We start from the raw sequence: 70,866 nt of genomic DNA, 5'->3' as shown, positions 1-70,866 counted from the left end.
TCTACCGAGAAGGATTACAACAATTCTCGAGATGGCAGTGGCAAAGAGGATTTGATTCTTAGCTGGACCGAGTTCGGACCGGATAGGTACATTGATGAGAAGGAAATTCACAGTGTGCTGAAGAATCTAGGGGGCGTGCAGCATCCTTACATTGCTCCGATCGAATATATTACCTCGAATGATAACGGAGCATTGGTAATCCGGAAGTTTCACAAGCAAGGCAGTTTAAAGGATGTTCTGTGTGCAGTTTCTCCATGTAATCCGTTTCTTTCCAAGTATGGCAGTCCTAAGGGACGAGCTCCGTTACCATTAAAGGAATTAGCGATGTACGCACGGCAAATTCTGGAAGCCATTCGCTTTCTCCACTCCAAAGGCATGGCATACGGCCATGTGCACTGCGGTAATGTCGTAATCGTGGATGGAGTGGCTCGCTTGATGGATGTTGAGAATTTTATTTTCGGTGTACCTTCGTTCTATAGGCCATTTTTTGTTCAGCATAGCAAAATAAATACTTGCGAGGCGATTGACGTATACGGCTTTGGTCATCTGTTGTACGAAATGTGCATGGGCTACCCGTTGCAGGATTCCTATGCCAGACAAATAACGGATTGTCCGGATAGTTTGAGTAAATTATTGATTTTAAGCAGTTGATTTCAGCAAATCATTGATGAGTTTATTTTGCAGGAGCACTTTTAGAATCAGTTCTATCGAAAGATGCTTGCAAATCGGCGATGCCAACCTTAGATCAGCTGGCGGCTCATCCATTTTTCAGTGAGTACGCTGCGTCTTTCAACGAACAGTATGCAGCGGCCATCGGTGTTCAGAAACCCCATTTAAAGTTTTCATCCAATGCCAAAGAACAGTTGAAGATAGCTGTACAGAAGACTGAGAATCGTGTCCGAGACGAGCAGAAGTCGGTGAAAAATCAGAAACGTCTAGTCAGGGTGCAAGAGATGATGACTTCCGAAGAGGAGAAAAAGAAAATTAAACACAAAGCGGTGAGTTTAGGTTTTCTTCGACTATTACCAAAAAGAAAATTTGATTATGCTACTATTTTTGAAACATTACAGAAACAAGAACAGCGGCAAGCTAAATTGCGAGCCCAAAATTCACTACAGTTAAATAATGGTCCTCCACAAACGGTCACGATTAGCGCCAGCTCCGGATCAGCCGGTGCAGTTATGGTCAAGTCGGATAGTGCAAATAGTATTACCTCACCGCAGGATGTAGGCTTGATGTCGCCTCCTCCTACACACGCAGCAGCAACGGACAGTGGCAGCGGCAGTGTTTCGTCCCCACTGCCACCACCGCCTCCGTCCGCTCCACCGTTAGCTCCACCGTCGAGTTTAGCTCTATTTGATCAGCAACCTGGTTCCTCTGCTAGTGAAGGTAGGCGACTACACAAGTCAATTTCCGGTGACGACGAGTACGGCACCACCACCAATCGCAGCGCTCTGCTGGAATCGATTTGCAATTTCAACAAGAACGGTCTAAAGAAAATCAACATCAATGAGAAGTGAAGCGTAGTGAACGAATAAGTAGTGAATCATTGAAATGTGTGTAGCGCAAAACGGACATTCGGTCTGTGAACATCAATCAATCAAGAGAGTACCATACGGGAAGGAACACACCTTGAACAAGGGTGCATCAAACTAACATACAAACAAATAATCAAAGTAACATACAAGTATCAAACAAAGGAAGTGTTTTGGACCAATTTATTCGTACTGTAGTAACAATTTTAGAAACATTACCACCACCTCCAGAAATCATCTATATTAATAACAAACATAAAACCAACACCGCGTAAAGTACACAAATAGAAAACAACGTATACATCTAGTGCTAGACCAGAAACACTACAGAAATTTAAGGCAGATTGTGCAGTCTATGTTATTGAATCAGTACTTTGATCAGTAGTTGATTTTTTGTTAAATCCTTCTTTCCTGCTTCTAGTATATTAGCAAATATATCTTCAAATATATTTTATATGTTGGAAATATGATTTTTTTCTTTAATTTATAGTTTCCATTATATGGTAATTCCAGGTAAAACAATAGCTAATTACCAAAGTTATATTTTGTTTCGTTTTTCTCAAAGTTAGATCGTTTCACGCCAATACAAATACTTGTGTGCTTTTTTTTACAACACGACAGCTTAGTCAGAAAAATTGCTTTTTTAAAATTGATTCATATAGTTATATTTTGTTTCTTGTAGTTTTCTGTTCAAAAGTCTTTATCACTATTAAAGTATATTAGAAGAATTTTCGACCCATTTTTTTGTAATTTTTGTAAGTATATTTTTGAAGACTTTAAAGATTATGGTGTTGAATTACCCGCGCACGCTTAGATAATGCGTCCCATCGACGACAGACATAATGCATCCGTTCAGGCAAGCTAGTTGTAGAGCATACAGACTGTTAGCAAACAATCAGTAAACAAAAAGTAAACAGTTAAACTTAAACAAATAATGTTGAAGAAAAAAAACTTAAAAAAAAGGAATGGTGGAAAATGTTGGACAGCCAACACGATAACGATCTGGTATATCTGAGATAGCGAACGGACATACTTCTATATATCTATGGCTTTAAACTAAACCATGGGAAAACAATTAGCACTTTGAATGGTAACTAGTATCAAAATAATTATTCCATAAGGTATTGTTGTTGTTATGTAGATGTATTGTGAATACAATCTTAATCCATCGTTTACGCTAGATAATATCCTTTCAAGTTTTGTAAAGATTTTATGATTTCCCGTCATCTCATGTGAAGCTATTATATTCCAACCCTAAAGGATATTTTCTTGTTGTGCTTGTGATTTTACATTGTTTCAAATCCACTTGGAAGTGCTTTGAATTGAATCAGTGACATTGATCAGATTAAAATCGAAGATGACAAGCGGAAATGATCTTATGAACGATATCATGCTAAATGCAAACTATTTGATGTTTATATTGTAAAAAAATATATGTTTTCTAAAGGAAAATACTCGAAAAAGTAAAAATAGCTAATCTATAGTTGACTTGCACATTCCAGCAGAGCGAACAAAGCTTTATTCCTGTAAAACCACTCATCTATCTTGACTTGATAATTTAGAATGTTCATGATTAGTGCCATAGTAGGCGTTTAACAGATTTCCCACAAGATACAAACATTCAAGGCCAGCTGTGAGAATTAGAAAGGATTTTATTGGTGTCAAGAAAAATTGTTATCGACTAAAAACGGAAAATTAATCGACTAATGTCTTATACTGCAACACATATTTACCTATTACAAATAGCAAATTTATCTCTATCTCATATAATATTAACAACAATTAATTGTGATTTACGTGAATAAAATTTGTATCCTGATATTCTCCCCTTTTATAACAATATTATACAAAACCAAAACGATTCCAACCAGTGTAAAAAAATTATTCAAATGCCAATTGCGGCGAAGTAACTATTCATATTTCTGTGGCAGCGGATACATTTTAGCAATGGCTAATCAAATACTACAAAAACTACTTTTTTGATAATGCAAACAAATTTATAGAGAATACATACTACTTACCACATGAGCACTAAAAACATAAACCCTTAACGTAACGTGTATTGCATACATCTAGGAAAACCGACACATTAATTATTGTAAAACTAACTACATTTCTACTTGCATATAGTTTTCAAATGTATCTAAACAATTTTCTAATGCGCAAAATATCATTTGTTATCAAACTGCATGCTTGTGCTAGTCTCAATGAAACCACAGTTTATAATTTATTTCCCAGGGATCAATCGCATGCTCTGAAAGTTCGCGCAACATTCAAGCTTCTGGCGAAGATGAATCCCCGAGAATGTAAACCTACCTGCTACTAATACAAATCGATTGTAACTAAATGAAACCACCAGAAGAGGAGTATATTTGTCAAATTTAATAATAGAAACAACATTGTTTGTTTTACAGTTACGAAACAACTCCCTGATGCCCTTTGGCTTCGTACATAAATTACGTAACGCTTAGTGGGGAGGGAGGGGGGTCGAGTTTACGTTACTTGTTGTTACATAGGGGGGAAGGGGAGTCATGAGAATAGTTACGTAACAAATTTATGAATACCAAAAAGGCAGTTGCCAAACGAGGAAAGGACGTGTTGGAGGTGGAAAACAATGAATCGGTTTATATTGATGAAAATTCTGATACAAAATTATAGTTTGCAGCTGATAAAGATATTCCTATACTAAATTTCCAGTTATTACGGTTCAAGACCAAGGTTTCGTTAGCGTTGCGTAACTTAATGGAGTGGTTATGCCAACCGTTACTTAATGTTACATATACACACTTAAACGATTCGGTAAAATTTACCGAAATCTAAACAGCTGAACGTTCGGTAAAATTTTTTATTGCACCATACATTACTAATGATCTGTAAACGTCGATTGGCACCCATCGAAATTTTTACCGAACGTTCAGCTGTTTAAAATTCGGTAAAATTTTACCGAATTCGGTGCTTTTTGTTAAGTGTGTAGGAGAGGGATGAGGAGAATAAAATTGGATAAGTTTTTTTTTATTTTATTTTATTTCCAGGTTCGAGTGATTTGTTTGTTAGCTTTGCGTGGTGGTGTATGCTTTTTGCTTGAAATGTGTTGTGGAGAGAAAAGTAGACACGACTTCCAGCTTAAAAGCGTCGTGGAATCTCGCAGTTATTCGTATTATTGTCGGCAGTGACCAGAAATCCCAAATATACGAACACATCAACCACTTCCAGTTCATCGCCGTCAATAGTTACTGGTCATGGGAGAAGAACGTTGTTTTCTCTGGAGCTTCTTCCTACTATATATTTGGTTTTTGATGCATTGATTTGTAACCAATCCTAGCCTTCGCTTTTTGTCTGGCGTAGATTGCCTTCACCGTCCCAAAGTTTCCAGTAATGATGCGAAGGTCGTCTGCGAAGGCCAGGAGTTGGCTACTTTTGCCGAAGATTATTCCTCTCTTTCGATGCCCGCTGGACGCATCACTTCTATACTTACTTATGTGTCCATGTCCACCGGTCCAGTAGAACAAAGAGATGAAATCAGCAGGTGGACCAGAACGGGGTTTCGTCTATAGCCCGGATGTCGTTGGCTAAGCTACGTCGGCATGAGTCCCTGCCTCTTCCACGCTGTCCTTGCGGTTCCAGTTGAGTGCTTCTCTGCAGATCTCGTTCACCCCATTCGTCAACGTGTGTTCGATTTACTACACTTCGTGTGTTGGATATTCACTTACCACTTGTCAGGCTACCAGGCAATGATTAATAAATATCTGTGATTGTTCCGTTGTCTCCGCTGAGACGTACCACGTTTCGCAGGCATACAGTAAACACGCATTTAACGTTTGCGTTAAAAATTCGGGTTTTGGTATGTCGAGTGACCTGGTTTGAGCAACAAATGTTTCGCAGATCTGCAAAGGCCTTCCTTATCCGTGTGGTTATATCTGTCTTGGTATGACCATCGGGTGTTGCCTGGCTGCCAAGATATCGAAAGATTTCTACCTGCTCAACCTGTTGTTCCGCTATTCTGAAATTGGTAGGATTGCCACAGTGTTCACTACCATAGATTTACTATTAGCTGGTGTTGTCGTCGAGGTCGAGATCATTTAGCTGATCCATTGTTATAGGATTCCAAGGCAATCCTCGATTTGGTCTAATATCCATCGCTCCAACTGATATCTCATCCATAATGATGCGAAACAGCATCGATGATAAAATGCTCACACCAGCAATAGCCTTTATAGGGTCGGACAAGACGCCATTGTGCAACACCTTGCACGTGAACACTTGAACGTAGTTTTCGTACCGAGCCTCGATGATATGTGTAGTAGATAAGCGAGGTATTAATAAAAGTTGGCATCCGCAAAATATGTATGCCCGCTATATACTTCGAGTCACAGGTCTCAAGCGTACATACGCACACAGGCAGACGGTAGCCTTTCCAGATAGGAAAGAGTGGAAACCGATCAAATATGATATGCGAGAATAAAAAGTCGTAGCTTTTGCGTTGGCGCTATTGAGCGAACTCTTGTCCACTTATAGAGCTGCGCGTGTGTGAGTGTGACTGAGGACTTGCGCAAGTTGGTTTTGCCTCGAGCGCTCTTTGGCGGGAGCCGATGCCGACTTCACACATACTATATCGATGGAAGCCAGTAACGTATTGCCATCAATAAAGATGGCTTGTCCGATTACTGAATATTCTCTAACGATGTTATTGGCGGGAGAGAAATTGTATGAGCGGAAGAGAATCGGTCGGTATCGTTGGTTCTTCGGAGCGTTCGGGGAACGGGTGATTAAGAGAAGCAATTCGGCTTTGAGTTAGAAGAGCAGCTAAAGGTTGCTAACAATTAAATAGGGAGACGATTCTCATTCTGTTGGCTAAGTTTGCATTGAATGCACGTATTTCTCGTGGGTGAAATTATATTTCGAAAATGGCTACGAAACGGGTTGATAAGCACGACATTGGCGCAGGACAAGCTCCCGACCGGTAAGTTGGTCTACGGTCACAGGTGTTTTAATTGAAGTGAATGATAGCGGTTAGTGAATTATTAGTTGCGGGGGGAAATATATAAAATTATGCTTGTAGAAGAAAATGGTGCGGAAAAAAACTGATTGAAAAACCAAAATGGCGAATGATAGCGGATAGTGAATTATTAGTTGCGGGGGGAAAATATGTAAAATTATGCCTGTACGAGAAAATAGTGCGCAAAAAAAAACCGATTGAAAACCCAAAATGGCGAATGATAGCGGATAGTGCATTAGTTGTGGGGGAAAATATGTAAAATTATGCCTGTACGAGAAAATGGTGCGCAAAAAAAACCGATTGAAAAACCAAAATGGCGAATGATAGCGGATAGTGAATTATTAGTTGTGGGGGAAAATATGTAAAATTATGCCGGTACGAGAAAATGGTGCGCAAAAAAAAAGCCGATTGAACGAGCGAATTGCCTGGATTTATTTGTTACCGAACGAGCGGAATTGTCAAATACAAGCGGGGGGTAGAGTGCAAAACAAAAAAAAAAAGAAAATGGCTACGGAAGCGAAGCGAAGAGCAAGCGATGATTTATAGCGGAACGTATGGTTGAGCGGCCATTAGATGTTTTAAATAAAGTAGTTGATAGTGATGTGTTAGTGTCGGGGAGAGAAATTCATATAAAATTATACTTATAAAAGAAAATGGTGCACAAAAAAAAAAAAAAAAACGGATTGAAACACAAAAATGGCGAATGGTAGCGGAAAGTGAATTATTAGTTGCGGGGGAAATTATATATCATTATGCCTGTACAAGAAAATGATGTGCAAAAAAAAAGCCGATTGAACGAGCGAATTGCCTGGATTTATTTGTTACCGAACGAGCGGAATTGTCAAATACAAGCGGGGGGTAGAGTGCAAAACAAAAAAAAAAGAAAATGGCTACGGAAGCGAAGCGAAGAGCAAGCGATGATTTATAGCGGAACGTATGGTTGAGCGGCCATTAGATGTTTTAAATAAAGTAGTTGATAGTGATGTGTTAGTGTCGGGGAGAGAAATTCATATAAAATTATACTTATAAAAGAAAATGGTGCACAAAAAAAAAAAAAAAAACGGATTGAAACACAAAAATGGCGAATGGTAGCGGAAAGTGAATTATTAGTTGCGGGGGAAATTATATATCATTATGCCTGTACAAGAAAATGATGTGCAAAAAAAAACCGATTGAATGAGCGAATCGCTTGAATTTATTTGTTGCCGAATGAGCGGAATCGTCATGTACATGCAGGGGGGTAGACTGCAAAAAAAAATGGCTTCAGAAGCGAAGAGCAAGCGATGACTTATGGTGGAACGTATGGTTGAGCGGTCATTAGATGTTTTAAATAAAGTGGATGATAGTGATGTGTTAGTATCGGGGGGAAATTTATATAAAATTATGTTTATAGGTGAAAGGCAGTTTCAGATTTAAGCGGTAAACGAAGTCAACGACGATTTAGTGAAACACACGTTTTATTTATGAATGTATTGGTTTGGAACAGGACGTTTGCTTGCAGGTAAAATTGATGCGGTTTATATATTGCGCAAGGAGGAACTATAAAAAAAAAATGGTTTCGCATATTTCATTGACCCTTTTCGCGTTGATAGAATTTTTATTTCCAAGTAAATTAATAAAGGAAATAAAAGGGATACATTTAATACACTTACAAGTGAGGTGTATTTACCGTTAGCAAAAAAAGTTAAATAAAGCGTAAAGGCTCGAAATAAGGAGCAGTTGGACTCCTAAAACATAATTACGGATAATTGAATTAGGAAGCGGTAATTGAATACTGAAATATTTATATTATTTCATGACTTGTAAATCAGATAAGAGAATCAAAGGCAGTCTGTTCTATGAGTAAGAGATTCACGCATACGGTCCAATATATTTGGTTAAACATCAAAGAGGCGTAATTCTAAAGTAAATAAAGGAGCAATTGGACTCCCACTGGATAAATGAAGCAAAAAAAGTACAAGGGTCCATGCCTAGTAGCACGGGCGCAGGCTTGAAGTAGGACTACGAATGTAGTGCAATTCGTCTCCCAATGCTAAAGCCGGCGATATTTGTATGAATTTCATATTAGATAGTCAATAGATACTCAAGTTGCGCATTAAAGAATTGTGTTCTTACATGTGATACATGTTGGTGCAGATTTGGGGAATTATTTCGAACAGTTTCGGGTAGATGCAGATTATTTTTTGCAAAAATCTGGCATCCCTGGTTCCGCTAGGCAGCTTTATACACATGTGTATGTGATATGATTTGTTTCGACTACATCATGGACACGCTGCTGTTTTGTTAAGGAAGGTTGGGAACACGATTACGATTCTGCCTGGACTGGCACTGGACCGCTGGCATCTGTATTTTGTTTCGTAATGCCGTAATTTACAGCAATTCGCCATTACGCTATGAAGGTCGTCTGTGGTGTGCTGGAAATGGCAAGGTCGCAGAAGTTTTACTATTTTCGCAGCTAAATAATAAACAAGCAAAGTAAAGAATGAAAGTTTCAATTTAATCATTCGTAAGCAAAATACTGCACCAGTCTGGCAGCTTTGTTTTAAATAGATCGATGTGTCGAATCCAACACGGTCGGCGTAATTTCCACTCCGCACCAAACAATAATCGGTTGCTGCCGAGTTTTAACACCTTTGCCGCGTCCGGACAGGGAGATAAAATCGTAGCTCTCATTATTATTTGTAACCCAAACAACGCGAAAACGATGCCGTTCGCAAAATCAATTCATATTCTATAAAATATATTTAATTAATTCATGACTCGATTGCACTAAATAACCAATAACTCTCTTTAACTTCTTATAAAATAAAAAAAACCAGTAATTTAGACTCCTTACGGTTACGGTAAGGAGTAATTGGACTCTTTATGGTTGAAAGGAGCAATTAGACTCCCTATCGTGAAAAAGAACAATTGGACTCCTTATAGCTGAAGAGAGCGTTATACTCCGTAGAATAATAGCGAGCAAATGGACGCCTTATCGAAAAGGTGCAGTGGGACTCCTTATGAAGGAAGAGAGCAATTGGACTCTATGGTCGAGAGGAGCAATTGGACTCCTTATAGTTAGAAGGAGCAATTGGACTCTTTATGGTTGAAAGGAGTAATTGGACTCATCATGAAGGAAGGGAGCAATTGGATTCCCTATTGCCGAGAGGAGCAATTGGACTCCTTATGGTTGAAGGAGCAATTGGACTCTTATGGTTGAAAGGAGCAATTGGACTCTTTATGGATGAAAGGAGCAATTGGACTCTTTATGGTCGAAAGGAGCAATTGGACTCTTTATGGTCGAAAGGAGCAATTGGACTCTTTATAGAAAGGAGCAGTAGGACTCCTTACGATGGAGGGGAGCAATTGGACTCCCTATGAGTGAAAGGAGCAATTGGACTTCTTATGGTGGATTAGGGCAATTGGACTCCTAATGCAAAAAAAAAAAAAAAAAAAAAAAAAAAACAAAGAAAGAACAGAAAAGAACACATAACAAGAACAAGGAATTCTAAAGGTATTTGTTGGACATTTTGGTGAGTATACGGTAATATATTTAAAATATTTCTTAATAAATTTTTTGCTTTTATAATGAATTTAAAAATACCGAACGAATATTTAAAGTTTACAGCGCAGAGTAGAGGTAAAGGGTATTGTAGTAGATAAGCGAGGTATTAATAAAAGTTGGCATCCGCAAAATATGTATGCCCGCTATATACTTCGAGTCACAGGTCTCAAGCGTACATACGCACACAGGCAGACGGTAGCCTTTCCAGATAGGAAAGAGTGGAAACCGATCAAATATGATATGCGAGAATAAAAAGTCGTAGCTTTTGCGTTGGCGCTATTGAGCGAACTCTTGTCCACTTATAGAGCTGCGCGTGTGTGAGTGTGACTGAGGACTTGCGCAAGTTGGTTTTGCCTCGAGCGCTCTTTGGCGGGAGCCGATGCCGACTTCACACATACTATATCGATGGAAGCCAGTAACGTATTGCCATCAATAAAGATGGCTTGTCCGATTACTGAATATTCTCTAACGATGTTATTGGCGGGAGAGAAATTGTATGAGCGGAAGAGAATCGGTCGGTATCGTTGGTTCTTCGGAGCGTTCGGGGAACGGGTGATTAAGAGAAGCAATTCGGCTTTGAGTTAGAAGAGCAGCTAAAGGTTGCTAACAATTAAATAGGGAGACGATTCTCATTCTGTTGGCTAAGTTTGCATTGAATGCACGTATTTCTCGTGGGTGAAATTATATTTCGAAAATGGCTACGAAACGGGTTGATAAGCACGACAATATGGAGTAGCTTATCTGGAACTCCTCTAGGCATAAGTACGCCCCAGATGTTTTCGTGATTGCGTCGGTCGAACGTGTTTTCGTAGTCAACGAACACCAGCAGAAGAGAGTTTTGGAAGTCGTTGATCTGCTCCCATATAATGCGGAGCATCGTGATATGGTCTACACATTATTGGCCAGTACGGAATTCAGCTTGCTGCCGCCGGAAAGTAGCGTCGATCTTCTCCTGGGTTTAGGATTATGTTACAAAGTACTTGAAGAGTAATACAGAACAACGTGATGCTAGGCCAACTATCACATTCGCGTATGCCTCCTTTTAAAGGGACATTGACCAATATGCCCAGTAGCTAGTCCACCGAAAAAGTTACGGTTTCCCATATATTGCTGAGAAGCTTTGAGTATTTCGGCTGAAATACAGTCTATTCCAGGCGCTCTTTGGATTTTATACTTTTGATGGCAGCTTCAATTTCATCCAGTGATGGCACCTTAGAGTTGACTATTGGCGTCATCCACTGCTGGTTTTGTTGGTCTCTGATATTTAAAACACGGAAGAGTTGTTCAAAATATTCAGTCCGTCGTTTTAGCTGTTCTGTACGGTCAGTCAGTAGCTGACCAGCTCTGTCCTTTAGCGGCATCTTGGTATTCACCCTGGCACCACTAAGGCGGCGAGAAATATCGTACAACAAACGGATATCACCATTGGCGGTAGCGGTTTCTCCTTGTTCGGCTAGGGAGTTAGTCCAAGCTCTCTTGTCCTGCCTGCAAGCACGTTTAACAGCTCTCTCCAGTTCGGCATTTCGTTGACAGGCAACTGTCTTAGCCGATCTGGTTCATGCTCGTTCAATGCTTCCTCCAAGTTTCATCCGAAATTCACTCCTACCGGCCGCTGCGTTTCGTCACTGATGGTAGTGATGCAGGCATTCTTGATGCCGGTCTATTGGTCTTCAACGGTTCCACCAGGTAGCAACTCCGATGCGTGGGATTCAAGTTGTTCAATAAAGGCCCTTTTCACCTCAGGATTTTCCAATCGGCAAACGTCGTTACGGCACCCAACTTTCTCTTCCCGTCGTTGGACTTGTGCAGCGTGCAAATGTATCTTAGCGATAACAAGGTTTAAGTCGCTCAAGGAGATTTGGCTGTCTCCCTTCGGGATTTTCACACCCACACTGTTCAGCTGGTTGTAGAAGCTCTCTTACTCCGGCAGCATCTGTTCGCGCATAGCATTGGATTGCTGTACCCGTGTTCTGAATCTGGTAACGAATATTTATTCGTTTTTCGTTTTCCACTTCATCACGGCCGCATGTCCTTCTGGGCTCTGTAGGAATGCAACCCCTCTTTCTCGAGTAGCATTTTCACCTCGAATGCCAGAGTAGAGCAAGACTTGCCCAGATGATGTCTTGTTTACCAGTACCCGGCCAGCGGTTGTCGCTTAGCCTAGCCTAGCGCACGCAGATCTATGATGCTATCGCATTTGCCAAAATAGTACAATTATTTGATAGTAGCGCTGGAAAGTCAGCCAGACCTCTTAGACGACTACGGGAATTTAGTGGATGAAGACGGACGGCGAGAGCAAGACTGCGGAAGATTTGGGTAAAGCATTGAAATTTTTTGAAAAGGACAGAAGCAACATATTATAAGAAAAAACTGTAAGGAAAATCTGTGCCCGACTCCTCGCTCGGCGAGTAAAATTACTGGTTTGGGATTAACAATTGTATTCGGCAAGCATGAATGCATTCTTGAAAAACGAGTGTTACGTTGTGTAATTGAACTCCTGCTCAAACACAGACAATAATCGTCTTTGTTTATATTGAAAACTTCCGTTTTTCAACAGTTTATATGCAGCTTCTGCAAAACGATACAGAACGCAAAAGAAAACCATCATTTTAACTCATGTAACTGCCAACTAGTAAGTTGAAACAACTTTATTAGTTAAATATATCATAAAACTAATGTCGCGGTACTTGACTGGGATGACTGATTGTGCCACGCTTGTAGTATTTCGCAGTGGCATTTACTATGCTTGATAAGTTTACTGAAGGGGGTGCAGAGTTTTCTTGTACCGATTGTGTATTTTCCGCCTTAAGCACTGCTGCACAACGCCAGTTTTTTAGGTAGTTCACTGCAGATAACAAAAAATTAGGAAAACAGGAATTAAAATTGCTAGTGATTTTACTATACATACTTTTCCACATACGAACGCAGCCATCATCTCCGGTTGATGCCAGCATGGTTCCAGTGATGTTCCACGTTACACGCCAGACGGTACAGTAATGGTCGCCAAATTGTGCCACCGGTTGAACATCTAGGCGTGTGTTCGATGTAGGTTCTCTGTACAACAACATATAATATAATACAAAATTTCTAAACATTTCAAAATATCTTACAAAATTGGCTTTAGGTTGAAGATTTGAACATCCTTGCTAGCAACAGCCAGGATGTGATAACTTCTTCCTACATTCGGGGCAAAAGCGATGTCGTGGACTGAATCCGTAATTGAATTGATTGTTTCAGTCTTAGTCCAACGGCGAGAATTTTCACTGTATTCAAAAATAAACACCTTTCCGCCAGAGCTTTGCGAGGAATCGTCGCTGCCGGCCGCAATCATTGGCGCATGCAGCCTAAACATTGATTGATTCCAGGACAAACAGCTCAATGGTATTTTAACCGCTATTTCATGTGACAGAGTCCACTGAGATAGATTCATTATGTCCGGTGCTTCATAAATGCGAATTATACCGTCGGCGGATGAGGTAGCTAAGACTAGGCCTTGTGATTTCGGAGCGAACTTAACATCTGTTACGCTGGTTCTAGAGTCGACTAGGTTCGTACGCCGTACCCAACGTTTAACGGGCGACATGGCGGGAGAAGTTTTTTCACCGACTGTTTCTTCCCACACGGATACAGTTCTGTCGAAGGAACAGGTTGCAAGAACTTGTCCGAACTCTGGATGTGCCCAAGAGAGGCGCCACACCGAACCGGAATGTGCTTTCCAGCTGGACGTCACACTCCAGACGCCGTTCTCGTTCTGATCCCAAACCTAGCAATGTTACGTTGTATTAAGTGCCCAAATTGAAATATGCATACTATATTGGATTGATTGGTAAAAAATTATCACTAACCTTTACAAACTGATCACTTGAGCAGGTTGCCATCCGCTGCCCGTAATAATCATACGCTACATCGTGTATTACATCTTTGTGCTCCGTGTGAATAGATTGATTTTCAAACATGTTTTATTTTAAAGTCTGTAAGACCCAATTTGAAGAATTAAAAGTCGCAAAATAACGCAAAAACCGCCAAGCAGAAGTAACCACCGCGTTTTGTTTATACGTTTCTCTCAGCATTCAGCAACATCAAAAACATAACCAATCGATTTTCCAGTGCCGTGCCGATAAAAACCGCTGGGCATAGAGCATTTGTCATTACCGCTTCCTTTTGAACCTCTTTCGCATTCCTCCCATTAGAAAAGAACCACTGACGTTTCTGAGTTTTCTCGAAAGGAGAAAAGAAAAAGAAAATCGGAATGCGACCGATGCCGTGCGGATACTGTATTTATTAATGTGCTGTGCGGTTTGTGTTTTTCGATTGCTGGCTAACGGCATTGTGCGAAATGTGTCCATAATTTTGCAGATGAAGCCAGTTGGAGCATTTAACTGTGAACGGAAGAAGCTCTAACGCGTATAAATATTTGGCCTGTCATTCATTACGGCAGAAACAAAAGCGTGCGTGTAAAAAAGAAATCGATCAGTGAAAAGTGGAACTATTTGCCAGAGGAAAATATGGATAAGTGTATGTTGGAAGCTTTCTGCTATATTGTGCTTATTTTGCTAAATCGAGCCCCTTACTATGTTTAGTTCACTATCACCATACGATAGGATAATCAATTTATTGATAAAGCAACGCCACTCGATTGATAAACGTGCAGTGGTTGACAATATTTCACATTCTCCAGTTAGTGACGGCATTGTTTTCCAATTAATATGGGCTCAGCTTTTTCCACCAATCAGAAGCGATGGTGTGATTCCCGTCATCGTCATCATCAGCAGATCAGCTACGTTTGTGTTCGTGTATTGTGTATGATTTTGATGTTTTTATCCCGTTGTTTCTGCCTTGCTCTCGCTCGCGCTATCATCGACCCGTTATTTTGCGACTACTCGGCAAGCGCAAGTACATAAACAAAACCAGTATGAAGCCGGCGGCGGTTTTTTGACAGTCGCCGTACGGCATTCCATATGAATGGATTAAAATGCTACGCTTTTATGCTTTTTATGTATGTTGCTATCGCAACAGAGAGACAGACGATTTTCCGATTTATTAACGTGTATTTAACGGCAGCGTTAAAAAATTCCTATAGAATGATATAAATTTTTGTACATTATAAATGATTTTGTTTTTTTGTTGTTCATATCGTCCTTATGTAAATATTGCATATTTGCAAAGTAGATGTAAGAAAACTCACGTTTAGTGTCCCATTATTGTTTAGTCACGCGATCGAGGTTAATACTGTTTTTCTGTAACTTCCTATTTTGTGTAAGATTTCAGCGACACTCTCCTAATCAGTCTAGTTCACTAACAGCAGGTATAAGCTATACTTTTCAACCTTACTTTTACTTTAACTTTTACAACCGTACTATATTTTAAAACTCTTCAGCACCGTACTACTAATAATCGTAAGTTTTAGCACTGTACTGTTAGTTTTATAAGTTTTAACGTACTGTCAACTACTAAGTTTAGCTTCTAAGAGTATTTTAAAGTGGAAATAGCAAAATAACTAATCTTGTATTCACAAATTTACTTCCGAACACTTCAATCTCAGTTCACGTTTTTGTTTATCTTTTTCTCTATTGACGTTTCAACACGACTCGACGCACGTCGGCGGCACGTCATGCGAACAAGAGTGGTATAAGCAAGGTGTGTACTATCGCTGTAGTTGGATGTATTGGTGCGACGCAACGAGAGGTTGCGACACTCCCCCGCAGTGCTTCGAAGTCATTGATCCGAAGTACTCACGCTTGCACCGATGTCCAATATTGCGATCTTCTCGGCTGGCCGCTTCAGAACTCCAGATGCCGTTTGCACTACGGAGCGATGAACCTGTCCATTGGTGAACCAGATTCCGTGAATCACATGACCTTTCAACCTGCAGTTTCCTGGCAGCATCATGTCTACGATGTCTTTTTCGGTAATCCGTTTGGCTCGCACTGCTGTCGTACGCGATCGGGGGCTTAGAACCGTCTGACGACCCGATCCAGGCGTGATTCGGGGTAAGAGCTTGCGAAAGCTCTGCGTCTAGCGGTAATTCTGTCAGAGGTCGATAGTTGGCGAGAAGCTCGATTTCAGTGAGCATGTCTATCGGTATCTCGTCGTGAAATGTGCGAGTGAGATGTGAGTGCTTTTGGGCTTTCTTTATGGAGCTCGTCCCTGCTTGAGATGTTTTAGGGCATGGCCCGAACACTGTCCATCCTAGGCGTGTTCTAGCGGCGATCGGTTCGTCTTTTCTACCTTCCCTGCTGTCCAACGCATGACTCAGGCGGCAGTTGTCCATCCCGATGAGTATCTGTGGCTGGACGTTGCGATAGGAGTCCGCTGGCACACCTTCCAAGTGCTGATATTCTGATGCTAGCTCCGCAATCATCAACGTTTGCTGTGGTAGAGCAAGACTTTCCACCGTGTGCACTTTCGGCATACGATATGTCTTAGCATCATGCACTCCAGAAATCTCCAGCGATAGTATCGCGGAATTCATCTCCTGTCGTTGATAATCTCCTGTCCAACCTAGACACAAAGGATACGATTTGCCTTCAAGATCCAGCTCATTCATTAAACTGTGCTCCATCAACGTTACTGACGAGCCTTCGTCCAGGAGGGCGAATGTACGAACGGACTTGCCTCGTCCGTGAAGGATGACTGGAACATAGCGGAAAAGAATCTTACTATCGTAGCTGACGTGAGTATTGCACTGTTCGATAGGTGTTTCTGGTGTGACATGGGAGTCCGGTATTTGGGAATTTTCCGCTTTCTGATATCGAGAATCATCATGAAGCAGCTCGTGATGCATATACGAACAGCCGTTTCTTCCGCAAGCTCGCTTCACTGCGCATGCTCCGTAATGCTTAGCCAGACACTTCCGGCACAACTTATTCTGCTTCACCATTGCCCATCTTGCTCCGATATCAAGTCTTTGGAATTTCCTACACGATGCCACACTGCTACATCCTCTTAGGCAAATTTCACACTGCTTTCCAGCTGATTTCGATGTATTTCTAGAGGACTCCGTACAAGTCGTCGATGCTGCTGTCGATGACCGGCTGGAGCTGGATTGAAGGTGAACGTAAACTTCATCATTCCTTATGAGTCTTTCAGGCTTGCTAACGTAGGCACAGACTGTTGACGGCATCGTTACTACGCACGCCGCCTCCACTAATGTCTCCAACCATTTGCTGAAATTTTCCAGTGTCACCGTCTTTAATGTTTGACGGTGTCTGGCCCAGTCGAGTTTTACAGTTGGTGGTAGTCTTTCGACAAGTTCTTGAAGGAGTGCCACGTTACATAGATGCTCGTTCAACCCACAGGCTATGATCGTTGCACACATGTTCTGGACTGCAACACCGAAATCGATCAGAGTTTCTAATTTCTCCGTCTTCGGCGCTGGCATTTCCCGAATCTTGCAGACTAGTGAGTGGACAATAACCTCAGGTCGTCCATATAGCATTCGCAGAGTCTTGATGACACCTGTGAGTCCCACTGGATGCAATAATCGGCTTCGAACGGTCTCAAGAGCTCTTCCCTTCAAACTGCGCTGAAGTCGAAGAAGGTTTTCCTCATCGCTAAACCCACACATCCTTGTACTGCTCTCGTACGTCGAAATAAAAAGAGGCCACTCTTCCGGATTTCCCGAAAACGTAGGCAGCTCCTTTGACACTGCATGTCGCGCGGCCAGTTGACTTTGGCTGAGTTCGTTGGGATCAACATCGGAGAGATTTAACCGACTTCTGTTCATTTCCACTGCCCTTATTCGCTCCTCCAGAGCCCTAGCTTGCTGACCCTGCTTCTCCGACATCTCTGCAAGCTGTCTTTCCAGCCTGGCCATTGCCGTTTGTACCTCATTCGATAATTGGTTACGTGAACTTCCTACTATCGTCGAATTTGCAATGGGTGGAGCGGTGTTAACGCTCAACTCATCTCGTATCTCCCGCTCTCTTGCTTCCATACGACGCTCGAACTGGAACTTGAGTTTTTCAACCACGGAAAGTAACTCACGATCCTTCTGTTCAAGCAGCACCTGATACGTCCGCTGCTGTTCCTCGAACCTTGCCTGCATCTGGTCCAGCTTCTTTTGAAATTCACTGAGTTGCTTAGCTTGCTCCTGTTCGCCTTTCGACTTGGAACCCGTTCCATCACTTGCAGGATTTGTGACGATGACCGATGAGATTTGAGATGACCGTTTAGCCACACACTCAGAACAACTCCAATCTTTCTCCTCGACGTCCTCATACACATCCACGCACTCGAAATGGAACCATAATCCACATTCGTCACAGCAAACCATCCGGCTATTGTCCGGATTCCGGCACACACCACAACTCACACTTCGCTTTGCCTTTGGCGGCATAATTAGAGCCTCCCCGATCGCGAAATTAAACGAATTTTTTAATATGTTGCTATCGCAACAGAGAGACAGACGATTTTCCGATTTATTAACGTGTATTTAACGGCAGCGTTAAAAAATTCCTATAGAATGATATAAATTTTTGTACATTATAAATGATTTTGTTTTTTTGTTGTTCATATCGTCCTTATGTAAATATTGCATATTTGCAAAGTAGATGTAAGAAAACTCACGTTTAGTGTCCCATTATTGTTTAGTCACGCGATCGAGGTTAATACTGTTTTTCTGTAACTTCCTATTTTGTGTAAGATTTCAGCGACACTCTCCTAATCAGTCTAGTTCACTAACAGCAGGTATAAGCTATACTTTTCAACCTTACTTTTACTTTAACTTTTACAACCGTACTATATTTTAAAACTCTTCAGCACCGTACTACTAATAATCGTAAGTTTTAGCACTGTACTGTTAGTTTTATAAGTTTTAACGTACTGTCAACTACTAAGTTTAGCTTCTAAGAGTATTTTAAAGTGGAAATAGCAAAATAACTAATCTTGTATTCACAAATTTACTTCCGAACACTTCAATCTCAGTTCACGTTTTTGTTTATCTTTTTCTCTATTGACGTTTCAACACGACTCGACGCACGTCGGCGGCACGTCATGCGAACAAGAGTGGTATAAGCAAGGTGTGTACTATCGCTGTAGTTGGATGTATTGGTGCGACGCAACGAGAGGTTGCGACAATGTATTTAATTTACTTTTAAAAAATATTTGAAATACGTTGTTTGGTTTGTAGTTTCGCTTTCTTTGTTATTAATCTTGCAATGGTTCGACCACAGGATGTTTATAAAAAATCATAGTCCAGCATACCTCTTTTCAGTCTAATAAGCGATTGAAAATTAACTTTATTGGTTTATGGACAGCTGAGATATCGCGATGGGCGTACAGGTACAGCACTACCCATCGCCTGATTCGGGGGATTTCTGTACGCTGAACTTAGGAGCAGGCTTCAAATATCATCTCGTACTCTACAAAAAGTATTCCAGTGCAGTACGAAACAACTTCACACAATGAAAAGCTAAAAATCTCATTCAAAGTATTGGAACAATCCTTTTCTTTTTTTTGTTGGTAGAAGTTTTCGAGAAAACTTTTATAATTTCTGAGTTTGTAGATGTTTTGTAAATCCCCTAAAGCTAAAACTCTTCAAACTTTTTAAGAAAATGAACTACGGGAGCTCTTTTGCTAGTGTCATCTTTTCAGATCTAGATTCTTCAAACTTTTCCGTTTATTTGACATTAACTTTGTAACGATCCGACCAGTGGAAGTGGATGAAAAACAATTATCCATCTACTAGCTGATTGTCCGATCTTACTCGAGGCCGCTTTGTCGCTCAATCACTTGTACATCTGTTATTGTAACAAAAATTCTCATAATGCAAGAATCAAAACCGTTTTTTTTTATTTGAATGTGTATACTTTCGTTGTCAGTTTTCCTCCTATTGCCCCCAGCCACTTGTAAATCTGTCTTATCGGTAATCCCTATAAATCGGTATAAAGCCTTTTTTTGCTGTTTTGGACCACCCCTTTGTTAATGGCCACCCTATTCGCCTTTTCAGAAATCCAGCCATTTCTACAACCGCTATCATTCCAAATGCAAGAAAAAAGCACCCCTTTACCCATTTGAACCTCCCTCCTCTTTATAAGAGACTGTCTCCCTTTTTTTGTCGACCCCCTATGCTGATTGTTTCATGTCAAAAAACCCGAATAAATCCACCTAGCGGCGTGACCTAGCCTTTCTACCGCCACAATAATCAATATTTAATTTCTCAGGAACATCTATGATCAACTTGATTATATTTTTAAATATCCGTTCTGTATTCCTCAAAATCCTTATTTGCCAGTAAAATTCACAACGTATTGCGTACAATAATTATATTTTCTTTCCTTGTGTGCAGAAATACTTGTAAATGTCATTTATTTTAGTTAGCACCTTATTTAGTTTTATAATATTTACGTGATTTATAGATTTATGTAAATACAAAAGATAATTTTTGCAGACTTGAATGAATATATATATAGAAAATTAGAAATTAACCCTCTAACGGGTTCACAGACGGCCTTAACTTTCGGGCTTCATAGCCACATACGAAACTTGTTTTGAATTGACAATATGAAATATGTGTTCATAGCAGATTCCAGTGCTTGTCAATTCGATTTATTTATTGAAATATGATACATGGCATAAGGTTTCTGTCTTTTAAAGTGTCACTAACGAAAACAAATCGTACAAAATTACTACCATACAATGTTTTCCTCCTATTTTTCATATAAAGTTTCTAAGTTCCAGTATCTATTGATTGGAAAGAGCATCTATTGATGCGCCAAAATTGTTTGAAAATTATTTGGAAAAATCAACTCACTAGTATTTTTTATCCCATATACCACTATACCTACATATGCTTAAATTAACTGCTTTTCTTCGCCTTTTGCTTTTCTTGTACAATTGTGAGTAACAGCAAGTGAAGAAAATGACAATTGAAATCTGAAATCAAAGAAAAGAAAAAACTTTTCGATTGAATCTCACTACAGTGGGATTTCGAATTTGGCATGGTTCGATTTTGGCAACAAAAGTATCCGTTTTTGGCAACACAAAATATTTTACTCCCAAAAGTATGCTTAAATATCAGTCACTTTCCGCATTACTATAAATAACGAAAAATTATTGGCCTAAGTGTGTTCATGAAAAAAAGTTTGCGGTTATAGAATGTTTCGAACAATAATGTTTTTATTGCCGTAGGACTACGTCTTACCGTAGGTCGCCAAAAACTTACTTGCACGGATAGCTCTTGGCGGATTTTGTGAACATAAAAAGGTTGCAATCGTTGATTAATAACATTTAGTCAATTTCTAATGCATTTACATTCAATTTTGTCATATCAAAAAAGGATCTCGATTTTGGCACGGTTTCGATTTTGGCAACATAGGTGACATGCCAATTTCGAAATCCTACTGTATTCAATATTTATTTGCGACAGATACGTATCGCCTACAACGTGCAGGCTTCATCAGTGTCTTATTTCGAAGCGTATACGTATCTGTCGCGAATAAATATTAAATAGTGGAGTTTAGTCGGAAAATTTTTTTTCTTTTCTTTAATTTCGGAGTTCATATTCCACATTCCACTCAGAGCCTTCAAAAAGTTCAGACAATTAACATGTTTCTCACTTTTCTTGATTTTCAATGCAAATTTCAAAATTGCAAATTGTCATCACATACACACATATACATACATACATACATACATACATACATACATACATACATACATACATACATACATACATATATACATACATACATACATACATACATACATACATACATACATATATACATACATACATACTTACATACATATATACATACACACACATCACAGACATTGAATTCAACCAACATTTGATTAATATATTTTGCTTTTACACGTTTTAACGGTTTAATATACGGTACTTAAGTGTTAAAGTTTGAATAACTCTTGAATGAACCGTCCGATTTTCAATAATTCGGTTTTGTTTGATAGATCTCAACAGTAATTTTCAAATAATAATAAATTGTGTGATGTTTTACATTGAATTAATGCTTATATGTTACAAAAATATGTTTTAAACACTATTTTTTCACATTTCTTTATGTAACTTTTAAACCACAAGCCCAATCGTCATGAAATTTGGGACTTAAGGTTTTTAGAGGCTCCTCTTTCATATGCAATCAACTTGGTTCAAATCGGTTAAGGGACCTATGAGATAACGAAGTCCCATATTTTTCGTATTTTTATACATAACTTTTGAATTAAAAGTCCGATCAGTATGAAATTCAATAGCGACCTATGGGACACCTAGACCTTTCATTTGACACTAAGAACATTAAAATCGGTCCAGCCATCTCCGAGAAAAGTGAGTGAGATTGAAAGCGTTACATACACACACACACACACACACACACACACACACACACACACACACACACACACACACACACACACACACACACACACACACACACACACACACACACACACACACACACACACACACACACACACACACACACACACACACACACACACACACACACACACACACACACACACACACACACACACACACACACACACACACACACACACACACACACACACACAGAAAATGCTCAGTTTTCGAAACTGAGTCGATTGGTATATGACATTCGGCCCGCAGGATCTTCTTTCCATTTTCGGTTTTCCGAGTGATTTCTATACCTTTATACTATATATTTATATAGTAGAAAGGCAAAACGTGTTTGACAAATAACGTTTGATGAAGAACCGTCCAGACGTTTCGGAGTTATGGCGGAACTCGGGATGGTGCGATCCAAAGTACGTTGAAAGCAAAGTAATGTATTCGCGGTTATTTTCATGTATTGGTGAGAAAAGAAAAAATCGAAAAAATAGCTATGAAGTTTATGATGGATTCTATGCAGACTTCAATTATTTGCAGTTTTAGATAAAGAATATGCTTCGGATTTGACATATTTCAACTATAGTGCGGTAAATCGATTTGTTCATTCATATATTTTATTGATTTGGGAAGATTGCATGATGAAATATTACATATTTGCTAATATCTGATAGGCTCGTTGGTAAGTTAGAAGGATTGATAAGTAAATTACATAATGATTTTCTTCTGGTCGCGTTCCATTGGTCTGTTAGATGGCTTTTGTACGTTTGACAGATTGTTTCTGAAGCTTCTTGCATTTCAAATTTCGGTTCAGTGCGCTTATCCTTATGTACGTGCGCAATTTGACGAAATATTTAATTAAATCTTCGGGGATATCAGGATGTCTCGCTTGATTTTGGCAATGTACCTCTTTGTTCATCGATTCCTCCGATTCCTCCTTATATTGATCCACTTCAATCTGCATCTCCCTAACTTTGATTATGGCACATCAAACGAACTAAGTGTATCGAACGTTTTTGCTTCATCACATGGCTCAATCAACGATGCAACGATGTCAGAATCAAAGATCTCGCTTTCATCAGAAATTCGACGGTCACACCGAGTGGATTCAGAGCTACTTCCAGGCTTCGTTTCCTGAAGAAAAATCTGGTACGAACTTTTATTATCGCCGGTCACCAAATCTCTCCTTCTCTTCACACGTTCCGGCTATCGAATGCTCGGTATAGCCTAAAATATTGATGTTTTTGTTAAGGTATTTTAAAATATGTATATAATTTTGCATACCTCCAGCTCGAAGACGCCGATGTGATCTCTGATCGACAACTACAAAGCAATCCGGTGAAAAGTGCCGGGAACAAATAAAAAAAATATGCGTGTCCGTAGTAACTTTTTGTCCCAAAACCTTCAACCATTTGATATTCAATTCTTTTTTGGTTGGGAACCGATGAAAAGAAATCCTCTGCAGATCGGTTATTCCTTGGAATTATTTTGCTACGGCACATTGGAACATGGCACTTCGACACGTTGCTAAAAGTAAACAACGAGAGATAAATATTCAGCAAAAAAACAATGAATATACTTACAATATGACGAACAAGACCTCCGCTATTGAAAGCACAAGTAATTTTGCCACATGTCGCTATTTTTGCCACATCACACTTTCGCTATTTTTAACTACATAAAACGGCTCAAAATTTGATCCGAATGCGAAAACTCATACGAATCCAACAAATTTTCATAACTAACTAAGGTTGTGTTAGTGAGTTTGACAGAAGAAATATACTTTACCTTGCTTTTAAGGTACCTTGGGTGCGATCACTTTTCGACTCGATTTTGATTCATTTGACATTACCGTCTCAGCCGAGCAAAATATGACAAAGTTATGTATGGGACATTTCTAGAACTATTTTGTTGAATAAAATTTGGCAGTATATTTTGTAGTTTCGGTGCTACGATGCTAGTACCAGCGAACCACATGCCCTAGCGGATGTTGTGGGTTCGAATCCGGTTATAATCTCAGATTATAGCTTGGTTCGACCCATGCACCTTCCAGCATTGGACAAACGGTAGGAGTGAAAACGACTATGTACTTGTTAAGCGTAGCTACCAATACCCCCCTCCTCACCTTTCCGCTCTTTCCCCTCCTTCACCAAAAATTTTCATTTCTTTCCCCTACCGTCTCTTCATCAATTGTAGAACCACTGTTTCAAAAAATATTTACCAGACAAACTCGCTGGTGACTGCTCCCTTCGTCTTCAGCTTCCGCTTCATTATCGTCAAATACGGACGGACCTAGGGACAATTTGGTGAACTCAACTTTTTTGCAACGAACTGAATTCCATTATCGTACCGTTGTAAATAGCACGTTCTTGTAATGGCAACTGGCTATTTAAACCTGCCCAAAATGTAACTGACCATCATGGGATTTAGTAGAGGGTAAAATTCATTTGTTGAAGTACTCACTTTTGTATATTTCCCAATTCCTAATTCTATTCGTCACAAACACTCGTGTTTTTTTTGCCTCAGGAACAGATCCCTTGCCAAATCATTAGTTATTTTTCGCGAACAAATTTAAATCTGCTACGAAGCTTGCCACGAACAGAAGCTTGTAGAATTTGACCTTCGGGATTTGGATGAAATCGGCTTTCTAATCTTCTAGTCTTGACTTCTCGAATGAGCTTCAATCCGCAGTTGACATGGGTTCCACTTCAACACTTAGTTTGCACTTTGAGGGCAGTCTTGAGATTTTTTTTAATACTTTTTGATAATTCGTGTCTCTGTACTTTTAGGGTAATCGAATTGATATAGATGGATTTTGCAATGCAGGTGACTGTGAACAATTACATTTTTTCTTTTCTCACCCTCCATGATGAATGTCTTGGATCCATGTTAGTTTAAACTATGAAAAACTACAAGGTATACAGCCCTGAGGGTTGTACGAAAGGGTGACGCAGGACTATATCAGATCATTAGATCAAAGACTAATGTAAACTGCATTTCTGGCATATGTATTTTTATAAGAATCTGTTCGTGCCATTGTTTAAATGAATGTTTAAAAGAGAAGAGCTAAATATTCAGATTCCATTCTACTTTGAATGCAATGGTGCCTTTTAAAATACGTGGACGGAAGTTCATAAGTACAACGCCTGCCACCATTGAGACAGACATTTCTTTTAGTAATGAATGACCAACCCACAGATTATTGTATGAAATATGATTATGCGTAGCTTCACATTTTTCAATAATCTTACTTTAACTCACTTGTGGCCTTCAAAAGGGCCATTGGTTACAAATAACATTAAAACCATAGCACGCGCATCGCAAATATGACGTGCCATTCGAATGTCGTTCTCTTTTGACATGAATGGCAACAGGCACGTAAGTTAGCGGTGTCGATTTACTGTCTCTTACTCCGAGAAGGTTTTACTAGTTTACTTTCACAGCTTACCGCTTGTTACATAGCAGAAAATATGGCCCAAACGCAAAATTTTCTGTTTTATTTGTATGAAAGTCCTTATCCTGCTACCTCAGGGGTGAGGGTTCTCAAACCATCATAAAATAAATTCATCCCAATAAAAAACCCCACATGCCAAATTTGGTTCCATTTGCTTGATTAATTCTCGAGTTATGTGGAAATTTCTATTTCATTTCTATGGGAGCCCCCCTGTTAAAAGACGGATGGGTCTCAGTACACCATAGAAAAAAATCCTGCTTTCTAAAACCCCCACATGCCGAATTTGGTTCCATTTCCTTGATTAATTGTCAAGTTTTGAGGAAATGTATGTTTTATTTGTATAGAAGCCCTCCCTCTTACGCCCTCCATAAAATTGCTTTCTTACCCCCTCTATAAAATTACTGGTCATTTTATCTATCCAACGACGCATAAATTGTTCAGTTTCGTTCAGTAGTTTAGTAGTTATAACCATTTGAAATCTTTCATTCAAACGTTACACTTCTATTTTCGTTTTCACAAAGTGCTACCCCGTCCCAGTATAGTAAACAAAGACGTAGTCCTACGTCAAAAACATATATCTAGTATAACTATTTACAAACAACAAAACTATGTCAAAAGTTTGCATGATCTGGTCATGACCTGGTCTACGGAACATGCAATCTAACTTACTGTATGTGTTCCTTCAAAATCATCAATGAACTTGCCTTATACTATGGGCATACCACGTCTATGCCGAGCAGCGGCTTTGCGCTGTGTTTCTACCATGTCTTCTATATTTCGTGGAGATTTACTGTTTCCGTTGACGTTGCTCCAGATACTTGGCGCTCGCGTTCCTCATATTTTTAGGACCAACCGGGGGAACTTGACCTTTCTTATCTCCATTCTGGCTCATCTTATAAGTAGTGTAATTCTGAGGTAATTCAGTGCAGATGCTATCCTTACTTCTTCCTTCTAGCAGCATAGAACCGGGGTGGTCTTTGCCGTATCAAGAATGTCTCAGTCTCTTCACTGTACTAAGTCCTGGGCTACTCGTCGCCAATTCGTTAAGCGTCTCGACACACGCAAGTCATCTTCAATCTGCTCGAGTCATCAAGCACGTTGGGCCTCTCTATTCCTGGTGCCGGTGGGGTTCTTGGAGAGAATAGATTGCATTGTGCACAATCGTCCGGCATCCTTGCCATGTGGCCGGTCCACCGTAGTCTCAAAATTTTCGCTAGGTGCAGGTTAAGAAACTCCAAGTAGTACTTGCAACTCGTGGTTCATACGTCTACGTCACTCTCCGGTAGCCGTTTGTACTCTGCCAAAAACAGTCCGCAACACCTTTCGTCCAAATATGGCAAGTTAATGTCTGAAATCCCTAGAGGACTACCGGTTTGATTAGTGTTTTGTACATCGTCAGCTTATATAGGCGAACTCATTAACCACTTCGAGTTTATCGCCATCAATAGTTGCTGTCCATGGGAGGCGAAGGTTATTTTCCTGGGCGCCTCTTCCTGCCACATATTTGGTTTTTTAAGCATTGCAGGCAACTTATCTTTTTACTAGAGTTGACAAATAACTAGCACTTTTTTGGATTCCTGCCGAGATTTAAAGTACCTACCTAGTTAGTGTATTGTTTGACAGCGAGATTTTTCAAAAGCGCTCAGTGTAAACACCGAGCAGCAACGTTAAGCCGTTCCACGCTAATTTTCCAGTTGAACCGACCGTTTGTTGATACTCCTTGTGTTGAGATTCTGGCAACTTTTTGTTGGCCCATAGTTGCTTTAGTGTTTCATCTTTCAACTGTATTTATATACACAATTCTTCTTAATACAGTCAATTAAAAGGTTATACCAAATTTAAACAGAAATTTGTAACGATTTTTACTCTGAAAGTCTACCGTGATAATTTTTTTTATTAATTACTAATTAGCAAATTAATATAGTGATATTGGCCAAATTCGAGCGCGTCAGATTGATTGATTATGTGTTCATTGGAACTAAGCAACTTACTCGTGCTCCCAGTTTACAGCTCTAGTTAACGATTAGAACATTTATTTATTTAGTCTTTACATACCCTACACTATCATGGGACGAAAGTCCAACCATCCTGCTGTTCTATATACACCAAAGTTCCTGTGGTGTGTCTTTCACGTGAAATGGGAACTTGTTCGATTTTAGTTAGTCGTTACCTAGGCGTGCGCAGTGGCGGTTGTCTTTTGTATACTTTAATTGCTTACATTTAGTATACGGTGCTATTTAAAGCTCAAGTCATTTAGTGGCTTCGGGCAAAATCGATTTTTTCTGGTGAATTGACTCGACTGCAACTGGCCTAGAAGATACCACAAACCGATACATCATTGTTTCCAGTCCTGTGCTGTGGTGTCTGAGGTCAAGGATCAAAAAACTTTAACCACCAGTGAAAAAGTCCAGTGCTAGTACTTGTGCGTTGGTAGGGTTAATGCAAGTGTGGTTCGAGAATGATGACTAATTCATGAGTTTTTTGTCGGTGCTGCTTAGACGGTTGATCAAACTTTGTACAGGTATGAATTGTTAAAAAACTCTTACCAACCAAAATATTGAATGTTTTTCAAATTGGATTTTCTTCAGTTGGGGATTAAACTTTGAATGAGTTGTAGAATTAAATATTCCGCCAATAAAATTGGCGTAACGAACAGCCAAGTACTACCAGTTGTACTTGGTAACAAATTCAACTGTCTGTGACAACAGCCAAGCACGCGTGATACATTTTTTCGAGTATGGCTGATATGTGTGGAAGAACCATTTCGATTATTGTATTATCACCGGTCGAAGGCATCGTCCGTTTTTTTGGCTATTGCAGGTGACCACGCGAATATGCGTGTATGATGCTATCAAAGCAGTGAAATACCCTTACTATTACTGGCCGCGCTGCTATCAGTCACTGTTCAGCTGATCAGTAGAAGATGGTTAGGTCAAAGCACATGCTGCAGTGACGAGAGATTATTTCGTATTTTGCAAGCCAAACTTGCATTCTTCCTTAATTGTTTGTTACCTAACTGGTAGGATAGGATAGTTTTACTACCTGGAAAACTGCAAATCCACAACGATTTTCCCTGTCTTTCCGAATAATAACAGAAGGTCGCGTTTTTCACTTTCCAACCTAAGTCTATTTTTATTGTCATTTCTATGAAATATAAAAATGAAAAGCAACAATCAGTTTCGTAACTCAAAAATGTCAAGGGATTAAGTTAGGACATCACGATTTAAAGAATTCGGGGTCTTTTATTTTCTCAGCAAACTTGAAGCAAAGTTTTACGCTCAGAAATCTCAAGGAATAGTGGAGCGACTTCCTTCAACGCTCCACATCCGTAAAGGTCAACCAGGAGAGTGAGCATTCTGCAGTTATGTGCGAATTTGCAAATTACAGGACTTCATGTTAGGCATTTCGCAGAACACCCTATTCGCAAGTGCAATTCGTCGTTTGACTGTGAGCCGTAAGGTCAAGTCAAATCATCATCACAGGTCACGAGCATACCTAGGTATTTGAATTCCTCAACTACTTCAAATCGTTCCCCATCCAGCTCAATTTCTTCGGCATCAACTCCATCAGTTACTAGTGTTGACGGTGCGTATCAATCTCGCTGCTTCCAGTTTAAATGACCTAAAAGCAACTTGCAACTTGGTCAGCAGTCAAACCCAAGGTCCTGCTAGGCAGTCATGTTTTCGAAGTCAACATCAAAGCATTTGCGCGAATGAAACAGCATGACACAACTATACATTCTGTGCGTTTCCCTCTGCATATAGCCGGTATGCTGGCAGATTGGTATTATTTTCGAATTTTGGCTAGATTTTGACAAATAACACCCGTACTGGCAGTAGATGTTGGCTACTGTTAAACACACAGAGTACGGATAGGGTTGCCAGTCCCTTGGTCAAACCCGATTATATCGACGTTTGCTTCCAAAGTAATATTGAATAACAAGTATTAGTGGGCATCCTTTTGCTTTAATTCATCCAACGTCACCAAGGCAACATGTTTGTTTTGGCCCCATACTGTGTCATTCAAATCATCTTAAACAGTTTCACCAGAAAATTATATTCATATATATTGTCTGTCACAGCTCATTTCGCTTCATTGAATCGTATGCCGCTTTGAAATGAGATTGCAGAGATAGCATAATGAGATTGCAAGTTGTCTATGACTATGGGCTCCCTTGAAGGCTTTGCTTGCCAATTCGATCCATTTGCAAGATAGTTTCTATTGTTGAGTCGTTGCTCGTTCCCAGCAGCCTTCCCGCCCTTCAGCTCAGTAAGCTTTCTAAACCTTCTTCTGTCTTGTCGATTCCACAGTTTGACCTTCACTTACAATTCGTAAAAGAAACCAAATGAAGCTTATTCTTTACTAGTCCATTGAAAAGTGAAAGTCAATTTTCACTCGGTTTGTTTACATTTTGAACGTGGTTGCATTTCAATCGTTGGTCCTGATCGTGAATTGCTGAATAAGATTCGCTGGGCGTGAACCAATGTTGTAATTTAAGCAAATACTACTTTGAGTTTGTTTTGGCAGTGCGATTTCCTTCAAGATATTGTGTCGCGATATTATGCAACACGGGCTTTGACAACTCAAGCGATATAAATAAGAGAGTTAAACTTCTTTCACCCTTAGTTATGACAGACTCGTTTGATATCGTAGTATCTTGTGTTTGTCTTGTATATTGCATCATCTTTACTCTAATTTTTATTAGTTTAGTATCTTAATGTCATGGCAAAGGAGGATTATCTTGTTTATCTCTAGTATCTTTTATAAGTTTAGACTGATTATTATCTTTGTTAAATCTATCAAAGTAAACAAAACCTCCTTTATGCACATCTATCCTTTTAAGATTTTACATCATTATCCGTACTAATCCTAAACATCATTTTCTAATCTCCAAAAGGAATTATCGTATCGATTTTGTTACGTCGCTAGTCGTATCTTATGTTTCGTAGAGTCCCTGATTTTTGTTAATATATGAGTTAATATTGAGTTAATATATGAAACTTTCATATCCTCACCTGATTTGGTGTGAATCAGAGCATTTAACAATAATTCACATTTCGACCTACTTTCCTTGAATAGCCGAATATTATTATCAAAAAGGAAAATTAGGTAACATCACCATCTATGCTTCGGCTGACATATGCGTGACGCTCTTGAGTCCTTGTGCATATGTCTAATCCGCCAGACGTCTTCGAACTGATAACTTTGTAATCAATGTCCATACTTTGACCGGCTCGTGCCTGATTGACCCCTCGGCAACCTTGATTTGTCCGGGATGGCTCGACTTTTCTGCCTTGCTATATAGGTATATAAACAAACTGTGATTATTCAACAGCTCGTCTCATCTTCTTCCTTGCGATTGATAATGTTTTCTATTCTCTGCTACCGTCACGGCACGGCTTACACTTTTTACCGTCAACCTAGCGGCGACTGTTAAACCTTATAATCGATGAGAGTTTTTTGTTGTTCGTCAAGCTAGGATTAGCTTTTTTTACTAGGAGCATCACTCCTCTCACCAACAGCTGACATTCAGGGAATTGCAAGATTGTCGGGAACATCGTTTACCGATAATACCTTTTATATGTTGATGTTGATAACGACTACCGATCGGTTGTGTGTTTACGGCGGATTTTGTAAGTCGCTCGAGCCTGTAAATAAGGTTGAATTAAAATTATTCAGTGAACTGAACTCATTTCAAGTTGAACCATTGGCTGAGTCGTGTCGTCGACGTGAATCCGAGTTGTTCAATAAACAATATCCATTCTAGTGAATTGAAACTAAATACTGTAAAGTAAGTTTTTCAATCAATTGAACTTGGTGAACTACATTTTTTAATCATCACATTCGTTTGTACACGTTTTAGTTTCTAGTTTTTTCTCTTGATGGGCTGTAAAAAAAGAAATGTAATATGAAAGTGAACCTAATTTAAAACCGTAAGCATCGATGGCTAATTCTGTAACTTTCTTCTCGTTCCCAATAGGATAATCTGCACACTTGTGATGTTGTAAAAGCGTATTTATTAATCGGTCTAAATGATTAGCTTGATGCTTACCGGTATAGTGTTGTTTGCCTTCATTTTCCTGCAAAAGTGGTGGTCCAGTCAACGCAGTAGTACTTCGGACGACAGTCCAGTGGAAGTATCACAGCCATGCGATAACGAACATGTTAGTTACAGTAACGTTAACAATAGTACGTAGTAACCACTTGACTTGTCCAATTTTTTTTCGTCAGTTTACACTATTAGCCGTTGTTTATGGTTTGCCTTGATTGATTTATCGCGTTAAGTTGGATTCGTTAAAACAATTATACTAAACGTTGCTTTCGATTTCCTTCTATAGGTGATTCGCCCGGCGAAAACTGCGACCCGGAACCGGCCGTAGTCAGTTCACACGTTATCACCAACGGAAACGTGATAACTGAGATAGCGATCGATGCCGTCGCGCAACAGATAAAACGTGTTTCGTTTTCCAATGCTAATCACATTTTTGAAGATAAAGAGTCTTATCCCAGTGAGAAAGGTCATAGTTCAAATAAAAACGAATCTAGTGTGGACTCTGTGAACGAAGATACAATTATTAGTGAAAACGGAATGGATTCCGGTACCGGAGGTGCTTCCACGGGCGATAGGCCTAGCTTCATCGTCGGTGAGGATGAACAACAGGAAGCAAAGGATGAATTTCCGCAAACTATGGAAAACGGCATGCCGCATCACGTCGGGTATGATGTGAACCTGCACGAGAAACGACGTCGGTTGAGGTGAGTTGACTGGAAAGATTGTTTTTTTTGCTTACCTTAGGGGTAATATGATTAAGAATTGTTCAGTCTTATGCGTAACAAAAAATCTTCGGTATAACAATTACTGTTCGTATCTGTTAGCTACCCTTACCGTTCCCAATCGTTGGTTAAGAGTTGGTTCTTTTTTTGTGCTCGCTAAAATCATCAGCATGACGTAAATTATGGCAGCTAGATGTGTAAGCAAAAAATCGACAAACTGACTGACGGGTTAGCTTTCGATAAAAAGTTCAGGTCGTTTTACGTTCAACGATATTTGATGAAATTCTCAGCAATGTTAAACGAGTCTATGTCCTTTTTCGATGCGCGTATAGTTTTTCAGCAATTCCTTAAACTTATATTTCGAAACAACGAAAATTCACGCGCTTAGAATGCTCCCATTTGAGTTAGAGTGGTTTTGTGTTTTGTGTGTTTTGACCTTTTTTTAAATTCATAACTTGAATTACTGAACCGATTTCAATGATTTTGGTAATAAATAAAATGACTAAATGAGTTATTGTATCAAAAATTCAGAAATGTTTATACATTTGACGCTTTATTTTTGATTTACAATTTTTAAAGAAATGAATCTAAAATTCAATGAGAATACACGGTTTTTTGTTTTTACCTGAAAGGAAACGCATATTTTTGGAAAGCAAAAGGATATTTCCTTTAAGGGAACAGTTATTTAAGGTATTCGTCGATTCTGCCAATTTTAAAAACAGTTTTTTTGTTTGAAACAAAAATTCTGTCCATGAAAATATATTTGAAGTGTTCAGATTCGCAAGAAGAATGCAGTATTTACAATTTTACGAACAAAACTCCGCTTTTGGGCCCAAAAACTGCTTCCAAAATTGGGCTCTCCGACGAAAAGTTGATGACTGCTAATTTCCCGTTAAAGTAAAAAAGTGCGGCGTATACCTCTTAGGATTATGATCTATGCAACTTTTCTAAAGGCCGCATTACGGTCGGATAAGTTACTTTCAATTTTTAGTGTAGCTTGGTGCTTTGCAAGCTTTTCCCCTCACTTTCATTTTCCAACAATCCGTGTATCAGAACAGAAGACTGGCCACCGATTATATTTTTTTGTGCGATGAAAGGATATTTCAGAGGTATCTCGCCTCTCGAGACAGAAAATTTTCAATTATAGTCATCCACAGACACCGTCAAATAAAATATTTGAACATGACAAATTAATTTGAGGATTTACCATAAATCCGCTCCTCTTCTTTTTGTTCTCCATCGTAATAAAAAATCAGAAAACTGATTCTTGCATAACCATAAAACCATGTGTTGAGTTTAGAAGCAAGGTCAAAGTTATGCTGACTAGATGCACGAAGCGCAATTTAACCCTATAACTTTCCATCTCAAAAAATGTGTGTAGAGGAAAAAAAGTAGTCTGGATCCATGTGATAGATCTCACCAATAGCCTGTAAATCCATCAAGGACATTCAAATAAAGCTCTTTTTGATCAGAAAATACATTGATTTTTTTAGTAACCGGAATGAAGTACCGAGCACCGGTACCAAAGAGTCTTTAAGAAAAAGGTAATAAAACTTGTTTTTAATTAGCATTTCATTAAGAAGCATTAGGACATAGCTACAAACCGGTAAATTAAGTGTAGTCTTGATCTTCGATAATGTGAATAATAATAATAATAGTCTCAATAGATTGTCTGACTAAAGGGTGTCCCACATCAAATTGTGTTCGTTTACTTCGCGTGATCAAATCATTACAAAATAACCGGAAAAGTCTTTTCTAAAAAATAAAGGGTGTCCACGGTAAAATTGATTTGCAAAATTCGAGTTCTTGTCCGATTGCCACCAAATTTTCAGGGTATCAAATGAAACAAACCTAGTTTTAGCGTCTTTATTTTATTTTATTTCGTCTCCGTATGCCCGTATTTTGGCCTTAGTGCAGCATTTCTCGATTGGGCGCAGCTACGGTGTGTTTGGGAGTTAAGCTCTTTCGGCACGAAATCGACTTTATTTGCCTTATACCACTCCAGTACGTCCCTTGCATAAAAGTCAAATCCGGCCAGAAGATCGTAGGACAGTTGTGAGACTTCAGAAGAGGAAGAAGTCGCTTTTGGAGACACTCTTTCAAATACACCTGTCCATTCATGGTATCTGTGGTCACGAAAGGTGTACTCCGTTTTCTACATGAATATATTGCTTGCCAAATCAAGAATTTCTTGGCAAACTTCGACATCTTCTGCTTCTCTGGAGCATGAAACTTATCATTTGCAGTGAAATACTGGTTCCCCGCAATCTAGTTAAAGTCCGCTTTCACGTAGGTCTTCTCGTCCATAACGCGGTAGTATGGTTTCGTCAGTTTTTGATCGTATAACTTTCGGACACAGATTTTCGCGACCGTATTCTGTTGAGGTCTTCGTAGCCCAGCAACGCGGGTGTAATCCTTAACAGTATACGCACAGCTTTTTTCTCCGCATCATGGCTTACGATCGACTGTCAGACGTTCTTCAAACCGTTTTATGACATGAGAAACCGTAGAATGCGGGATTTACCGTTGACAGAATATGATAGATTATTATTTTTGATGTACTTTTGCAGATTTTTTTTTGCGAACTATCTGTTCTTCCTAATCGCCGACATTGCGATTTCACTTGCCCTATCTGCTCTTTAGTGTACCCTGGACAAAGATACTTTTTTCAGCCTCGGAACTTACGGGAACAAGCTGTGTCTGTTCTTGCGCTCCGTCTGAGCACAGGGGGTTAGCAAGATATATTTATAACATTTCAAAAAATCTTATGTGCAAATGAGAGATTCTTGTCAGGTCTGCTCCTTTCCGCTAAGTAAATGTAAACTTAAACGCATCTGTTTTCCATGTAATGGTTGCTGGTTGGCAACACTGTTAGGAAAAAACTTTATTATCAGCGGTATATATGCTTTCACAATAACACAAAGTGTTTTTACATAGCTAAGAGAGTCAGTGCTTCAAGAAAATGTAATTTTACTATTGATTATTTATGAAAAATCGCTGGTTTCTTTCTTTAATTCGCTATAACTCTGGATCGTCAAAGAACACCTCGTAGTTTTGAGCGAATCTTATGTAAAAAAATCTGAGGAATACGATGAAACTGGAATTTTTGAAATAAAATTGTACTCATTTAAATTTTACTCAGTTTTTAAATTTAAAATTTGAAAATATTTGGCAGCACTGTCGTTAAAAACTAATATTTTTTTTCGGATTTCTTGGACAATTTCCTTTGGAAACATGATAAAATAGTCTTACTAAACCTAGTATTTCCAGAGTTACAAGCAAAAGAGGATATAGAGGAAATAAGAGGATTTGACGAAAACGTGTCTTTTCGTCAAAAATGAAAGTACTCCCATTAATCGAGGGAACTTCCAATTGGTACCAAACTAAGGATTTTTTCTTGCTGACCTAAGACGAACAATCTGACAAAATTTGGTTCAAATCCGAGAAGGTCGATTACATGGCACTCGGACACTTGACGTGGAACCCTTATATATTTTTGTGGGTTGACATTGCATTATCAGTGACAGCGGTGGGACGAAACATATCGAATTTTCAGGACATTCAAAACCGTACCGTTTATAATTCTCAAAACAATTTTATGTGAGAAACCGTGCACCTCCATTGTTTCCTATCGGTGACCGCGCTTGCTCCTGTGTGGATCCCAGGGGCGTGAAATTGTAAAAATTTTACAGACTAAACATCCATGGATGGCGACAGTTTGAAACTGGTCTACATATCGAAAATAACAACTAATAAGAGTTAAATTATAGGTGAAAGGCTGTGTTTAACTGTTTTCTGCTTAGCTTAAGTTGTTTTAAAATAAATCAACCAGTAAGTAGAAACCAGAAACAAACGTGCCAAAACCAATGAGTGGGACATGGGCAATGTAAGTAGTTTGATAGCCACATCAACCCTCTGGTAGTTCCAAGCAATACACTAACGACACTAACGGCAGGGAGTTGCTGGCGTACCTATATGGAAGGGTCATTGACGCACAACCGTTTCTATCCGTTTTAGCACCATTACCCTTCCCTTTCCTTCCCGCGGAGCAGTTTGAAGGGCTACAGGCATTCCTCGTCAAACCATTCGTTACGTCGATTCGGTGCCACACGGCCTAGGACGTTCTCCGCTACGCTGTAAATGGCTGTTTTCACGGCATTCCAACAGTCCTCAAGAGGGGCTTCATCCCGCTCACCCTCTTTCGGCAGCGCGGTTTCGAGAGATAACGCGTAGTTTTCGGCGACCTCCGGTTGCTTCAGTCGCGCTAGATTATACCGTGGCGGGCGCCGGTATCGTATGTTCATATTTATCACAAGAGATTCACAACAGATAGTTTTTGACGTATCCTTACCATCACTAGGTAGTGATCCGAATTAATGTTAGCGCCCGGATAGGTTCTGACGTCGATAATGTCTGAAAAGTGCCGACCATCTATCAGAACGTGGTTGATTTGCGATTCTGTCTGGTTGGGTGATCTCCAGGTGTACCGATGTTAGAGGTTATGCTGGAAGAAGGTACTACGTATGGCCATGTTCTTGGAGACGGCGAAGTCGACAAGTCTTAGGCCGTTTTCGTTCGTTTGCGGGTGAGCGCTGAACCGTCCAACCACCGGTTTGAATTCCTCCTCCTGACCAACCTGAGCATTACAGACCCCGATGAAAATTTTGACATCATGTCTTGGGCAGCTGTCGTATTCACGCTCCAACTCCTAATCGTTCCGATTAGAGCTATCATTATTACTTACGGAGTCCATTACTTTGATTTTTTTTAGTGGTTCAGGCTTGCAAAGCCCGCAACCAACCCCTCAGTATCGCCGGAGGGCCAACGTAGCTCGAAGGAGCTCTCCTCCCCTGTCAGCATACGATCTTGGTTTTCATCGGGGTTGGTTACCCGATCTCCACCAAGGTTACTCGTATCCCGGCTGGTACCACGAGGAGGTAGGGGTAGGAGTTGGTGGGTAAGAGGCTGTGGACCATTATGGGGTCTATTTTATGCCCAGTGCACAAGGCACCGATGGTACGCATTACCTAGCCGTTTACCAGCCAAGAGTGTCATGCATGCGTGACTTTATTAAAATCGTATGATTTAAATTTTCTGTATAAAAAAGAAGAATACAGCAAAAACAAGCAATCTTCTCTCTTCTCTCTCAGCTTACCATGCCGGAATAGTTATGAAGTTGACTCTTCCAATGTTTATTTGTTTCCAATACAACATACAACTAATTGTAATGACGGATACTACTTTGCTTACGTCAGAACCTATTTGCTTACCTGCCGCTGTTTACCATCCGTGCTATAGAAGTTGATGACGGAGTGCAATATCTTGAACGCGATGAGCAGACAATTTAGTTTGTGCTGTATTTGTGCTTATCTAAACTTAATGAATTCTAATTGTTTGTTTAACTGGTCTAACTGAGTATCATATCTTATAAATCTTTTGAATTTTAATTTATTAGGACATTTGTTAAACATCATTATCGAGTTCTTCCTGATAATTTATTTCGAGTAACTCTGTCGGACATAATGAAGTATCGTACGTGGATGACTTTTTAATGTTCATCCTACAGACCGCACATTACGTTCGTACCGTATGGGCTTCTACTTTAAAAGCCACTTTGATCGTTTTCGACTCTCCGAAGCAGTAAATATTGTAACTCGAAGATCGGTGCTTGCATGGTACAAAGCTACGCAAAAACACAAAACAAACGAACAGGTTTCTCCTAAGGTATGACTCCAATATGGGAACTGGGCTTACCGAGCGAAGAGTAGGCACAGGTATGAACTGACGCGGCTGTGTCGAAGCCATGTACGCTGGTCACAGTTGGCAGTAGTAGTTGGGACGTGGAGGATTACGGAAGTGCGGTTTTTGGTGGTACGATCAGCCAAAGAAAATCGCGACTATTCGAGCCAATAGTTGTAACAATCAGTAGACTTTCAAGTTGTGGTGATATGTTTAGAAGTTGTGATGAAATGTTTCTGTTGAAACTTGGCATTTCGCATGCAAAACGTGTCAGAGCACACTTCTGTTCCGTTGATTGAATTCATAATTGAGTAATAGTGCTTTGAATCAGTGTTGATATGTTTAAATTGCGAAATTTGACCAATAATTCGACTAAGGTGGTGTTATTCAACTGCGCTCTATCTCGCTGCCAGCACCGACTCGATCATTCGTTGTGGAGAAAAATCTGCTCACTGTGCACACTGCGTTACATAAGTTGCTTTTACTTTGGTTCGCTACTTTGCAAGACTTTATCTGTAACAGCTAGCTTTTGGAGTTTTGAGTTGTGCTTGTAATTTTCACGAAACTGTAGCTTTCTTCTCGTTATCGAGTGAAAGTGCCATTATTTTTGATAAACCTGAGAAACCTGTTGTTGTGTGTTAATTGTATCGGTCGTCCAAAAAGTTCAAGTTTGTTTTTATTTTGGAATATATTTTTTGTTACAATAATACTCCACGATAAGTCACATTGAATAAATCAATCTGTTGTTGGAATATTCTGACTTTGATCATCAAGTATTTCAAGAACGAGATCAATGAAAACTTCCTAGTGACTGACTAGTTCAGCCGAAAATATAACAACAAACAGGTATAGAGTTACTATACGTTCAGACATTCGTCGAACCGTAAACAAATATCTGCCGACAGTCATTCAAGCGGACAGGTTCAACCAGTTTTGCAGGTTATTTTGACGATTATATAATTTTCATTATATTATCGTATTGTGGAACGAACACCTTACGTTGAGATCTCATGTTTACAACACGGTTTTGTGTCTCCGTTTAGCAATCATGACCTAGTATTGTAGATATATTCTATTTCATTACTTTGATTAGTATTGAAAACAACTTCAAAAAGAAAAAAATAGTTTTTTAAATGTTATGCTGTAAGCTTGTCAGCGTTGAACTTCTATAATTCGAATTCACATTATTTGAACTGTCTGAAATTTACTTTATCTTTCAACTTTTTTTCTTCCTAATATTATTTTACAACGTCAATCTTTTGAGCAGTAAAGCCGCTACAACCAAATGATGTCAGCGCGCAATTGGATTTGCATGATTTTCGTTTCGCATGAAGCGTCTTCAATTACAAATTGCAAATCATGCACTTCCATTTTTGCTTATCGTCGCTTGGCCAATCATATCCATTCCATACGGTATTGACCAACCGGTATTTACTGCATGACTCTGCCAATGTTTACCAACCACTAGGTCCAACACAACAGACAACTAATTATGATGACGGAGCTTTTTCGCTGACGTCATAACCACGTCTTCTTCCTTTACGCGGTTTGCCTACGAACACTATGGTATGCAATAAAAGTCATTCATTAATTGCGACTCTCATTGGCGCCCGGGGCTTTGGTATGATCAATGGCCGAAGCGCGGCGGGGGTGAAATACGGGAAAGACCTTCAAACCATCCGATGGAGTCAACGGAGAAAGATCAACACAACTCGTGCACACGCACACTGACGGGGATGGCGGCACGATAGCTACACGCGTGTCCGCATGGTGGCGTACCATGTGCTTTAACCCGTTTGTTGTGTTTGTTCGATTGTTCAAGAGAAAAAAAGCCTGCCCCAAACCCCAAGTTGCGCCGCTCAATGGCCAATAAAGCCAGCTGTGGCCCGTGCTCTCAACTCACTGACTCTCGCTCAGTCTGACGGCCGATGGCCACAGCTGCACATACAGGATTTCTCAATGCGACTCGGATATCACGATTCAATGATAGTTTAGTAGTTGTTCAGGCCGGAGTGGCCGAAGAGGTGCTTGGAGCTTTTTGATATCGTGATTTTAATCAAATATTCAGTGATGTGTTTCGTTTTCAAGATAGTAGTTAACCGACACTGATTCATCCGATACTTATGAGGTGAAAATTGGCAAACGAAATAATTGAGTGCTAAGCAAACAAAAGATAAAATATAGCTGGTGAAAACGACTAGAAGGGTATTCACATGCGTACCCCCTCAACGAATGCGAAATAGTCGCAACCATACGGCTGGCTAGGAGTGTAGTGAATTTGTGGCCCACGAAAAAATAGTGATAGTGTTATTACTGGTGACACTGCTGCTGTTCGCCTGTGTCCTTGCGCTAACAGTGTTCAGAAGCATGCTAAAAAGGCGTCCGAGTAAAAGATTCGTTTTAGCCGAAACTGGAGAAGAAAATTGCTGGGACACTACTATGGACAGTGATGGCAATGTGAAGGTGACCACCATGCCACCACCGCCGCCGGTGATCAATCTGGAAACGGCAGTGCCTAGCGGAAGCACCAGTGCTAGCAGCAGTGTCAGTGAGGATTGTCCGCTGCCCGACATTACCAATGGCAGCGAAAACCGAAGTGCTAGTGGCAGCAGTGGTGCACTCAAGGTGCCTACTCTAGCAAATGTAAAGCTGACGGAAAGCGGACGACTAAAGTAAGCATCTTAGGGTAATTGATGGGTTTTGTTGCACCAATACTGGAAATTTGTCTTTGCTTTGAATTATTAAAAGATATATCGTAGTACACGTTTTGTGAATGTACACTGGCAGGGTTCGTTTGAAAAGCTAGACTAAGTTTAGTTTCAAGTATTTGATTTTACTTGTGTTGTAAAAATCAGAATAGTAATTCTTTTCAGTTTAAATAACAACTACAACTACGTTCCAGAAGGCTCTATATTGTATTTTTAACTTGTATTTCGATGATTCTGTAACTTCACGAATAAGCTTTCCAACTTTATAAGCGTGATGCGTTAGTTTCGCATTTTAATTTTAAATGATATCACTCGGCATTTCAGAGTTTTGAATAATATTAGAATCCGTGTTTGCATTGGAAATCAAAACTCGACCAAGTCGAGTTTTTTTATTTTAAAAATAAATCTGACGCTTCTTGCTGACAGTTTCGTAAAGCGTTTCAAGCTATCTATTTACATTTTGAGGGACCATGCTTGTATCAGAAGCAAACTGGTTTACGAACAGCATGTTACCAGATGGGTTATTATATGCGGAATTTTGTTTGTCGATATGTTTGATATTTTTTTATTATTATTTTCTAACATTTACTGCATTCATAGTTGTACATTTTATTAACTTAATGTTGGTTCAATTTTTTACTATGTGGATTTTTTTAAGCTGAATTATATAAGCCTGGTGCTTTTTGAGTTAAAAAGCCACTGTGACGGTCTTAATGCTTGTGTTTTGTAACAGATCCCGATTGATTCTTTTGCAATATACGAAGAAAAAAAACCCAGTTTGTTTCAAACAATATGATAATTGTTTCAAATCCAACTACATTTTGCAAAAAAAAAACAAGAAAATATGGTTGTTTCAAAACAAGATTGCATTTGAATAAAAAAATATCAGTTTGAATTAAAAGAAGATTTTCAATTAGAATTCAACATTGATATAATACTTTTCTTTCACTTTCTATCACCGTAAACCCGGTGTGACTCTTGCCGTATAAAGAATTCTTCTTTACTGGGTTACCTACCCGTCGCCAATTCGTTGGGCGTCTCGACATACGCAAGTCAGTTTTAACCTGGTCGAGCCATCTAGCACGTTGCGTTGGGCCCCTCTATTCCTGGTACCTGTATGGTTCTTGAAGTGAACAGATTTCATTGCTCGGTCGTTCGGTATTCTTGCGACGTGGTCGGCTCACCGTAGTCTCCCATCTTTCGCCAGGTGTACGATGGGAATCTCTCCAAATAGTGCCTGCAGTTCGTGATTCATGCACCTGCGCTACTTTCCGCTTTCCGTTTGTACTTCGCCAAAAAAGTCCGCAAAACATTTCGTTCAAATAAGGCAAGTGAATACAGAGTTCCCACGCATCATTTATTCGTTGACTTCAAAGCCGCATATGATACCATCGACCGGAAAGAGCTATGGAAAATCATGGACGAGAACAGCTTCCCCAGGAAGCTCATCAAACTGATTAAATCTACGATGGATGGTACACAGTGCTGTGTTCGGATTTCGGGTGGATTGTCAAGTTCATTCGAATTACACAGAGGGCTTCGTCAAGGTGATGGTCTTTCATGCCTGCTGTTCAACATAGCGCTACAAGGTGTTATGAACCGAGCGGATATTAACACGCGGGGCACGATATTCAACAAATCTAGTCAATTCGTCTGCTTTGCCGATGACAAGGATATTATCGGCAGAACATCTGTGGCGGTGGCTGAACAGTACACCAGACTAAAGCGCGAAGTAGAAAAGATTGGGTTAAAGGTAAATACGTCTAAAACAAAGTACATGCTGGCCAGCGGAACCGAGGCCGAACGACACCGCTTGGGCAGTAGTATATTGATCGACGGCGATGAGTTTGTGCTAGTCGATGAATTTGTCTACCTTGGCTCACTGGTAACAGCGGACAATGATACCAGCCGTGAGATTCGGGGGCGTATTATCAGCGGAAGTCGTGCTTACTATGGGCTCCACAAGCAATTGCGGTCGAGCAGACTAAGTCCCCGTACAAAGTGCACCCTGTACAAGACGCTTATTAGACCGGTTGTTCTCTACGGGCATGAAACATGGACAATGCTCGAGGAGGACCTGCGAGTGCTCGGAGTTTTCGAACGACGAGTGCTAAGAACGATCTTCGGCGACGTACAGGAAAACGGAGTATGGAGGCGGAGGATGAACCATGAACTCACACAGCTCTATGGCGAACCCAGTATCCAGAAGGTGGCTAAAGCTGGACGGATACGATGGGCAGGGCATGTTGCAGGAATGCCGGACAACTACCCTGCAAAGATGGTGTTCGCCTCAAATCCGGTAGGAACAAGACGACCAGGAGCGCAGCGAGCAAGATGGTTTGACCAGGTGGAGCGAGATCTGGCGGAGAGTACTCGGTGTCCGACGAATTGGAGAGCGATAGCCCTCCACCGAGTTACTTGGAGAAACTTTGTTCAACAGGCTTTGTCTTAGGACGGCAAGCCACCTAAGTAAGTAAGTAAGAATGGAGAGTTGGAGCCACATCCTCGTCTGTCGACTCACTACGAGTCGGCATGTTGAGGATAGACGAGGAACAGGACTGAACTACTGCTAGCGCATCATTCAGTTTCTGTTTCTCTCCTATTCTCATCCCGCCCCCTTCGTTTCTGTGTTTTCCTGCAGAGAGAGGCTGCTCGGTAAGAAATGGTCCACTGAATCAGTGACCGGCTTAATGTAGCAAGGGCAAATTACTGGGGAGGGCGCCCTGGTACTCCACAGGTTCCGTTGCGGCTGAGTATTTATAGAACCCCATCCACCATTCATTCCTCGGCACGGGTCGCGTCACTACTTGGATTAGGGGTTTTTGACCATTCAGGTCTTTACGTAATAGCCATTAAAACCATCCTCCTTTTAGAGGCTTTGGACCCTCTGCTTTGGTTCTCAGTTACTTCAGGTTCGTTCGAACATGCCTCTACAGAGATCCGTCATTTGCAGGCGAAGTTAAGCTTTTGCTTATATTTCAATGTTCAAATTCTCAAACATCACGAAATACAGTAAAATTTTGCTTGCTTAATTACTGAGATCTCCACTACCGACGGTTACGCTCTACGGTTTTCACTTCTCATCAGGACAGGTTCTTGTCAACAGAATGGATGCCGCCATGAGCCTCTAGATTTGCCACATCTTCGTTGTCCTCGCGCGTTCTAGCCGATTGCAGATCTTGTCCGCTCCTTTCCTCGTAATTCGAGTTTCGGTATATAGAGCGATCTGGTTTGAGCATCAGATGTAAAGGTACCTCTGCAAACCTGTAAAGGTACCTCTGACCTTCTTGATATTGATAGGTTCCCACCTGCTAAACCCTGTGAAGTTGGTAGGATTTTTAGTGTTTACTACTATAGACTTAGTCTTTGCTTTATTGATGGTGAGACCTTCTGCCTGGGAGCACTCGCAGAGGTCTTGTAGCTTGCTCTGCATGTTGATTCGGTGTTGGACGAGCATAAAAATGTTGTCGGCTAGGTCGAGGCCGTTTAGCTGCTCTATCGATCTCTGATATTTGACACTCAAAAGAGTTGTTCATAATGTTCAGTCCATCGCTTTAACTGTTCTGTATGGTTAGTAAGTAGTTCACCAGCTCTGGCCTTTAGCGGCATCTTTGTATTTATCCTGACACCACTAAGGCGAGTAATATAGTACAACAAACGGATGTCACCATTGGCGGTGGCCGTTTTTTTCTTCATCGGCTAGGGAGTTAGTCTAGGTTCTCTTCTCCTGCCTACAAGCTCGTTTTACAGTCCTCTCCAGTTCGATGTATCGATGACGGGCAGCTGTCTTAGCCGCTCTGGTTCGCACTTGCTCAATGCCAGCTTTCGCTTCTCTTCGTTCGTTTATTACCTGCACGGTTATCGAGTCTGCTTTGACAAGCGAGTGGTCGTGGGTTAGAATCTTAGTAGAATCAAGCCATTCCTTGTCAAGTGACTTTAGCATGGGTTCATTCTCAGGCCCCTCATTTACCCTTCCTTCATGCTGTATGCTATATTTACCCTTTGAAGCCTCTTGACAGTGCAAATGTCCCTCCTATAGTTAAGTGTACTGGTCAGAGGTACGAATGAGTCCTCGCCAGGGACGGCTATAATATGGGATAGTACTGGCAGCGAGACATAAGTGGGTAAAGCATATCAAGTTTTGAAGGAAGGGTAAACCCCAATATACACAAGCACGCATAAAATTTAATAAGCATATCGCTCATTCAATAGCGATTATAGCAAAAAGAAATGCAGTGCAGGTCATACACCCGAGCGATATCACAATAGATCAACTATACTGGTCGCAGTGATGAGTCTACACATGAAAAAAAAGACTTGCTCGGACGATGTCTTGTATTCGCCAGCGGACCTTGCGGAGCTTCATGCGGCTAGCTGTTCTTGTAAGTTGAGCCGGCTCACCTTGCTGGGCAAGGGTCAGTATATTCCATATTCCAATTCGTGTTCACGTTTTCATGCTAAAGGTCGTTACCAGTAATCCAGATCGATCTCTTTTCATGTTCTGTAACTTGCAAAGCTTTTGGTTACAGTAGGTTGCTTACCTGAGGTCCCTATCCCGTTGATGGGAATATCATCTTAGAGTAGGCGGAAGCCTCTGTTCCCCATAGCCTGTCTGTGGACGACCACCAAGGTTGCGTACCCCAGCCGGCACACATTATCTGGAAACAACTTTCCACAATTTTCTCGCCCTTTTGTGGAAATCTCAAAAGAAAACTTTTTTTCTAATTCGTTAATTCCTAATCTTTTAGTCACAATAATGCCACGAATGCGTTTTTTCGTTCCTGAGTTGTAGCTAACAAAAATCAATTTCTGAACATTACCTGTTCCATGAATTCATATCGCATTAACGAAACACCTTAGTACCAGCATTTTTAAATAAAAATGTAAGCAAATTTTCTCAGCCTTCAAGGAAAATTTGTTATCTCAAAAAGTATAGCAAAATTTTCCTGGATGGTGGAATGTAAGTTGAACCATTCACGGTTGCAAAGTTGACTAGAACAGGGTAAATTGGAGAGTGGCTGACCGTGACCGGTTTTATCGGGCACTATTATTGCTCTGCAACCTCCGCAACCTCTCGCCATCTGCCCTACAAAGTAGCACAACTTTGCTTTATTATTGTTTAAGGTTCATTAAATGATGAGCCATTTTTCTACGGATGACAGCGCACCGCTCTATTAAAAATGTTTTTCTCCACTAGACCGTACAACCGAGTCGTCTCCGGCGTTTTTAATCGCTAACAAAATAGCAACAGTCCGTGTACAACACATCGCACCCAGCCAGCAGACAGGTGTCCTGCTCTAAACGCATTTCGGTACAATCGGTTTTAATTGCGTGCCTCCTCCATTAATCGGAAAATGGTTTCATGTGTGGTGAGTGTTTACCTTCGTGCAAAAAAAACGAAGTAAAGGCTTATATGTCTCGTACCACAACCGATACTTCACGCAATCCAAGAAGCATTTCGGCTGGACAGTGCAATGAAAACATTCGGACCAGCAGCATCAATAAGCGAGTTGTTCGAAGACGGGTAAAGCGGTGCGCGTTCGTGTTGCATCGGTATAGTGGCCGATATTTTCTGAAGAAGGTTGATACAATGTACATACCTTAATTAGTTGGTTCAAGTGCACGCAAAAAGTAGAGTAAATGCATGATTCGTTTAAAAATGAAGGATAAATTTGATAGAGGGTGTAAAACGGGATCCAAAGTTCTAGATGCGCTACTTTGTCGTAGTGTCCCACGACAAAACGCGGTGCTCGAAGAGATCTGTGATATATCCGTGGTCAGAAAAAGCCTTACCATTTCCGATGCTGAAACACAAACAAGGTGGATTGAGACATCATTGCAGCGCATTCTTTTTGTCAAGGTGTTTTCTGTTTTGCAATGCAATACTTATTCCATTTTTCGTGTTTTTTTTTTGTTTCTTTGCAGGCCTAGTATGTCCCATGGCACCGGCCTCGGATTAGACAGAGGTCACGAGCGAGATTTCGTATTGTCCACTACCGAAGAGTTCGTGAAAAGATTCGACGGAACGCGCGCAATCACCAAGGTAGGTGGCAAGCCGACTAAGCTGTTCTATGATTATTTAGTTGCAAACTGAATGAAACGATCAATACCTGATAGTTATCGCGTGTTTCGCAAATTGTATTGTGTAATGATCGCACCACCGCAGCACCGTTGATAATGTCCATTCCATATCTGTCGATAGCAGCGCCGGTGTCCTGCGCACGCTGCGCTGCTAGCGTTTCCAAGGCGCATGCCGTGAACGTTTTGAAATGTTAATTTAATATTTAATCACATTCGCGAAGAGTAGGCAAATAATTTACGGTGAGCACGTTGCTTGTAAGATCACGAACCGACATAAAAATATTTTTGCTCTCGGTGCCTGCAGGCACATCAAGTGCTTGCATTTTTCTAGCAGAAATTTCACTTATATCCAGATGATTATTTTGGATAATCATGAAAGTGAAACAAAAAACTGAAAGTATGTTGAGTTACAATAGGGCTATGTCAGTAGATTCTAAAATATTTCTAACAATATCAACGAACAAAAAGGAAATCATTTTTAGCAAAAAAATAAAAATTAGCTGTCTAGCTTTAAGGAGACATTTTCATATCCAGAATAGTAATGTAAACAGTATTACGAGCTAATTTACCTAGTTCAGTTATCCTTGTCATCTAACACGTACAAGTTAAATGTAATGTCCACATTAGTCCCACGTTCTGTATAAATGCCATTTATAGCTCAGAAGTTATCTGTACTGAGAGAATAAAAAACTACTCGTTTAGTCAATACTTGGACTACTTGATTGTCATCCTCTTTGAAATCACACTAATGTTTACAGCCTACTAATGACTTAGTAAACATTAGGGAAAAGTACCTCCTCATTCTCGCCGCGCTAATATATAACGTTACAAGTGTCGCACCGCAATCACCAACCTAACGACTGTTCCATTCTTCCGCAGGTTTTGATTGCCAACAATGGCATCGCAGCGGTCAAATGTATGCGCTCAATTCGTCGCTGGTCGTACGAGATGTTCAAGAATGAACGGGCGGTGCGCTTTGTGGTCATGGTTACCCCAGAGGATCTCAAAGCTAACGCCGAATACATCAAGATGGCTGACCATTACGTTCCGGTGCCGGGCGGATCGAACAACAACAACTATGCCAACGTGGAGCTGATCGTCGACATCGCTCAGAGAACAGCGGTTCAAGCCGTATGGGCCGGTTGGGGCCATGCGTCGGAAAATCCCAAACTGCCGGAGCTGCTGCACAAGAAGGGGTTGGTTTTCTTGGGACCGCCTGATCGCGCTATGTGGGCTCTAGGTGATAAGGTTGCATCTTCGATTGTAGCCCAGACTGCAGACATTCCTACATTGCCCTGGTCCGGTTCTGAACTGAAAGCCCAGTACAGTGGTAAGAAGATTAAAATCTCTAGCGATCTCTTCGCTCGAGGTTGTGTAACCACTTCGGAGCAGGGCTTGATAGCGGCCGATAAAATTGGCTTCCCAGTAATGATCAAGGCTTCCGAAGGAGGCGGTGGAAAAGGTATTCGTCGGGTGGACAGTGCCGATGAGTTTCCTGCTCTGTTCCGTCAGGTACAAGCCGAAGTACCCGGATCGCCAATATTCGTGATGAAGCTTGCCCGCGGAGCAAGACATTTGGAGGTTCAGCTTCTGGCTGATCAGTATGGCAATGCAATCAGCTTGTTCGGACGAGATTGTTCCATTCAACGTCGACATCAGAAAATCATTGAGGAGGCACCGGCCATTGTTGCTGAGCCGGAGGTGTTCGAAGATATGGAAAAGGCAGCTGTGCGGTTAGCGAAAATGGTCGGATACGTGAGCGCCGGTACGGTGGAATACTTGTACGATGCGGAAGGAAAATATTTCTTCCTCGAATTGAATCCACGTTTGCAAGTGGAGCATCCGTGTACTGAGATGGTCGCTGAAGTCAACCTTCCCGCTTGTCAGCTGCAAATAGGAATGGGTATTCCGCTGTATCGGATTAAGGATATTCGTCTGTTGTATGGAGAACATCCGTGGGATTCTACGGTGATTGATTTCGATAATCCAGCTACGAAGCCACGACCCCGTGGACATGTCATTGCAGCTCGTATCACTTCGGAAAATCCGGACGAAGGTTTTAAACCCAGCTCTGGTACGGTTCAAGAGTTGAACTTCCGCTCCAGTCAAAATGTGTGGGGATACTTCAGCGTGGCCGCATCTGGAGGACTTCACGAGTTTGCCGATTCGCAGTTCGGTCATTGCTTTTCGTGGGGCGAAAATCGACAGCAAGCTCGGGAGAATCTTGTAATTGCACTGAAGGAGTTGTCCATTCGTGGAGATTTCCGGACGACAGTGGAATATTTGATCACGCTGCTGGAGACGAACAGTTTTCTGGAAAATTCGATCGATACAGCCTGGCTGGATGCTTTGATAGCGGAACGTGTCAAATCAGACAAACCGGATATAATTCTCGGTGTCATTTGTGGAGCGCTTCATATCGCTGATAGAAAAATAACGGAAACGTTCACCAGTTTCAAAACTTCCATGGAAAAGGGTCAAATTCAGGCAGCTAATACTTTGACAAACGTTATTGATGTGGAATTAATTTCCGAGGGCATTCGATATAAAGTCCAAGCAGCGAAGAGTGGTCCCAACACTTACTTCCTAGTAATGAACGGATCCTTCAAAGAAGTTGAAGTTCATCGGTTATCCGATGGTGGAATATTGCTTTCACTGGACGGTTCCAGTTTTACCACATACATGAAGGAAGAAGTGGACAGATACAGAATTGTGATTGGAAACCAAACGTGCGTTTTCGAAAAGGAAAATGACCCTTCGCTGCTGCGTAGCCCGTCGGCTGGCAAGCTCATCAATTTGCTCATTGAAGATGGAGCGCACGTTAACAAAGGTCAACCGTTTGCTGAAATTGAAGTTATGAAAATGGTTATGACATTGACGGCTGGAGAAACAGGAACAGTGACCTTCGTGCGTCGTCCGGGTGCTGTGTTGGATGCCGGATCTCTGCTGGGACACCTTGAACTAGACGATCCATCTTTAGTGACGAAAGCGCAACCTTACAAGAACCCTTGGCCACTCACGACAGACGCCGCTCAAATTCCCGAGAAGCTTAATCGAGTTCATTCCGGTTATAAAACAATCTTAGAGAACACTTTGGCTGGTTACTGTCTTCCAGATCCGTACAATGCTCCAAGGTTGCGAGAAATCATCGAAAAGTTTATGCAAAGCTTGCGTGATCCATCTCTGCCTTTGCTGGAACTTCAAGAAGTAATTGCTTCAATATCCGGTCGCATTCCGTTGTCGGTTGATAAAAAAATTCGCAAGCTGATGCAGTTGTATGAAAGAAACATTACCAGTGTGCTAGCTCAGTTCCCCTCGCAGCAAATTGCGTCCGTGATTGATATGCACGCAGCAACACTGCAAAAGCGTACGGATCGGGATGTGTTCTTCCTAAATACGCAAGGAATCGTGCAACTTGTACAACGGTATCGCAATGGAATTCGTGGCCGTATGAAGGCAGCTGTCCATGAGCTGCTCCGGCAGTACTATGCGGTAGAAAGCCTCTTCCAGCATGGTCACTACGACAAGTGTGTCGCATCCATTCGTGAGAAGCATAAAGACAACATGGACACCGTCGTAGGAACAATTTTCTCACACAGTCAGGTAGCGAAGAAAAATCTCCTCGTTACACTATTGATTGACCATTTGTGGGCTAACGAACCGGGACTGACGGATGAGCTGGCCGCCACTTTGAGTGAGTTGACATCGTTAAACCGAGCCGAACACTCCCGGGTGGCTCTGCGAGCCCGTCAGGTTCTGATCGCTGCTCATCAGCCGGCTTACGAGTTGCGTCACAACCAAATGGAATCGATTTTCCTCTCCGCCGTTGATATGTACGGTCACGATTTCCATCCGGAAAATTTGCAACGTTTGATTCTTTCGGAAACATCAATTTTCGACATCCTGCACGATTTCTTCTATCACTCGAATCGAGCCGTATGCAATGCTGCTCTGGAAGTGTACGTTCGTCGCGCCTATACGTCCTATGATTTGACCTGTCTGCAACATCTGGAGCTTTCCGGAGAAGTTCCGTTGGTGCACTTCCAGTTCTTGCTGCCGACAGCACATCCAAATCGTTACAGGTAGGTTCAAAGAATTGTGAAATTGTAATTTTATTCTTTCATACTCTACCTTTTACTTTTTTTCAGACAACTAACCGATGGAACAGAGGTGGATACGATTGAAGATTCATTCATGCGAACGGGTTGTATGGCTGCATTCGACTCGTTTGAACACTTTACGCAATATTCGGACGAGATACTGGATGTGCTGGTGGATTATGCGTCGCCCGCGTTCGTTAATCCCAAGGTGCTGGAAGGGGTGGACGGTGCCGATTCGGACCGAAGGATGAGCACATCGATCAACGTGTCAATATCCGATCCCATTGCTCGCGCTATCGAAATGGATGGAACTGCCGGTATGTGTGCGATTGTTTAATACTATTGATAAAAAAAATCATTATGTGTTCATTCTATAATTAGTAGATCAATCGACAGAAGCCATTCATATACTAAGCATTGCCTTGCGGGATATGGGTGATATGGATGACTTGCAAATGGAGCAAGTCTTTGGATCGTTCTGCGATCAGCACCGGGAGGAGCTGATAAGTCGTCGAGTGCGAAGAATAACTTTTGCGGCACTTAAGAAGTTAGTGAACAACAATTCAACGTTTTCAAGCAACTTTTATTTATGATCTCTTTTTGATTACAGGCGTCAATTCCCCAAATTTTTCACATACCGTTCCCGAGATAACTTCAGGGAAGATCGCATCTACCGCCATCTGGAACCGGCTTGTGCTTTCCAGCTTGAGCTGAATCGCATGCGAACGTACGACCTGGAAGCGTTGCCTACGGCAAACCAGAAAATGCACCTTTACCTGGGTCGCGCAAAGGTTCCGAAAGGTCAGGAGGTGACCGATTTCCGATTCTTCATTCGCTCCATCATCCGTCACTCGGATCTAATTACCAAAGAAGCTTCGTTTGAGTATCTGCAGAATGAGGGTGAACGAGTTCTGCTGGAAGCTATGGACGAGCTGGAAGTTGCTTTCTCACACCCTCAGGCTAAGCGCACGGATTGTAATCACATCTTCCTCAACTTTGTGCCGACCGTCATTATGGATCCGGCGAAAATCGAAGAATCTGTAACGAAAATGGTTATGCGTTATGGACCGCGCTTGTGGAAGCTGCGCGTGCTGCAGGCCGAGTTGAAAATGGTCATTCGACAGACCACACAATCTCCAACTACCTCTGTTCGCCTTTGTATCGCCAACGACTCAGGGTACTTTTTAGATATAGCAATGTACACTGAAGTGACGGATCCGGAGACACACGTCATCAAGTTTATGGCATACGGAAATCGACAAGGTCCACTTCACGGACTGCCAATTTCGTCGCCATACATGACCAAAGATTATCTGCAGCAAAAGCGTTTCCAGGCGCAATCCAATGGGACAACCTACGTGTACGACATTCCGGACATGTTCCGTCAGATGACCGAACGTCTGTGGAAGGAGTTTTCGAAGGCTCGACCAAACGAAGATATACGAATTCCGGAGAAAATTCTACTGGTTTGCAACGAATTGGTGATTAACGGAGACACGATGGAAGAGATCCAGCGCTTACCTGGCGAGAACAATGTCGGAATGGTTGCTTGGAGAATCGTACTGGCTACTCCGGAGTTTCCTAATGGTCGCGAAGTTATTGTAATCGCGAACGATTTAACCTACTTCATCGGCTCATTCGGCCCCCAGGAAGATTTACTGTTTTGCAAAGCATCCGAACTGTCGAGACAACGAAAGTGTCCAAGAGTTTACATCTCCGTCAACAGTGGCGCTCGTATCGGGCTAGCTGAGGAGGTGAAATCCCTATTCAAAGTGGCATGGGAAGATGCCGATGAGCCGGAGAAGGGTTTCAAATATCTATATCTGACAACGGAAGATTACAGCAAAATTTTAAATACCAATTCGGTTCGTGCCATTCTGATTGAGGACGAAGGAGAGCCGCGGTATAAAATTACTGATATTATTGGCAAAACAGACGGGCTGGGAGTGGAAAATCTACGCTATGCTGGTATGATCGCAGGTGAAACTTCCAGGGCATACGAGGACGTTGTTACCATTTCAATGGTGACATGTCGAACGATTGGTATAGGATCCTATTTGGTGCGTCTTGGGCAGCGCGTCATCCAGATCGAAAATTCTCACATCATTCTGACTGGGTTCGCTGCTCTGAACAAGCTACTGGGAAGGAAGGTGTATGCCTCCAACAATCAGCTAGGAGGCATCCAGATTATGCACAATAACGGAGTAACGCACAAAACAGAGGCACTTGATTTGGATGGTGTTTACACAATCCTTCACTGGCTTTCCTTCATTCCGGATATCCGTGGAGGAACTCTACCGATTGTGTCGGCAAGCGATCCTATAGACAGACCAATTGATTTCATGCCTACCAAGGCGCCGTATGATCCTCGGTGGATGCTTTCTGGCCGAGTAAATCCTGCTAACCCATCCGAATGGGAAACTGGATTCTTTGATCGGGGGACATGGTCGGAGATCATGGAACCTTGGGCTAAAACCGTTGTCGTTGGTCGGGCTAAACTTGGTGGAATACCAGTGGGAGTAATAGCCGTTGAAACCCGAACAGTCGAACTGACCATCCCGGCCGATCCCGCCAATTTGGACTCGGAAGCTAAAACATTCCAACAGGCCGGTCAGGTGTGGTTCCCTGATTCGTCCTACAAAACGGCACAAGCGATCAAAGATTTCGGCCGTGAGGAGCTACCTTTGATTATTTTGGCCAACTGGCGAGGGTTCTCCGGTGGACAAAAAGGTTGGTTCAGCGGAAATGCAGTGTTGTGTTAGTAGCATCACTACAATCGATTTACTTTTCAGATATGTACGAGCAGGTAGTGAAATTTGGTGCGTATATTGTGGATGGTTTGCGGGAATACAATCAGCCCGTCATCGTCTATCTACCACCGAATGCAGAACTTCGCGGAGGAGCTTGGGCTGTGTTAGATCCCACCATAAACCCACGTTACATGGAAACCTACGCCGATCCGGAATCTCGTGCTGGAGTGTTGGAACCAGAAGGTATCGTTGAAGTTAAATTCAAGGAGAAAGATCTCATCAAAAGTATTCAACGGCTGGACCCGGTGGTACTTGAAGTAAGTTGTATTTCGCGCACTTGCAATATGTTTTTGGTTAACTCTTGTTTTTTTTTTTTCAAATATTTTCAGTTGAAACAAAAAATCAATGAAGCCACTGGTAATAAGGAAGCGCTTACTGAGCTGGAAAACCAAATGAAGGCTCGGATCAACGCGTTGCTGCACGTGTACCACACGGTAGCGGTACATTTTGCCGACTTGCACGATACTCCTGAGCGAATGCTCGAAAAGGGCTGCATCAGTGAAATCGTCCCATGGCGCAGTTCGCGTGGTTACATGTACTGGCGACTGAGAAGGTTACTCCTAGAAGAGTACTTTATCAAGCAAATTCTCCGGGCTCAGGATAGCTTCTCCGTTGGACAGGCTAAATCGATGCTGCGTCGATGGTTTGTTGAAGACAAAGGAGCTACGGAGGTAGGATTCAGCCTGAAATTTTATTGTAGCACAATTAATAATCATTGCAAACTCTTCTTACCAGGCTTATTTATGGGAAAACAACGAACCAGTAGTCGAGTGGTTGGAAAATCAAAAGCAAAGCGATTCCACCGTCTGTAAAAACATTTACGCTGTAAAGAAGGACGCTATAATCTCTCAGATACAAAAAGCTTTGGAGGTAGGAAGGTCAAACGTTATTCCATTGTTTATTTTTGCATAACAATATTCTTTTGTAGGACTGTCCTGAAGCCACCCTGGACGCAGTTGTTGGGCTTTGTCAAACCCTTTCTCCAGCCCATCGTGGCGAAGTGGTTAAAACGCTGTCGCAACTAGAGTTTACCGAGAAGGAGCACTCCAGCATGGGATGACCGGGACGAGGCTACGAATAAAAAGGTCATTCATAATCCACCCCGGGGAGGAGACAGCCATCGTTTTACTGATGCATTCCTGAGCAATACACATATTTTATTGGCAGGTCATTTCTTCTTATCATAGTTTTATGTATCGTGCATGGTTTAGCGAACGAAGACTAGTGCTATCCGTTCCAATAAAATCTTTTGTGACCTCTCGATCGGAAATGTTCGTTCGATTGTTATCTTATAAGCAAAGCAAGAAAAACTCATTCACATTGAAGACGTAACTCAAAACAGAATGTGAAATAAAACAAAACAAAAAATGCCTATTTCTGATTGTATTAGAATGTAATCGAAACAGTTATATATATAGTTGTAGATACTCATGCTGAACACGTTCAACAAAAAAAAAAACACTGATGCATCCAGTTGCTGTTTTTAATGTTAGACTTTGAAACAAAGTGATTCATATAGTATGTATAATCATAATTTATTCTCAATTGGAGTCTAAATATTTTTCTGCAATCTTTGAAAACATGCGCGGAACGAATCAATCGCTTAGTTTAACCAATTTCTGAAACTTGTTTGGCTTGTTAGCTAGATTAATTAAATATCAAATACCAAGGATACCGGGTAATATTAATGTGTAAGTAGAGGTCGGCGCTTTAATTATTCAAGAGATCATGCAACTTTTGTAGTTTGCTGCTGCGGATTAAAATTGAGATATTTCTCAATGGCACTTTGCAAACACACAAAAATAGTATAGCTGCTTTCAGCTGGAACAGGGCAGATTGGAGTCCGCATATAGAAACCGAAATAGCCGAACAAAATGCGATGTAGCATCACTCAGTTTTCTGTTGTACAAATTTGATGGAGGCAGGGAATTAAAAAAAAACAAAATTTATCAACACTGTTCTGCTTTTGCGATGACCGATCACTTGAAACGTACCTGAAACGGTACTTTGCCAGTGCTATTTCTCAGTGAAGAGGCTTGTAAAATTGGAAGAAGCAAGTTTGGTCTAGATACCGTAAGACATGCAATAAGACCTACTACACGAACCAAAGATCTTTTCAGAGGCCATCTGAGTATCTTAAAGGAATTTAAAAATAAAAAAGAAGAAAACTTATCCAATTTAATTCTACTACGTGTATTTTATTCACGACAGATACGTATTTCGCCTACGACTTGCAGGCTTCCTCAATGTCTGTTTTCGGAAAAGAGTTCGAAAACAGACACTGAGGAAGCCTGCAAGTCGTAGGCGAAATACGTAGCTGTCGTGAATAAAATACACATAGTAAAATTAAATTGGATAAGTTTTCTTCTTTTTTATTTTTAGGTTTTGTATTCTACTAAGACGCTCCAAAAACTTCAGTAAAGGAATTTGAAATTCATCCTCTTATTTTTCAAGCTGAAGATCTAACGGAAACAATACGATTTTAAACATTTATTTAGCATCCATGAACCAGATCCTATGTTATAATGCTCAGGTTGGTCGGGAGGATACGTTCAGGCGATACCGACGTCAGAAGCTATCGGGTCGCTACCATTGATTTGGACCGCTACCTAGTTATGGTAAAGATAAAGATATGGATGAGAAGAACGCAGTTCGGTTTTTACCGCTTTCACGACATACGGAAGTTCTATCAGAGACTCAACGAATCTCGCAAAGACTTTGCGCCGCGGGCCGAAATGTGCAGAGATGAAGTTGGACATATTTTGACTGACGACCGTGCGATGATCAGTACTACGATGAACATCTGAATGGCGTGCAGGCGGAGGAAGTACCAACATTAGTGTAGCAAGCAGCGAAGATGTGCCACTCCCATCGACAATGGAAGTCCAGCATCCAGCGGCTGAAGAACAAAAAAGCAGTGCGAAAGGATGGCAATGGAGCGGAACAACTTATTAAAGTGCGCCCGGACAAGTTGTCCAGCTGTTTGCAGCAATCGATTGTCATGATTTGGGGTACGGAACGACTACCAGAGGAATGGAGAGACGGGGTTATTTTCCCTATCTACAAAAAAGGTGATAAGCTGGATTGTGAGAAATACCGATAGATCACTATTCTGAATGCCGCCTACAAAGTGCCAGGTCATCTTCCATCGAGTATCGCCAATAGCCAATAAGAAATTATCAGGCCGGCTTCATGGAGGGTCGTTCTACAACGGACCAAATCTTTACCCTGCGGCAGATCCTTCAGAAGTGCTACGAATTCCGAGTCCCCTCACATCACCTGTTCGTTGATTTCAAATCCGTACATGATAATGAAATGTAAAGCAACAAGAGCTATGGAAAATTTTGAACAAAAACGCGTAAGCTTACTAGACTTATCATGGCTACGAAGGATGGGATCCAGTGCTGTGTGAGAATTTCGGATGGATTGTTGGACCTATTCGAATCTTGCTGACAAGCAAAGCAGATAATGCTGACGACGTGGGTGGCATTAGAACATTTGAGGCGGTGGAAGATTAGCGGAGGAAGTGATTACATTGGTGTAGCAAGTAACGAAGATGTGCCACCCCCATCGATAAGGGAAGTTAAGGAAGCCATTCAGATGGCATTGGAGCGGAAATCACTATCCTGAATACCGCCTACAAAGTGCTTTCCCAGGCCATCTTCCATCGACAAGCGCCAATAGAAGTTATCAGGCCAACTTCATTGAGGGTCGCTCTACAACGAACCAAATCTTTACCCTGCGGCAGATCCTCCAGAAGTGCCACGAATTCCAAGTCCTCACGCATCACCTGTTCATTGATTTCAAAGCCGCATATGATAAGGTAAAGCGACAAGAGCTATTGAAAATTCAGAACGAAAACGGGTAAGCTTACTAGACTGATCATGGCTACGATAGATGGAATCTAGTGCTGTGTGAGAATTTCCGGTGGATTGTCAAACCCATTCGACTCTTGCAGGGGACTTCGACAAGAAGATGGTCTTTCCTAACTGCTATTCAAGGGGGGCTCCGTAGCCGCAAGGTTATCGAGTCTGCTTTGACAAGCGAGTGGTCGTGGGTTCGAATCTTAGTAGAATCAAGCCATTCGATGTCGTGACTTTAGCATGGGTTTATTCTCAGGCCCCTCCATTTACCCTTCCTTCATGCTGAATTCTATATTTTACCCTCTGAAGCCTCTTGACAGTGCAAATGTCCCTCCTATAGTTAAGTGTACTGGTCAGAGGTACGAATGAGTCCTCGCCAGGGACAGCTATAATATGGGATAGTACTGGCAGCGAGGAATATGAGGGTAAAGTAGATCAAGCTTTGAAGGAAGGGTAAACCCCAATACACACAAGCACGCATAAAACTTAATAAGCATATCGCTCATTCAATAGCGATTATAGCTAAAAGAAATGCAGTGCAGGTCATACAGCAAACACCCGGGCGATATTACAATAGATCAACTAGACTGGTCGCAGTAATAAGTCCACACATGGAAAAAAACTGCTATTCAACATTGCCAAAGGAAATTCGCATCTCCTTCCATCGGATAAAAAAGACAGTTACACCATGTCCAATCAGCTACTATGTAGAGTCACGCAGGTACGTGACCTAGGAGTTTCTCTAGATGATGCGCTTTCGTTTAGAGTACACTACAGTGAAATCGTTACGAAAGCTAACCGACAGCTTGGTTTCATTTTTAAAACAGCCAATGAGTTCCGGGATCCGTTTTGCCTTAAGTCGTTACACTGCTCTTTAGTGCGACCGATACTCGTAACCAGTTATGTTGTTTGGTGTCCGTACCAAAGCACCTGGATTACTAGAATAGCATCGATGCAACGAAAATTCGTTCGTTTTGCTCTGAGACTCCTACCTTGGCGCGATTCCTTGCAGCTACCAACTTACAGTGATCGCTGTCAACTTCTGGGTATGCAAACACTGGAATAAAGAAGATTCGTTGCCCAAGCTGTGTTCATTGGAAAAGTATTAATCAGCGAAATCGACTCCCCGGAAATACTGCAGTGTTTGAATATATACGCTCCTGTTAGATCACTCAGACCACGACTTTTCCTGCACATATCGCAACGCAATACCACCTATGGACAACACGACCCGATTTTCTTCATGTCATCTAGCTTCAACCCTGTTGCGGATCTATTCGATTTTAATTTGACTAGTACCGCCTTTAAAGAGCGTTATAACTATATTTTATTCATTAAGACAATGATACCAGCCGTGAGATTCGGAGGCGTACCCAGTACAAGACGATTATTAGACCGGTTGTTCTCTACGGGCATGAAACATGGACAATGTTCGAAGAGGACCTGCGAGTGCTCGGAGTTTTTGAAGGACGTGTGCTAAGAATGGTCTTCGGCGGCGTACAGGAGAACGGAGTATGGAGGCGGAGCATGAACCATGAACTCGCAAAGCTCTATGGCGAACCGTATGGCGAAGGTGGCTAAAGCTGGGCGGATACGATGAGCGGGGCATGTTGCAAGAATGCCGGACTACCCTGCAAAGACGGTGTTCGCCTCAAATCCGGTAGAAACAAGGGGCCCTATTCTCACAGTCACCTCACCTAAATTTTTCAGGTGAGGTGACAATTTGCGATTCTCACAGTCATCTAGGTGACCCCGCTCACCTGGGTGACTGTACAAATCAAACGGGGAGTCGTTAGGTGAGGTGTGGTGACTGCGAGAATAGGGTGCGTGAGAGAAGTAAGGTGAGGTGAGGTGACTGTGAGAATAGGGCCCAAGACTACCAGGAGCGCAGCGAGCAAGATGGTTAGACCAAGTGGAGCGACATCTGGCGGAGAGTACTCGGTGCCCGAGGAGCGGAGAGCGGTAGCCTTCAACCGAGTTACATGGAGAAACTTTGTTCAACAGGCTTTGTCATAGGACGGTAAGCCACCTAAGTTATTCATTAAGACCACAAATAGGTTTGATGACATTTTTTAAATAATAAACCTAAACCAATTTGAACTAATTTGACATTGACACGAGGGGTATGATATTACTTGAGGATTGGTTGATTTCTATGTTTTTCTGAAAACTTAGACTTCGCAGTACAAAGTTGTGCGGCGGTGGAGTAGAGTTTTATTTTTGAAGACGCTGAGATTGGACAGAGGGCACCGCATGAGGTTTGTAGTATCCGTCAGTGTAAGTCACTGTTAACCGAACCTTTCGGACGACAGAGCAACAACAACCGATAAAGTCTACGTTCGTCCAAAAACTGACTTTTTGCTTCGAGCATAATATAACATGCCCCAGTATGCGTAAGTCTCATATTGAACGATTTCTTGATTTCTCTGTTTCCCTCATCGTTCGTACGATGAATTCTCGCAACACATGCGAGAGACTTTCAGTTACACTGAAGCAAATAATTCAGTTTCATCAGATTTATTTTTACGTTGATTCATCTAACTCGGTACATTCCCTACATTCACCCTCTTTTCTACTCCATTGAAAAATTATCTTAAAAAATTTCATTATCATCATCGTTGTCATTTTCGTCATCATCGCTATAATTTACGTCATCACCATCATTATTCTCGTTATTAACGGGAAACTAGCAGTCATTACGTTTTCGTCAGAGAGCTCAATTTCGGAAGCAGTTTTTGGACCCAAAAGCGGAGTTCTGATTGTAAAAATCTAAATACTGCATTCTTCTTGCCAAACTGAACACAGCGAATAGATTTTCATGAACAGAATCCGTGTTTCAAACAAAAAAACTGCTTTTGAAATTGGCAGAATCGATGACTGCTAATTTCACCTTAACATCATTATATTTGTCATTACTATCATTTTTGTCATACCTATCATTTTCATAATTAGTTATCATCATTTTCGTCATTTCCGTCTTTCTCGTCATTTTCATCATCATCTTCATCGTATTCGTCATCACCTTCGTTATATTCGTCATTGTAATAAATTTGCTTCCATTACAATTTTCATCATTACCATCGATTTTGTCATTGCCATCTTAATTTCCGTAGTTTCCATCATTATTCCCATTTTTATTTTCATCGTTTCCATCATCGTTTTCGTCATTTCCATCAGCATTTTCATCATGACCATTTTCATTTTCGTTATCATCATCATTTTCCTCATTATTTTGATTTTTGTCAATTCCATCGTTATTTTCGTCACTACCAACATCGTTTTTTGACATTACCATCATAATTTTTTTCATCACCATCTTTAATTTCATCATTCTCGTCACCACCTTCATCGTATTCATCACCTTTAATTCGTCATTATCATCTTCGTTACCATTAAAATTCTGGTCTTTACCGTTTCCGTTTTTGTCGTTTCCATCTTCATTTTCGTCATTATCATCATCATTTCCGTCACTACCATCATTATTTTCATCATCATTTTCGTCATTTCTATCATCATTTTCGTTAACACATTTTATCGTATTCGTCATCCCCTTCATCATCTTCGTAAATATAATCATCATTTTCGTCATTTCAATCATCATATTCGACTCGCCTTCATCGTATTCGTCATCACTTTCATTATATTCGTCATTATCAACTTTATTCTCGTCATTATCATTTCCGTCATTTCCATAATCATTTGCAACATTTTCGTTTCCATTACAATTTTCGTTATTACCATCATTACCATATTCATCATCTCCATCATTTTCATAATTATAATCATTTTCAACATTCCATTATAATTTTCATTTTCTTTATCGCCATTTCCATTTCTATTTTCAATATCATCGTTTTCGCTACAAACTCATGCCACAATGTGTTGTGAAAATCAAGCTTTAGTTACCAATATCTAAATTACACTGTAGACTGTAGACGCACACAATCAAGAAAGTTCCTCTCAATGGAGCTATCGCACACAAGCGATTCAAACGCACACGAGCGATTTTCAACAGCCCTCCCAGAGGCGTTCAATATACGCATACCAACGTATTTCAATAAAGTAAGACGCGCCCAAGCGAATTACTATAAGTCCCGCTCAGAGGAGATATCGCACTCAAGCGATTCAAACGCACACGAGCGTTTTTAATAGCCCTCCCAGAGGCGTTCAATATACGCATACCAACGTATTTCAATAAAGTAAGACGCGCCCAAGCGAATTACTATAAGTCCCGCTCAGAGGAGATATCGCAACCAAGCGATTCAAACGCACACGAGCGTTTTTAATAGCCCTCCCAGAGGCGTTCAATCTACGCATACCAGCGTATTTCAATAAATTATTCTGCCTTCTCAGAGGCGCACGAAGCATGCGTACACAAACCAAACAGACGCGCACAAACGTCTTTCGTTCCGTTTCAAACAGGCGTTTGCCAGACGCCACCAATTATTCACTGAATAATTTAACCAGAAACTATACTCACTCTTTGGGAGCATTTTCCTTCTGCGCCAATGTAGTATCCGTCAGTGTAAGTCACTGTTAACCGAACCTTTCGGACGACAGAGCAACAACAACCGATAAAGTCTACGTTCGTCCAAAAACTGACTTTTTGCTTCGAGCATAATATAACATGCCCCAGTATGCGTAAGTCTCATATTGAACGATTTCTTGATTTCTCTGTTTCCCTCATCGTTCGTACGATGAATTCTCGCAACACATGCGAGAGACTTTCAGTTACACTGAAGCAAATAATTCAGTTTCATCAGATTTATTTTTACGTTGATTCATCTAACTCGGTACATTCCCTACAAGGTTATCGATGTATCGAACGACCATCACTATTCGTTGCGGACTTGAGGACCCTCCCCGTTTTCAAACAAAAGCACAGGTACAATGTAGTACAGACGGAAGACGAAGACTCGCGACTACGTGTGAACCATGAACTGAACATCTCGTAAAAACCAGTAGATCCAGTAAAGTAAATATGTATAATAAACAAAGTTTAGTACAGTATTTTAAACTGAACACATATAAGCTATTCATAATACACGGCGAAAATCGTAGCAATTACAAAATAAGTCGGTGTTTCATATGCAAAATTTATATAGCCATCCTTTTCGGCATCCCACACGAATCGCATTACGCACTTGAAATCCTGCGAAGTTTTGTCCCCAATCGTAACCACGGAAAGCACCCGATAGCGATCGTAGTTGCAAAATTTGATAAGATTCTTCAATTCCACACTCATATCCTCGGCCAAGCGTTTAGCCCGTTTAGGGTTGTACTTGTGGTCATCCAGAAAATTTCTAAGATAGCGATCGACTATGTGTTCGACTTTTTCTCTCTTGAAAGGATGTCGTGATTCCAGTCGGTAAGTGTTTTGAAAGCGGGGCGTCAAGTACTGGAAACCGAAGCAGTTTCTATTGGTCACGTGGCGATCAGATTGAGCAGGACAGATAGCTTACCATGGTACTTCTACGACTGGTGAATCGTTGTGACGGTAAAGACGGAAACGCGGCGTCCATCATTCGACCAAATGCGGCCACCGACGATTGACGGTATATCTAAGAGATTAGAGCTAGACAAGCTATATTCTTGAAAACGAAATTAAAGTAGATTGACTAATACCTCACCGGCGAACATTGACATCCGACTGTCCATCATGATACTGTCACGAAAACCGGGGAAAATTGATTTTCGCTGTGAACAAAAATCTTTAATTAGGTATATTTTTTCGAAAAAAATTAAACATTTGCGTACGTATCGTTTGCCACCTTCCCGTCGCTTTTCAACTCCGGATTCTTCGTGGGGCTCCATAATTACAATTTTCTTTTTGGCAGCCTTCGGGGGTGGCTAAAATTGGTATATTTTAGAAATTAAAATTTTAAATCGTAAGCTAATCTTTTCTCTAACCTGTATTGCTGTATTGTCTTGCATTTTGCTGTTGAAATTGAGCACGGAGGAAGTGGATATCAAATGTGCATCGGAGCTGCTGTTGCAATATGGCGATGAAAAATTAATGACTTTAAGAAATATTAGAAAGAGGCTACTAGATTGATTCTTACATAGGGATTAATAGCATTATTATTGGATCCATATTCGAATCATACCTTTAAACCAAGTCCTTAATTTATCTGGCGTACACAAGTACAATACAGTTAGTTCCATTAGCGTGAAATAGGGAACCACATAAAAAACCTGATTAAAATGTTTTATGTAAGGCATGCGAAACCTATCATTGTGCTATCCTAGGTTCTGTACGCCTGCATAAAACAGGGCTTCTTGGCAATCTCGTTCAGAATGAAAGCACCATGCTTTAGCACAACAATCTCGTTTATTCAACAAATGCTTACTGCTTAAGTAGTGATATTGTAAACATAAATAACTAAAGTTAAAATGCAGTCTTGCTAGCTCATTTTCCTACGCAAGTTGTATCACTGAGAATGCTGGCGATCAACTGCTTGTCATTGAGTACGTTATGTATCTCGTCTTCGTCCCATTGCAGTAGGACCCGGTTTAAGCGGGGTTCTTTCTTACCTTGCAATCGTAGAACCCCACGCGTTTCGACCAACGAGCAGAGATTCAGAAATTCAGTTTGATCAACTGAGTGTAGGTTCTGCTTGGAGCAAACCGTTTTATAGACCTGATGTAGTTTTCCAACCGTTACGTCTTTACTTTTGCTAACTTTAAGAATTAACAGCAATGAACAGATAAGTAGCTTTTGCTGCAGTGGAAAGGCGGCATCGTCGTCCATGTTCTGTGTCGATCCGTAAACATGATTGAGAGTATTGATCACTTGCTTGATTTGAACTACTTTCGGGGGCGAAGCGGGTTTTGTTGGAGTTTCTGCTGGGTTGGCTTTGGCAGCTGCTTTTCGTATCTGACGGTGCTCCTTGTCGGTTGATTCCACCAGACTTTTAGCCAAAAGTAAAGCTCGACGAGCATCTCCGGATGTCGAAGCAACTTTGGCCGCTAGCAGTGTAAGGGCTGCCTCATTAAATAGCTCACTGGAATCATTATTTTCTAGGCTACTTTTAAGGATGTTTACTAGCTGGGGCTTTGTGTATGGCAGAAATTGAATTAGGTGTGGTCTTAGTTCGCAACGGGCTTGGAGTCGGGACAGTAACCGATCAGTCAGATCAAGAGCGTTAGCTACACCAACCAGTATAAGTTTTGAGTTACGTTTGGCTGGCCATTCGAAAATGTTGTATAATACGGTTTGCTTACTAGTAGCTAGTTGATCAATTTCATCCAGAACAAGCATGATGGTTTTATGTTTTTTCTTCAGATGTTCTTCGATGGCGCTAAGATAGTGCTTTTCTGTTCCTCCTGCAGCATGCAGTTGCAGTTCCTCACATATTCTTCTATAGATACTACCAGCACTACTCATCGAAGTACAGTTAACATAAACCATCTTGATTTTGCAGGCCAAATTGCGATCACTGATTATCTTCGTGAGTGTAGCCGTTTTACCTGTACCTGGAGGACCACTGAAAATGACAATTTCATGTTTATAACGAAGCATTTCTAAACCGTATAAAGCTGTTACCTGATATATAAACTACCCGATCCGTTTTCCGCTAAAACGTCTTCAATGTATGTGGCTAGTTCCTCGGTTTCTCGTTCCCTTTCCGGTAAACATCCCACCGCTTTTACGCTAATCGTTTCGCAGTCCGGTCCACGGACACTTTTGGTTTGCTTTCTGGGTGAACATTCGTTCTCCTTTTCGACAAGGGGATCCTCTTGCTTTGGGCGAACTCGTCGCCGTCGAGGTGTCGTATTTTCTTCGGTCTCCACTGCAAGCTTCGCACTTTCGCTTAATTCACTGGTTCTGTTGCTAAGAATGCTACGGCGAGTGATTCTGGACATTGCGAGAGCTAAGGTGTTGGCCGGTCACTTAAAAGGTTTCCAAATGATTCGCAAAAATAACGGAGTATACGAAATACAACTGTTATTCTTTGTTAAAAAAAAATATCTAAAAATACGCGCCAAAGTCGACGTCCAGCTGATCGGTAATAAATGCTGGCAGAGATAGCGGCAGCCAGCCTGGCAGTGATGCGTCGACCGTCGACATCGTCGACCTCGTCGACATCGAGTCAGCCAGAGCTGCCAGATTTCATACTTTGAAAATTTTGGTTTTTTTGCGGTTTATATGGTAAATATCAAATACAAAACAAAATTTTTGCTTTTACATAATTTGAATTAAATAATATATAAATTTTTACTCACACAAATTTTAAAATTGCTTGTTATGCATTTATTCTTGGGATTAATTGGTTTTCTTCTTTGTGTTATGCTATTTCATTATACTAAAGTTGATTTTTATACTGCTTTCCAAAATCGCGTAAAAAACACTTAAAAACTGAAATTGAGTAAAATAGCGTAAATTCTGGAATTTTTTAAAAACACGTTTTCTGTGTAAAACCGCGCTAAGCGTACGAGCATGCTGAAATTTGCGTAAAAGCAAATTTAATATAAATACTTACTGCGTTAATTTCGAAATAGCGATAGTTTCGAAGTTCGCGTAAATTTCAAATCCGCGTAAAAATTGCGTTAATTCACAAATTCGCGAAAAACGCGACATAAGGATAATGTAAAATATTTCGAAACATTTTTTTTGTTAGATTATAGTCACTTTAACAGCTTATGTCATTCGTGACTTCTGTGGGGATGGGATTTGAGCCCGGGTCCTCGGCGTGAATGCTGACCACTACGCCGGGACTGACCCCAACAAGCTATTTATAAAATAAGTAAAACTGGTTCAAACACGCAACATTCATCCCTAAGGGGCATTCCGTTTCATCTTATAGTTGGACGAATTGACGAAGTACTAAAAGTACTAAAGTACTAAAGTTTTGGAGCGTGTCAAATTATGCTAAATAGGTTGGTCTGGTTTTCTTTCATTACATATACGAAATAATATTTATACAGATGGTATATTTAACTACATCTTTGCTGTTTCTTCTTTGTTTCATGTCTTGTAAGTAATATTTCTGATACTTTGGGTCAATGTTTCTCTGCCACTAGTATTTTTCAGGTAAATTACAGGTAATGGTTTCTAATTGTCAAGTTTGAAAGTCAATTACTACATTATGTCATAGTATTTGCTAGCGGTTTTTTTTGGTATTGTTCGTTTATCACGAAGACTGATTAATTATTATATAAGAAAATCGAATTTCTACCTACAGGCAGGTATATATTTCTTTGAGCACAGCACACACCTTATAGTTTAAAAATGTGACTTCGAATTTTTGCTTTCCAGTCCTTATTTCCTGCATCCAACTTACGAACTAAATCTTATGCTTATTCAAGACCTGTTTTGCGTAAAAACCAAAGTTCAAGACTAGAGCTTGTTGAGAAGTTTTACATTCGATTGTGTTCTGTCTAAAGTTAGAACCTTCACATAAAAATTGACTTGAGTTAATACAAAACAAATTTCAATCAAATAAAATCACATAAAGTTAGGTAAAGCAACGATCAACGGCTCAACGAAATCAAGATCTACTGAAAATTACTTTGAACATCCGCTTTTGGTATCAAATCTGTGTTTAAATTTACACGTTGATGTGCGGAACTGCTATCAACGGCTTGTAGGTCGATAACTGGTCGTATTGCACTTCGTGCCGTTGGAGCATCATTTTTGGAATATTTGTTTTTGGCTTTATTATACGGCTTTTGACTGGCCTTTATGTCATCTGTAGTGTTTTCGAACATTCGTTGATGAGTAGGGGTGGTTGCTACAGCCGCTTCTTCTTCATCATCTAGTAAGACAGCTGGATCATCTGTGATTGATTCCCCACAGTGCACGTCAGATTTTACATGTTGGCTTGGTATAGGCGTTTTACAGATGGATTCTACGTTCGTCAATCGAGCAAACTGTTCATCATCAATGAGGGAAATCGGTTCGTGGCTACCATGATCCGGCACAAAGTCCGTTTTGTGGAATTTCTCCGTGATCAAGGTGGTTACTTCGTATTCGTAGTCTTCGCAGTCGTCATAGCGGAACTTCCGTTTAAATGATGAAGAATGTCCCAGAGATAGCTCTGCCACGTCCTCTTCTATCGCCATTAGATCATCTTCCATTTCGTTGCTTGGGTTACGATATTCCAAGAAACTTCGACATTTTTCAATAGAAGATGTCTGCTGCCCTGCAAATTCAGAAAGTTTGGCTTTAGTAGGTAATTGTCCATGTAATAACAAAGCAACGTTAAACGGTTTTACCATACAACATACCTGGTATAATTCTGGGTACAGCGTCCACCATCGTTTCAGTCTTTCCGCAAAGGTTGGACGACTCTTTAGTTTCGATTTCGCAGTAGGTGCTATCATCACTCATTCCTGTTCGATCGGTAGAAGGTCCTGGCTGTCCTTTACCGGCTACGTATTCGTCGTAATATTCTCTGAAATCACGACTAGCAGCGTCCGCCCCATTGTTGTTCTGCATATCGCTGATAAAATCATTCCAATCGTCCAGCTTATCAAAGTTGCTGCATTCGGATTCTCGATCATCCTCGTACGAGCATGGTGAATCGTAGCGCTTGGAGAGTCCTTTATCCGTACTTTGTGAGTACTGGGAGAAGTTTTCTTGTGCATGAGAAAACGAAAGCGAATACGATAGAGACAATGATCTAGAGTGTTGTTGCTCATCGGAGCTGCCTTCGCCACTTTCATCAAACTCTTCACCGGTTAGTTCGAGCGGTTCCTCGTCGAAGTCCACAGTTGTTGCTAGTGATTCGTTGTGGTTCTCTTTATCGCAGAAGGCACTAGCTTTTTGTGTATTACCTAAAATTAACCACAAAGTTGCTTTTATTTACTAAACTGCTTATACTAAATAACTTACCCTTGGTGCAAGTGTCTGTTGCCACAGTATTATCATCATCTAATTCGTAATTGCAAATCAATTTTTGCATTGCACCTTCAAATTTCTTAGACAGAAACGAATCCGCTTCACAGCAGTTCCTGCTGCTGTTGGCACTGATCGCGTAATCGGCTAGCGGACTTTGGCTTAATTCTTTTACGAAGGACGAGAAGTCCAATACCGAAGCTACGGGCGATTCCATTATTTATGGTATTTCACAATGCTTCGTATACACTTTAACAGTTTCTTCATAGCAGAAAGTAATTTACCAATAGCAGTTTACTTTGTAAACGATACGAATTTTACAAGAATTTGTTTGCTTTCTGCATATTTTGAATTTTTGCACCACTTGAACTCGCATTGACAAAAGTTGTTGATGTTTTTGTATAAGAAAAAGAAAGAGGGAAATAAATCTGACAAACGCAGCGCCTGTGAACAGTGATGCCAGCAATGTAGAAAAACCTGGTTGATAGGGTAACGAATATATTTTGGACGAGTTAACTAGAAAAAAGGCTGAAAATCGGAATATTGAAAATTTCATTTAATGGTTGAAATCTGAGAGAGAGGAGCCAGCTGGGATTGTTGTTGTGCACCGAACTGTCAGTGCGTACCGGGTACGAACTGTCGCTGTAAACCCTGTAAACCGGGTATAGCTTGATTGAATGAAACAGAGGATGAATTGTTGTGCGGTAAAATTTTAAACCCGAGCGTGCTGACTTTATTTAAATGACATTACCGGTAACATATTTGAATTTTCTACATGACAAATAAGAAGAAGAAGAAGAACATGAAAACAATCAATCTGTCATTGAGCTGACGAATAGCGAATACTTTAGTTAAGGTAAATATTACCGAAGAATGAATCTTACGATTTGAAGTCTCAAATAATAAAAAACCCAGCCAAAACCAACTTAGTTAACGCACTGTACCTATTCTGCGCAGGCCTTTAAAAACAAAATTGGGAATGTCAAATTCGAAACCTCACTGCCGTTCATTCCGCACGGTTTGTTCCGTTTCATTGATTTTGGAAACCAAAAAAAAAAAAAAATGTAGAAAATTTGTATGTTGCCGGAAGAGGGTGAGCTGGATGAAGCCCCTCTTGAGGATTGTTGGAATGCCGTAAAACAGCCATTAACGGAGAGCGTCCTAGGCCATGTGGCACCGAATCGACGTAACGAATGGTTTGACGAGGAATGCCAGCAGATATTGGCTGAAAAGAACGCAGCGCGGGTACAAATGCTGCGTAGAGCCACCCGTCAGAATGTAGAGTGATACAAACAGAAGCGGAGACAACAAACCCGATTTCTCCACGAAAAAAGCGCCACCAGGAGTAGAAGAAGTGCAAAGAACTCGAGCAGCTGTACCGCTTTCACGCCACATGGAAGTTTTATCAGAGACTGCAGGCAAAGGCCATGATAGCGGAGGAAGTGACCACATTGGTGTAATAAGCAACGGAGATGTGCCACCCACATCGATAAGGGAAGTTAAAGAAGTCATCTAGTGGCTGAAGAACAACAAAGCACCGGGAAAGGATTTCGGAAAAGGAGTGGAACTTATGTAGATGGGCCCGGACAAGTTGGCCAGCTGTCTGCATCAACTGATAGTCAAGATTTTGGATACGGAACGACTATCGAAGGAGTGGAAAGACCGGGTTATGTGCCCTATCTACAAGAAAGGCGATAAGCTGGATTGTAAGAACTACCGAGCGGTCACTATCCTGAATACCGCCTACAAAGTGCTTTCCCAAGTCATCTTCCAAACCACTATCGCCAATAGCCAATAGATTTGTGGAAGTTACCAGGCCGCCTTCACGGAGCGTCGGTCTACTGCGGACCAAATCTTCACCCTGCGGCAGATGCTCCAGAAGTGCCGCGATTTCCGAGTCCCCATGCATCACCTGTTCATCGATTTCAAAGCCGCATATGATAGTTTAAACCGACAAGAGCTAAAATTTGGACGAAAACGGCTTTCCGGGTATGCTTTCCCAGTAACAATTTCAGGCTGATTAAATGCTTTTATATTGAACTGAACAAAGTGGAAGTTATAGGTACCAAGACAGTCATGGTATCAATTATA

At 41.0% G+C, this 70,866-nt stretch overlaps 6 protein-coding genes across 12 annotated transcripts in view; 2 read left to right on the top strand and 4 right to left on the bottom strand.

The window, feature by feature from the left end:
• Positions 1-3,915, top strand: part of LOC128738775 (PX domain-containing protein kinase-like protein) — a 5,717-nt gene extending 1,802 nt beyond the window's left edge. The window contains exons 4-6 of the mRNA XM_053834133.1: positions 1-625; positions 685-998; positions 1,071-3,915. The exon at positions 1-625 is cut by the window's left edge and continues 230 nt beyond it. Of these exons, the coding sequence (XP_053690108.1) occupies positions 1-625; positions 685-998; positions 1,071-1,520 (1,389 nt within the window). The 3' untranslated portion in view covers positions 1,521-3,915. The remainder of the gene's footprint in view (positions 626-684; positions 999-1,070) is intronic.
• Positions 3,916-12,710: 8,795 nt separating this feature from the next.
• On the bottom strand, positions 12,711-14,116 carry LOC128737267 (nucleoporin seh1). The gene is made up of 4 exons (XM_053831871.1): positions 13,924-14,116; positions 13,189-13,841; positions 12,987-13,132; positions 12,711-12,923 (listed from the first exon to the last, which is right to left on the bottom strand). Exons 1-4 carry the CDS (start codon positions 14,032-14,034, stop codon positions 12,751-12,753), a joined length of 1,083 nt encoding a protein of 360 aa, XP_053687846.1. The 5' UTR covers positions 14,035-14,116; the 3' UTR covers positions 12,711-12,750.
• A 264-nt stretch (positions 14,117-14,380) lies between these two features.
• LOC128733592 (acetyl-CoA carboxylase) lies at positions 14,381-56,035 on the top strand. Of its 7 annotated transcripts, XM_053827294.1 has the most exons (12): positions 31,557-31,651; positions 31,841-32,049; positions 32,199-32,616; positions 47,007-47,124; positions 48,042-51,244; positions 51,311-51,579; positions 51,647-51,809; positions 51,873-53,992; positions 54,055-54,329; positions 54,402-54,743; positions 54,808-54,942; positions 55,001-56,034. In XM_053827294.1, the coding sequence occupies exons 2-12, from the start codon at positions 31,893-31,895 to the stop codon at positions 55,130-55,132; spliced, it is 7,332 nt and encodes a 2,443-aa protein (XP_053683269.1). In that variant the 5' UTR covers positions 31,557-31,651; positions 31,841-31,892; the 3' UTR covers positions 55,133-56,034. The 7 variants fall into 7 exon arrangements, with proteins under 7 accessions (XP_053683271.1, XP_053683270.1, XP_053683268.1 ...); XM_053827293.1 differs by having other exon boundaries at positions 31,556-31,651; positions 54,055-54,743; positions 55,001-56,035; XM_053827292.1 differs by having other exon boundaries at positions 31,556-31,651; positions 51,644-51,809; positions 54,055-54,743; positions 55,001-56,035.
• Positions 56,036-62,967: 6,932 nt separating this feature from the next.
• Positions 62,968-63,869, bottom strand: LOC128736384 (dynein light chain Tctex-type protein 2B). Its single transcript, XM_053830862.1, has 5 exons — positions 63,846-63,869; positions 63,693-63,785; positions 63,582-63,632; positions 63,398-63,490; positions 62,968-63,333 (listed from the first exon to the last, which is right to left on the bottom strand). The coding sequence occupies exons 1-5, from the start codon at positions 63,867-63,869 to the stop codon at positions 62,968-62,970; spliced, it is 627 nt and encodes a 208-aa protein (XP_053686837.1).
• Positions 63,870-64,344: 475 nt separating this feature from the next.
• Positions 64,345-65,801, bottom strand: LOC128736383 (cell division control protein 6 homolog). Its single transcript, XM_053830860.1, has 2 exons — positions 65,482-65,801; positions 64,345-65,422 (listed from the first exon to the last, which is right to left on the bottom strand). The coding sequence occupies exons 1-2, from the start codon at positions 65,799-65,801 to the stop codon at positions 64,345-64,347; spliced, it is 1,398 nt and encodes a 465-aa protein (XP_053686835.1).
• Positions 65,802-66,882: 1,081 nt separating this feature from the next.
• On the bottom strand, positions 66,883-69,131 carry LOC128737249 (uncharacterized). The gene is made up of 3 exons (XM_053831853.1): positions 68,773-69,131; positions 68,166-68,714; positions 66,883-68,080 (listed from the first exon to the last, which is right to left on the bottom strand). Exons 1-3 carry the CDS (start codon positions 68,990-68,992, stop codon positions 67,434-67,436), a joined length of 1,416 nt encoding a protein of 471 aa, XP_053687828.1. The 5' UTR covers positions 68,993-69,131; the 3' UTR covers positions 66,883-67,433.
• Positions 69,132-70,866: the final 1,735 nt, after the last annotated feature.

This window comes from Sabethes cyaneus, chromosome 2 (genome assembly GCF_943734655.1).
Source record: "Sabethes cyaneus chromosome 2, idSabCyanKW18_F2, whole genome shotgun sequence".
Classification (NCBI taxonomy): domain Eukaryota; kingdom Metazoa; phylum Arthropoda; class Insecta; order Diptera; family Culicidae; genus Sabethes; species Sabethes cyaneus.
The sequence above is the reverse complement of the archived record's forward strand: the minus strand, read 5'-3'. Positions and strand labels throughout refer to the sequence as shown.

What these genes read in the sequence shown, in the direction of transcription:
- LOC128737267 (XM_053831871.1), bottom strand. Translation starts at nt 14,034, where the DNA reads ATGTTTGAAAATCAATCTATTCACACGGAGCACAAAGATGTAATACAC. An exon ending in CAAGTGATCAGTTTGTAAAG is followed by an intron (nt 13,842 to 13,923) that starts GTTAGTGATAAT and finishes TAACATTGCTAG; the next exon opens with GTTTGGGATCAGAACGAGAA. An exon ending in TTCAACCTAAAGCCAATTTT is followed by an intron (nt 13,133 to 13,188) that starts GTAAGATATTTT and finishes GTTGTTGTACAG; the next exon opens with AGAACCTACATCGAACACAC.
- LOC128733592 (XM_053827292.1), top strand. Translation starts at nt 31,893, where the DNA reads ATGATTAGCTTGATGCTTACCGGTATAGTGTTGTTTGCCTTCATTTTC. An exon ending in GCACATCCAAATCGTTACAG is followed by an intron (nt 51,245 to 51,310) that starts GTAGGTTCAAAG and finishes ACTTTTTTTCAG; the next exon opens with ACAACTAACCGATGGAACAG. An exon ending in AGATACAAAAAGCTTTGGAG is followed by an intron (nt 54,943 to 55,000) that starts GTAGGAAGGTCA and finishes ATTCTTTTGTAG; the next exon opens with GACTGTCCTGAAGCCACCCT.
- LOC128736384 (XM_053830862.1), bottom strand. Translation starts at nt 63,869, where the DNA reads ATGCAAGACAATACAGCAATACAG. An exon ending in AAGACAATACAGCAATACAG is followed by an intron (nt 63,786 to 63,845) that starts GTTAGAGAAAAG and finishes TACCAATTTTAG; the next exon opens with CCACCCCCGAAGGCTGCCAA. An exon ending in GTATCATGATGGACAGTCGG is followed by an intron (nt 63,491 to 63,581) that starts ATGTCAATGTTC and finishes TCTTAGATATAC; the next exon opens with CGTCAATCGTCGGTGGCCGC.
- LOC128736383 (XM_053830860.1), bottom strand. Translation starts at nt 65,801, where the DNA reads ATGTCCAGAATCACTCGCCGTAGCATTCTTAGCAACAGAACCAGTGAA. An exon ending in TCGGGTAGTTTATATATCAG is followed by an intron (nt 65,423 to 65,481) that starts GTAACAGCTTTA and finishes TGTCATTTTCAG; the next exon opens with TGGTCCTCCAGGTACAGGTA.
- LOC128737249 (XM_053831853.1), bottom strand. Translation starts at nt 68,992, where the DNA reads ATGGAATCGCCCGTAGCTTCGGTATTGGACTTCTCGTCCTTCGTAAAA. An exon ending in AACAGACACTTGCACCAAGG is followed by an intron (nt 68,715 to 68,772) that starts GTAAGTTATTTA and finishes GGTTAATTTTAG; the next exon opens with GTAATACACAAAAAGCTAGT. An exon ending in TGTACCCAGAATTATACCAG is followed by an intron (nt 68,081 to 68,165) that starts GTATGTTGTATG and finishes CTGAATTTGCAG; the next exon opens with GGCAGCAGACATCTTCTATT.